Source organism: Ovis canadensis, chromosome 1 (assembly GCF_042477335.2).
Source record: "Ovis canadensis isolate MfBH-ARS-UI-01 breed Bighorn chromosome 1, ARS-UI_OviCan_v2, whole genome shotgun sequence".
Taxonomy (NCBI): Eukaryota; Metazoa; Chordata; class Mammalia; order Artiodactyla; family Bovidae; genus Ovis; species Ovis canadensis.
In genome coordinates, this window is record NC_091245.1 from 238107540 (window position 1) to 238179628 (window position 72089).

A 72089-nucleotide genomic window follows, 5' to 3' on the forward strand; every position below is an offset into this window, starting at 1 on the left:
CTATGTAATTTTTAGAAAATTGTTGTTTAAAATATTGTTCTTTGTAAAAAAAATTTTTAGCTATTTGATATTCTATATTTAGCCAAATATGTATTCTTTGTATAGCATCTATCATGAAAGCATAACCTAAGTACTGGTTTTTACTATTAATATTTACCACATTAATAATAACATGGAATCTGGATTATTATTCTATTATAGGATAATTCTTTTGAAACGCAATAAGAAAATAAATAATATGAACCTATATACAGCAAAAATATTTTTCATTCTATTTATTTTTCCTAAAAAAGGACTTTCTTTATGTTTTTTGAGCTAAGAGAACTTATATTTTCTCCCAATTTCAGTAAACTGAAATTTGTATAGACTCTAAAACAGCCTCAAGTCTTCCTTTCCAAGCTCAGTCCTTAAGTCAAGGCACTCTATTCTAGTCAAGACTTCTATTCCTCATTTATTCACCCTATAATTCTATTCATCATTTATTCTATGATAATTATGTTCTATTCACTCTATTCGCCTGATAATTCAGGTCATTTATTTTTTTCATTGTCCTCCATGCCTTTTCCATTTTTTAATCATTTAATAACCTTGAAGAACTGATTCAATGAAAATTGAATATATCCAAATACATACACTTATATAAGTGTATATGAATGTATACATGTGATATTTTATATTTAAATCTAATAATAAAATGCTTATTTGTATACATTTTAAACTTCCCTACAATATTCAAAGATTTTGTTTTCATGAGACTGTTTCCAATGTTTAAACTTCCCTCCTATTTTCTTGTTTTGTCTGATGAGATGCACCCTGCTTTACAGTCTGCACCCTAGGGAAAACTGGGGGAATGAGGAAGAAGAGGAGAAAATGATAGGTTCAATATCCATGAGCTAAACAACTTGGAAGAAAAGTTATGACCAACCTAGACAGCATATTAAAATGCAGAGATATTATTTTGCAAACAAAGGTCCGTCTAGTCAAGGTTATGGTTTTTCCAGTGGTCATGTATGGATGTGAGAGTTGGACTATAAAGCAAGCTGAGTGCCGAAGAATTGACGCTTTTGAACTGTAGTGTTGGAGAAGACTCTTGAGAGTCCCTTGGACTGCAAGGAGATCCAACCAGTCCATCCTAAAGGAGATCAGCCCTGAGTGTTCATTGGAAGGACTGATGTTGAAGCTGAAACTCCAATACTTTGGCCACCTTATGCAAAGAGCTGACTTATTTGAAAAGATCCTGATGCTGGGAAAAATTGAAGGCAGAAGGAGAAGGGGATGACAGAGGATGACACGGTTGGATGGCATCACTGACTCAATGGACATGAGTTTGGGTAAACTCTGGGAGCTGGTAATGGACAGGGAGGCCTGGCATGCTGCAGTCCATGGGGTCACAAAGAGTCAGACACTATTGAGCGACTGAACTGAACTGAAACAACTCTCAAATTCCTCTTTCCTAGCATCCTGGGAAGAGTGATAATCTGTTTCTAATGAAGAAATTACTGTCTTTGCAGTGATCCTTCTACTTTCTTTGCAATTCCTGGAGTCTTTCAAGTTCTATTTTTCTGTTGAAGCCAATTTTTAAAAAGTCATCAATGAGAAAACATCTCATTGTAGGTAATATCTTCATTTTGTTTTATTAAAATTATTAATTTATTCAAAATATAAAATATTGGTTATGTGTAAGAAATTAAATAGCTTATATATTTTAAACATTCTTTAATATACATTTAGTATATTTTTACTAAAATGATAATGTATATTTTTACTTAAAAATTAAAATTATGAACTGAAATTTAAATAGCTGTATAATGATAGTAGAGAGAATCAAGAGGAAAAGAATATTCAGAGCAGCGTTATAAAAATTTGCAACCGTTAACCTTAAAATTAACTTTTAAATATTGTAGATACTTCCTTTCCTTTGTCATACATTGCTAAAATAGTTACAAAAGATGAAAAATGATTAACCCACAAAAGATTTCGAAAAAATAAGGCTGAAACATTGAGGTGAGAGATTTAAACACATTTTTGGTAATGGTGTTAATTGATATAGCAGAGAAAAGAAAACTGTTTCTTGATGTGGAGAACTTCTGGAGGAAAAATATGAATTTATCACTTCAAGGTCCCCTATTTAGAAATGGTAAGTACTAAAAGAGAGCGTAAGAACAAGGGGATGGGTTGAAAACCTGGACAAGATGGAGGAGGGAAACACAGGCTGGGTACTCCGAGTTTTCTTACTTCTTCTGTACAGTGAGGTACCAAACTCTTCCACTAAGTCCTTCTCTCCTCACCAACCACCACCAGTTCTGAAATGGAACCAGGATACAAGCTCAGAAAACTGTGGTGACATCAGGTCTAAAACCACAAAAATTAGTTAAGAAACTATACGATGAACAAATGGGCCTTTGGCCTCTTTGCAAGCACACCAACAGGCAGCTTATGTGTGCCATTTATCCTTTCTCTCACCACCTCTTCCCCATGCCTGGCACTCCAGGCACACGATAAACTAATTCTTAGAGTGTCCAAAGGTCTTTCCTTCAATCCCACTCATCAACCAAAAGAAAGGCTTCTGAATATAGACATTTCTTAATTTCAAACCTAGATAGTCAAAACACTCCAATCCGTTTAAGATAGCCTTTAGTTTGAAATAAATGAATCAAAACAAACGAACAAAGAATTTCTACAAAAAGGACAAAAACAATGAAGAAATAAAACATTGTGAAAGGAAATCCTCAAATTGTAACTTTTGCAGTGAGTAAAGAGAAACTATTTTACCCCCAAAAAAGAACATAATACCAAAATAGAATGATATACAATAAAGTACATTTAAAATACTTCATAGTAGTTTAGCAGTAATAGTCTACAGAAAAATTTCAAATAGGGATTTTGGAAGCCAATATGCAAAGTGTAAACATTGAAAATGCAGTGCTATAGACATTACTGAATATTGAGACAAATACCCAAAGAAAGAACTTAAAAAGTTGAAACTATCTGTTTATAGAAATATTTAAAGTTTTATAGAAGACCTACTGTATAGCACTCAATACCTTGCAATAACCTGTATAGGAAAAGACTCTGAAAAAAGAATAGATGTATGAGTTCAGCTCAGTTCAGTTCAGTTCAGTCACTCAGTCGTGTCCAACTCTTTGCAATCCCATGACTCGCAGCACGCCAGGCCTCCCTGTTCATCACCAGCTCCCGGAGTTCACTCAGACTCACATCCATCGAGTTGGTGATGCCATCCAGCCATCTCATCCTCTGTCGTCCCCTTTTCCTCCTGTCCCTAATCCCTCCAGCATCAGAGTCTTTTCCAATGAGTCAACTCTTCGCATGAGGTGGCCAAAGTACTGGAGTTTCAGCTTTAGCATCATTCCTTCCAAAGAAATCCCATGGCTGATCTCCTTCAGAATGGACTGGTTGGATCTCCTTGCAGTCCAAGGGACTCTCAAGAGTCTTCTCCAACTCCACAGTTCAAAAGCATCAATTCTTCAGCGCTTAGCCTTCTTCACAGTCCAACTCTCACATCCATACATGACCACTGGAAAAACCATAGCCTTGACTAGACGGACCTTAGTCGGCATAGTAATGTGTCTGCTTTTGAATATACTATCTAGGTTGGTCATAACTTTTCTTCCAAGGAGTAAGCGTCTTTTAATTTCATGGCTGCAATCACCATCTGCAGTGATTTTGGAGCCCCCCCAAAATAAAGTCTGACACTGTTTCCACTGCTTCCCCATCTAGTTCCCATGAAGTGATGAGACCGGATGCCATGATCTTCGTTTTCTGAATGTTGAGCTTTAGGCCAACTTTTTCACTCTCCTCTTTCACTTTCATCAAGAAGCTTTTTAGTTCCTCTTTCACTTTCTACCATAAGGGTGGTGTCATCTGCATATCTGAGGTTATTGATATTTCTCCCGGCAATCTTGATTCCAGCTTGTGTTTCTTCCAGCTCAGCGTTTCTCATGATGTACTCTGCATATAAGTTGAGTGTGTATAACTAAATCACTTTGCTGTACACCTGAAACTAACACAACCATGTAAATTAACTATGCTGTCACTTCAGTCACGTCCGACTCTGTGTGACCTTATGGACTCCCACCAGGCTCCTCCGTCCATGTAGATTCTCCAGGCAAGAATACTGGATTGTGTTTCTTTGCCCCACTCCAGGGCATCTTCCCAACCCAGGGATCGAACCCATGTCTCTTATGTCTCCTGCATAGGCAGGTGGGCCTTTTTACCATTAGCGCCTCCTGGGAAGCCCCAAATTAACTATACTCCCATATAACAGAAAAAAGAAAAGAAAGCTTGATAGAGCTTGCTATACATCCTTAGCACTGTGTTTGTTTTACCTGCTTACATGAATGACTGGTAAAAAAAAAAAAAAAAAAAAAACAATGAGAAAGAAACAAACAAGCAAAAAACTAAATATAGTCAAAAGGAATAGTACAGACTACATTTTTGAAATTAAAGCCTTTGGTGATTTTGTCAAAAGCAAAACTAGCTCATTGTGTGGAACAAGTAATTTTATTTCTGATGATTCAATACTCGATAGCAATTCAGGGTTAATCATTATGGATGTCAACTGGTTATATAAGTAGAAACTGTAGAAGAGACTGTATAGATATGTGTCTAATCTAAAACAAAACTAGGACATTTTTCTTTTGGTAAGTGATTTACCTATTTTTATTTTCTCAGATTGGCAAAAAGCAAATTAGTAAAATAAGATTTTGAATTAGTTTAGTATAGAAAATCTAAATTAAAAGTCTCGTTTTGATATTTCTTAAAGTGAAAGTGAAAGTCGCTCAGTAGTGTCTGACTCTTTGCAACCCCATGGTCCATGGAATTCTCCAGGCCAGAGTGCTGGAGTGGGTAGTCTTTTGCTTCTCCAGGGGATCTTCCCAACCCAGGTCTCCCACATTGCAGGCAGATTCCTTACCAGCTGAGCCACAAGGGAAGCCCACTATTTCCTAAGGAAGGAGTCAATTTCATTATTATGAAGCATTTTAGTTTTACTGATTCTTTGTCAGTTGTGTATAAAGTGTTTTTAAGATTATGTCTAACTACAAAATGTATGTGATTCATATATGATTAACTACTATTTTAATCCCAATACAATGTTGATTTTACTCTTCTATTTTAAACACAAAGAATTTTGTACTTTGTTGGATTTGAATCAAATGAGGATTAAATGTTATAAATCATCTTTATGAATATTTCTTTGGTGGTTTAGGTATTAACCATTTATGATTTGAAAAATGTATTTATAATAGAAACTTTCATCAGAGCAAAAAAGAATACTGAAATTGTGTTTGTAAATTCCAAGTAAAAGAGTTCTAAATCACAAAATGTAAAGGATGTCTCTAGGAACTGGCAAGTTAATATTTTCCAGAAGCAACATGGGAATGAAGCTGAAAGCCAGTGGCCACTTTAAGTAGACATTATGGAAAATAATATATTATCTGTCTGTATTTAATGAAAGCATTATGATTTTCTTTTATCAGCTAATGAAAGAGAGCAAGTTATTTCAGCAAAACAAAGTTTTATTTTTTTAAGAATATTAAAAGTATCTAAGTTAATAGGTAATTCTTAGCTACTTTGAGTCCCATCTTACCTGCCAGAGTGATTGTGGTACAGTAAAAATATATATACTCTCTTACCTTTGCAAAAGAAATGGAGTCAATATCATATTACCAACCACTCTTTAGTATGAATTGTTGATTTGCCATGGATCTGCACTCCCCAACCTCCTCCCTTCTTTCATACAACAGATCCAAGTAGTCACCAGTCATTAACTGTCCATCTAGATGGTATTTGATCAATACTCAGTTACACTTTGACAGAAAAAAAAAATCTTTCCACTTTTTACTAACAAAAATGACCTCAACAAATAGAAGGCTTAGAACAAAAAACTTTTGTACTCTTTTAGGGATGAGTAGGTGTTGGCACTTACTAATATTAGCTATAATATATGTGCTGCAAACCAGATAGTAATGTGAAAATCAAAAGCTCTGAGAAAGTTAAGAGATGTCCATGAGTGATAGGATTATATATATATATATATATATATATATATATATATACACACATATTTTCAAGCAAACTTTAAAAAAAATATATTAATATTTGTACATTTCTACCACTCCATTTTTATTATTCCTACTTAGAACAATCATGTCTTGGAGATAATAAAAAGTAACACTAGCAAGATGGTATCCTACAAAAACTGCAGGTACAGTGTGCAGATTGTCTTTCCTGTCTCTTGGCTAATGTAGAATGTATCCAATTCTTCATTATCAAGTAATTTACTTCACCAAACATTCAGAAAACTAAGATCATGGCATCTGGTCCATGGCATCACTTCATGGCAAATAGATGGAGAAACACTGGAAACAGTGGCTGACTTTATTTTGGGGGGCTCCAAAATCACTGCAGATGGTGACTGCAGCCTTGGAATTAAAAGACACTTACTCCTTGGAAGGAAAGTTATGACCAACCTAGACGGCATATTAAAAAGCAAAGACATTACTTTGTCAACAAAGGTCTGTCTAGTCAAGGCTATGGTTTTTCCAGTAGTCATGTATGGATGTGAGAGTTGGACTATAAAGACAACTGAGAGCAGAAGAATTGATGCTTTTGAACTGTGTTGTTGAAGAAGACTCTTGAGAGTCCCTTGGGTTGCAAGGAGATGCAACCAGTCCTTCCTAAAGGAGATCAGTCCTGGGTGTTCACTGGAAGGACTGATGTTGAAGCTGAAATGCCAACACTTTGGTCACCTGATGCAAAGAGCTGACTCATTGGAAAAGACTCTGATGCTGGGAAAGATTGAAGGAAGGAGGAGAAAGGGACGACGGAGGATGAGATGGTTGGATGGCATCACCTACTCAATGAATATGAGTTTGGGTAAACTTTAGGAGTTGGTGATGGACAGGGAGGCCTGGCATGCTGCGGTTCGTGGGGTCGCAAAGGGTCAGACACTACTGAGCAACTGAACTGAACTGAACTGAGGAATGAAACAGACTCCAAAGCCTGTATCAAGAAATGGACTTTTAATTTTTAATGCTATAATCACTTTACATGGAAGAAAAATGCTCTAGGCTGGTGGTTACTTGGGGGAAAACAAAAGATAATCTTTATTTATTCTGAAATTAAATAAACTAAGCATTACCAAAAGAAATTCCTAAACAGGTATTTAATATCACAAAAAATTCAAGGCTAGTTAAAGCTGTATTTTATTCATAAAAATAGGTCATTTGGGACCAAAACCAGATTGATTATATTCTTTGCAGCCAAAGATGGAGAAGCTCTATACAGTCAACCAAAACAAGACCAGGAGCTTACTGTGGCTCAGATCATGAACTCCTTATTACCAAATTCAGACTCAAATTGAAGAAAGTAGGGAGAACCGCTAGACCATTCAGGTATGACCTAAATCAAATCCCTTATGATTATACAGTGGAAGTGAGAAATAGATTTAACGGCCTAGATCTGATAGATAGAGTGCCTGATGAACTATGGAATGAGGTTCGTGACATTGTACAGGAGACAGGGATCAAGACCATCCCCATGGAAAAGAAATCCAAAAAAAAAAAAAAAGCAAAATGGCTGTCTGGGAGGCCTTACAAATAGCTGTGGAAAGAAGAGAGGTGAAAAGCAGAGGAGAAAAGGAAAGATAGAAGCATCTGAATGCAGAGTTCCAAAGAATGGCAAAAACAGATAAGAAAGCCTTCAGTGATCAATGCAAAGAAATAGAGGAAAAGAACAGAATGGGAAAGACTAGATATCTCTTCATGAAAATTAGAGATACCAAGGGAACATTTCATGAAAAGATGGGCTCGATAAAGGACAGAAATGGTCTGGACCTAACAGAAGCAGAAGCAGAAGATATTAAAAAGAGGTGGCAAGAATACACAGAAGAACTGTACAAAAAAGGTCTTCATGACCCAGATAATCACGATGGTGTGATCACTCATCTAGAGCCAGACATCCTGGAATGTGAAGTCAAGTGGGCCTTGGAAAGCATCACTATGAACTAAGCTAGTGGAGGTGATGGAATTCCAGTTGAGCTGTTTCAAATCCTGAAAGATGATGCTGTGAAAGTGCTGCACTCAATATGCCAGCAACTTTGGAAAAGTCAGCAGTGGCCACAGGACTGGAAAAGGGCAGTTTTCATCCCAATTCCAAAGAAAGGCAATGCCAAAGAATGCTCAAACTGTAGCACCATTGCACTCATCTCACATGCTAGTAAAGTCATGCTCAAAATTCTCCGAGCCAGGCTTCAGCAATACGTGAACTGTGAACTTCCTGATGTTCAAGCTGATTTTAGAAAAGGCAGAGGAACCAGAGATCGAATTGCCAACATCTGCTGGATCATGGGAAAAGCAAGAGAGTTCCAGTAAAACATCTATTTCTGCTTTAGTGACTATGCCAAAGCCTTTGACTGTGTGGATCACAATAAACTGTGGAAAATTTTTCAAGAGATGGGAATACCAGAACACCTGACCTGCCTCTTGATAAATCTGTATGCAGGTCAGGAAGCAGCAGTTAGAACTGGACATGGAACAACAGACTGGTTCCAAATAGGAAAAGGAGTACCTCAAGGCTGTATATTGTCACCCTGCTTATTTAACTTATGTGCAGAGAACATCATGAGAAACGCCAGACTGGAAGAAACACAAGCTGGAATCAAGATTGCAGGGAGAAATATCAATAACCTCAGATATGCCGGTGACACCACCCTCATGGCAGAAAGTGAAGAGGAGCTAAAAAGCCTCTTGATGAAAGTGAAAGAGGAGAGTGAAAAAGTTGGCCTAGAGCTCAACATTCAGAAAACGAAGATCATGGCATCCAGTCCCATCACTTCATGGGAAATAAATGGGGAAACAATGGAAACAGTGTTAGACTTTATTTTTGGGGGCTCCAAAATCACTGCAGATGGCGACTGCAGCCATGAAATTAAAAGACACTTACTCCTTGGAAGAAAAGTTATGACCAACCTAGATAGAAAAGCAGACACATTACTTTGCCGACTAAGGTCCATCTAGTCAAGGCTATGGTTTTTCCTGTGGTCATGTATGGATGTGAGAGTTGGACTGTGAAGAAGGCTGAGTGCTGAAGAATTGATGCTTTTGAACTGTGGAGTTGGAGAAGACTCTTGAGAGCCCCTTGGACTGCAAGGAGATCCAACCAGTCCATTCTGAAGGAGATCAGCCCTGGGATTTCTTTGGAAGGAATGATGCTAAAGCTGAAATTCCAGTACTTTGGCCACCTCATGCGACGAGTTGACTCATTGGAAAAGACTCTGATGCTGGAGGGATTGGGGGCAGGAGGAGATGGGGATGACCGAGGATGAGATGGCTGGATGCCATCACTGACTCGATGGATGTGAGTCTGAGTGAACTCCAGGAGTTGGTGATGGACAGGGAGGCCCGGTGTGCTGCAATTCATGGGGTCGCAAAGAGTCGGACACGACTGAGCGACTGAACTGAACTGAACTGAATGTGTCTGGATACTTTAGGTATGAGAAATATGAGAGGCAGATAGTAGAAACTGGCAAAATGAATCCTAACTAAATAGGGCTGAAATTCTTCCAAATGAATTAGTCCCCTTCCTTAGGTTTTGTCTTCCCAGTCTCTCCCTAAGGAATAATTGACCGGGTCTAATATTTTATTGCTTATAATCTTAAGTCCATACAGTGTGCTTTTTCATGTCACCTCTAATTATATTTACATACTGAAGTACATGTTACCAATTATAAAGTTGTACTGACCTTTGTCACTAAAAAGAAAAGAAAACCTAAAAGCTAAAAAATGTGTTCAAAGGACTTTCACTTGCACTTGGCAGAAAATCTAGCCCAAACTCATTTTATAAAAGGAGCTGATTCACTCAGTAAACTGAAATATATAAGGGGTGGGGGGGACTGGTTTTCTCTCTGTCTCTCTCTTCTTTGCTTTCTCTCTTCTTTCCTGTTTTCTCTCTTTTGCTCTCTCCACTGTTGCATCTCTTCCTGGTCTCCATCTCCCCTCATACTTATGCAGGTTTCCCATCACAAACAGAAGATGGCTTCAGCATTCCCAGATCCCACATCTTCTGAGATTCAGTCTAGCAGGAGGGGGAATTCTCCAGTCTCTTTCCAGCTTTCCTGGTGAGTGCTTGCTATCATTTCTGATAGGGTAATGTAAACCATTACTGAACTCTCCATGGTTAAGACAAGGGGAATGATAAATGGATTTGCTTATAACTGAGTCACTCTATATTTCATTTCACTCCTGAACCCCATCTGTACTAGTTTCCTATGGCTGCTCTGTAAAAAATTACCACCAACTTTGTTGGATTCAGAACATGTTTATTCTCTTACAGTTCTGTGGGTCATAAATCCAATGTTGATTTTGTTGGGCCAAAGTCATGCTTCCTTAGGAAACTCTGGGAAGAATCCATTTGTGAGCCTTTTCCAGCTTCTGGAGCTGCACTCCTTGGCTTTTGGCCCCATCATCTATCTTCAAAGTCTGCAGCCTAACATTATGCTATCGTGGTCATATTGCCTTCTTCTTCTGTAATCAAATCTCTTACTGCCTCCCTCTTTTAATGACATTTGTCATTACATTTAAGGCCCATCAAGTTAATGCAGGATAATTGCTCAATCTCAAGATCCTTAACAATCATGTCTACAAAATCACTTTTGCCACATAAAATAGCATTTACAGATTCCAGGAACTGAGACCTGGGTATCTCTTGGGGGCCATTATTCAACCTACCACATAGAATATAAGCATAAAAATGGCGAGAAGGGGAGAGAGAAACCCAACAAATGTTAGGAAGAAAAGTAACAAGTATCTAACACTGATGTTTTAGAAGCTGTTTTTTGTTGTTGTTGTTCCTTTGTCTTTTGTAATTATATTATCAAAACAATATCAAAACAACCTCCTTGTGCTTCTTATTTTAATTTAACATCAATGGCCAAATTATCAAGTGCATAGGTATATTTCCATTTATATTTAGTGGATATTGGGAAGCTAGAGATCCAATTGTGAGCTGAACTTTGATTTATTATTGTTCAGTTGCCAAGTCGTGTCCAACTCTGTGACCCCATGACCTGCAGCACGCCAGGATATTGTCTATTCTAAGGATAGTTTGGGCATTAGAAGTTTCTGCTCCTGCTTAGTTGCTTCAGTCATGTCCGACTCTGTGCTACCCTATGGATTGTAGCCCACCAGGCTCCTCTGTATATGGACTTCTCCAGGCAAGAATACTGGAGTGGACTGGCATGGCCCTCCTCCATGGATCATCCCAACCCAGAGATCAAACTCAGGTCTCCTGCACTGCAGATAGATTCTTTACCACTGAGCACCAGAAAAGCCCCCATAATATTAATTCCTTTCTTTGGCTCAAAAATGGAACTGTGCTTTGTTCACCTCAAGTAAGTGAATCAATTAAGATTTTTAGTCAAGTACAATAAGATATTATAGCTATCAGTCAGTTCAGTTCAGTTCATTCGCTCAGTCGTGTCTGACTCTTTGCAACCCCATGAATCGCAGCACGCCAGGCCTCCCTGTCCATCACTAGCTCCCGGAGTTCACTCAAACTCACATTCATCGAGCTGGTGATGCCATCCAGCCATCTCATCCTCTGTCGTCCCCTTTTCCTCCTGTCCCCAATCCCTCCAGCATCAGAGTCTTTTCCAATGAGTCAACTCTTCACATGAGGTGGCCAAAATACTGGAGTTTCAGCTTTAGCATCATTCCTTCCAAAGAACACCCAGGGCTGATCTCCTTTAGAATGGACTGGTTGGATCTCCTTGCAGTCCAAGGAACTCTCAAGAGTTTTTTCCAACACCATAGCTCAGAAGCATCAATTCTTCGGCGCTCAGCTTTCTTCACAGTCCAACTCTCACATCCATATATGACTGCAGGAAAAACCATTGACTAGACGGACCGTTGTAAGCTATAAAACAGGTCAGTTGACGATGAATGTGTTTTCTATTCTGAAATACATGAAAAACTAGGTTAGCGTCAATTACAGCTGATATTAAATAACAGATATTTTGTAAAATATCTTATGTTTAAACCTCCATATGTCCAAAAAAAATAAAACACCTCTTCTTAAATTGGCTGTTTAGTGTACATTCTTATGTGTGTTACTGGATTAAAAGCTTGCTACTTCATTCCTCAATGCAATCAAATTATTGCCTCCTCTCTTAGTTTTCAGACTGTCATAGGAAGATGAAACCTGTTTGTTTGGCTTGGAATTAAAATTTCCTGTGCTTAAGCTTCCATGGTCTTTGACTGATCTGCTTGAACAGAAGAATTGAAAAAAAAATTATGAGAGGCAGAACTATGTTGTGAATGAGAATCAGAAGATTTTGGTTTAAATCTTTATTTTGGCTAGTTACTAGTTATCAGATGTGAGACCTTGACAGAATTACTGCACCTCTCTGATCTTCTGATTTTTTTAAATCCATAAAACGGGAGATGATAGTTATCTATGGTTACTTTCTGCCTCAAACGTGTAAAGCATAGTATGTAGCACCTAATTTGGGGGTATTTTTCTTATCATTGTATTCATTCTATCACTTGGATATTGCTTAATTTATACTTTTATTCAGGTGTTTTGAAGGAACTGATACATCAATTAACAACAGTTAGTGAATAATTAATCTATGTGCTGTTCTTAGGGAGCCTTCAATCCTGCTATGTACAGTTTTTAGTAGAACCCATTAAAACTGTTTAATATCACCTAACAGAATACATATAAATATGTCTAACATAATTTAGCCACTATTTTAAATAATTAGACATATTTTAAAAAGCATTCGATGATAATTTTCAGTAACTGAAAACAACTTTGATGTCTGCACATGACTCAAGAAGATTTTAAGTGTAAAGTAAAAACCCAGATAATAAGGTCTGTCTTAGTGAGTGGCCTGGCAGATGAATTCAGCAATCTAGGCCAGATGCTAAAACTGGTAACATTTTGAAGAATTCTTCATCCCTGTGATTCATGTATTTGCAGCTATCTCTCAGCCTCAAGTTTATCTTGAGGCATTATAAAATCATATGAAAATAGCTATATGAAGAGAAGCTTTAAAGAGAAACAGCTTGATTGTTTTTGTTTATTCTAGGTTTCACATATAAGTGAAAGAACACAGTATTTGTCTTTCTCTGTGTGACTTATTTCACCAAGAACAATACCTTCTAGGTCCATCCATGTTGTTGCATATGGCAGGATTTCATTCCTTTTTAAGGCTGAGTAATATATATATATATTTATATATGCCATTTTCTGTGTCCATTTATCTATTGATGACACGTAGGTTGCTTCTACATCTTGGAAGGGAGAGGGGTTGGGGAATGGGTAAATATGTATAAGAGGTTAAGAGGTATAAGCTACTAATTATAAAATAAAAAAGTCATAGGAATGTAATGTACACTACAGGGAATATAGTCAATACTATTATAATAACTTTGTATGGTACATAATCTATAAAAATATCAAATTACTATGTTGTATACCTGAAACTAATACAACATTGTAAGTCAGCTATACTTCAGTAAAAAATAAAGAAACAAAAAGATTAAACTGTGGCTCTGTGGTCATATTAGCAATAGCACAAGTCTGAATATGTTAGGCTGGCATGTACTATCAATTACATAAGGCTTCCCAGTTAGCTCAGTGGATAAACATACTGCCTGCAATACAGCAGACACATTGAGCTGAGGGTTCAGTCCCTGGGTCAGGAAGATCCTCTGGAGGAGGGCACAGCAACCCAATCCAGTGTTCTTGCCTGGAGAATCTCATGGACAGAGGAGCCTGGTGGGATATAGCCCATAGGGTAGCAAAGAATCGGATTCAACTGAAGCAACTGAGCACACACTGAGCTAAATGTATTGTATTAAAAAAATTAACTCTAAAAGACAAATTCCCATTTATATTTTTCCCTCCTCTTCTCCCTTTGAAGTTATACATTAAAAAATGAAAACGTGAAACTCCAAATACTGGTATCAAAACCATTCTAATAATCAAATATATATAGAAAAGATTTTCTTTCTTTGACATTAACATTTACAGAAACAATGAAACTTTAGAGGCTTAAAAGAAAAATAATCTATGTAGTTAGTCAGGTTTTACCCAAAAGATTGTGAGGAGGCAAATTTTGGTTAACAACCCTAAAATATATTAAAGTTTCTTTAATTTTGGAACCTCAGACTTCTAATGAAGTAATATGGCATTCAGAGATCCATCTATTATACTCTCAACTAGTGCTTCTCCTAGTACTTCATAAGGTGCAGTAAGCCTTTAATGAATAAAGATGTGACTTTATAAAATAACTAATACCTTTAATTTTAAAATGAGAACAACTGGCTGGCATTTCTCCATGAAGAGTACCATGCTCCAAAATTATAGAAAGAAAGAGAGGCTCAAATTAAGTTATTAATTCCTGGTGAAAATTTAATGAAGTTGACATAGGTAATGCTTCTTTTAGAAGAATAATTTTTTACTTATCTATTTGTTATTCCTAAGATTATTTGAACAGTTTTTGTAAAAGAGCCACTTGTATGGGGATATGCCGAGCCTTAGACAAAGAGTTTACTTTTTTTTTAATCAGCAGGAGTGAGAGAGATTTATGTCATCCAAAAGAGAAGGAAAACAAGCAAGCAAATTCATCCATTTTCCACAATAATACCTTTTTATTTATTAACGGCTATGGGGAAGGCTAGACCATCAGTCTATAATTGAATTTTGTCTACTTTGTGGCATAAGGAAGGGTGAATCAGGAAACTTGCTTGATTGATTTTAGCCTAGTAAGTTTTTGAAAGCGACTCAGAAGAAGTAAGGCCACACAGTTAAGTATTGATTTTCCTGTCTCAAATCAGAGACATAAATCATATGCCATGACTAAGTTCTTCCTGAAGATATGAATACTCTTCCCATAGGCCATCAGTGGTTAAATATTTTGATCACTGAGGTGCAAAAATAGACACCAGAGCCAACTGAGTTGGGGAAGAAATAGGTGTATATTTTCTGATGAAATACTGTTTCTGCTAAACCTCTACATCATGAAATACAGGGCCATCTTCACACCCAGCTGCTAACCTGGCTACTGACGTGTACAAGCACTGAGGGTAGGAAATGGACATCCCAATATAAGAAAACAAATTTAAATAAATATAAAACACTTTTGTGAGTGCTTTGAAAATGCACTACCTTGTTTGGATAAATTTTTATCATTTGCACCAACTATTCTTCTTTATCTTTGGTCTTATCATTTTATTTTTCAGGCACCAATATTTTTCAACACACCTTAGGTCAAGAATAATTCTACAAGCTGAGCATACAGGAGTGAGCAAGACAGATGAGGTTCTTGTCCCTTAGAGAAAAATATATAAACAAATCAATGAATTTCTGCAGCTTGTCAGGAAATAGTGCTTAGATAGAGAGTGGTCAAGAGACTCCTTCCAAAGAAATGTTCAAGAGAGTTCTCCAAGGTTGTGCCAGCATTTGAGCAAGGACTTAAAAGAGGGTGGGTTTGAGTGAAGAAGTGGTTGATCAGTTTTCTTAGATAAGAGAGAAATAATGTCCTGATTTGGAAAGCATCTTGGCAAGGATGAAGAACTGAAGAAAAATCTAAGTGTATCTGGAAAGTTGTACTAGAGAAGTAGTCAGAAATCATACCTGAAAGGCCTGCTAAGCCAACTTAAGGAGTCTGGATTTTATTCCAAAAGCATTCATTATGGAGCTATTATGTATTTTATGACAACATTCTGCTTAGAGTAAGCCAATAGTTAAAATTTTTAAAAAGTTTTGAAGGTATCATTCCTTAAGTAACTTCAAAATGGAGTTGTTCAATCTAAATTTGTTTTATATTTAATGACTTTCAAAAGAAAATGACTATGTAAATCTCAGAAATAATATGTTTCAGGATATTTCAAAAGAAATTCGGAATTCCTGGGGAATGTGTTCTGATGATTCTTCCAGAAGAGGAGACAAGTTGGCAGAGAAGGACAGAGGAGGAATCCTGGTAAGTGATTCTTACGAATAAGGGAACATGCACTTTCTCATCAGCCTGGATTCTTTTTTTTTTTTCCCCTATATCCTTTCACACATTTCACAATCAAGTTCACAGAGATTCGCTTAGCTTTATGTAGAGCTTTCAAAATAATGGGTATTTGGTTTTGAAAGATGTTATAGTTCCTCTTCACGGATATTTATAACGAACAGAAACTTGTTGTTTACTCAGAATATTCTGACAGTAGATTCTCTAACACTCCCCTCCAGCCCATATGCACAAATATGCAATCTCACATTTTTTTCCATCGGAGCAGAGGGGAGTCAGGAAGTTCTTAGTATTTGCAGACATACACCAATCAGCTAACACATCACTGCAAGCAGAATACCCCTGAGGCAGGAAGGAACAGATGCTGATCACTGGGGTGAGGGTGTGGAAAGGGCTTAGTGACTGAACTGACCCAGCAAACTTTTAGCACAAGGAACGAAGGCTTACTGGATTATTAGTAAGGGGTTAGTTTAGAGACTAGAGTATTAGTAAGGGATTATTATTAGGGGTTATTTTTTCTTATAGATACTAAATAAATGGAGTAAGGGATGTAATTTCAGTTTGTTTATTGAAATATGGTTTTAAGAATTTTATGTAATGCCTTATCAGATGGAGATATCAAGATAGTTTCAAGCTTCCACATTGGCTGGGATATTTTATTTAAACTAAGAAAGAGCTAGAGACTAAAGGATTGTCTATATTTGAGGTACACATCAGTTTCTGTTTCAGTCTATTAGGATATTATCTCAATATTGTTTTTCCTAGTAAAGCTTATTGTTTTCTCCTATATTTGATTTCTTAAGCATGGTAAGTATACTTGGTCTAAGAGAATTTTTTTATTTCACAATTGCATTAAAAGTTAATATTTTAAAATAAATTGAATATTTGAAGTAAAGTATGCAGTCTTTTCTAATAAAAAATGTCTGAAACAGTGTCCATTTGGCTTCAAGATTGAAAATAATGTTACATCAGCAGCATAGCTTCCAGTAAGATTTATTAGAATATTTGGTTAGCAGGAAATATCAGTTTACTAGATTTGTATTTATAGAATGAAATGCCAGTATTTACACTGAAAATAAATGACACCAAACACATCCCATACTCATGTGTTACTTTTCCACACTGTTTTTCTACCACTTTATGGCAAAATTTCTTTCCCTTCTGGAATAATCTACCTAAATTTGATCTGCCTGAGAACATTCCTGAAATAAGAGGGTTGTCCTTTCCCCTTTCCCCTTTCATAATTGTCTTCCCACTGAATTGCTTTTCTTATAATCACCCTTATTTATCATCCATCTTGAATCTTCCTAGGGTACATTGTCCCAAGGAAGAAAAATCTCCAACATACAAAGGAATATTTTAATATATTGGTGTTGGTATTGAGAGAGTAGATTGCTCCAGACTCAGTTTAAAAAATCCTTTTACAACGTAAGTTGTTGCCAATGATTTGATCTCAGCAAACATGGAGGAACCAAATAAATTGCCACTGACAGATTGTTAGAAATGTTTATGACGTACTACTCTGATTTTAGTGTATAATTTTGAGGGAGTTCAGAGAATTGAGGAACACTGCTCTAACAAAAATCCTTCTGTACTCATGTACTTAATTTATATGAATAATTTTTTTTCAGCATTTGCCTTCTCCCTCAAACAAAATTGAAAGGGAAAACTAGGGATAAAATTGATGCTGAACTTATTTCAGTTTAAGAAGCAACTCACATCTTAAAATCATTTGCAATAAAATTATATTTTATGTTGAATATTACTCTGTCAAAACCTATTTCCCATTATTGTTATGATTAATTATATGATTTTACTACTGTAAACGTAATTTAATCCTGAAAATATATTTTAACATTTAAGGCAGTATGGTCACAGGAAATGCTACTACTACTACTAAAACTGATAACAAAGCCTTAAATGGAAATTTGCATATACGTACATACATACATACATATTTTTTAAACATTTTTTCTAGTGTCTTTAAAAATATTTATCTATTTACTAATATTTGGCTGTGCCAGGTGTTAGTTGCCTCACATGGAATTTTCACTGAGGCATGAAGGATCTTTAATCGCAGCATGTGGAATCTGTTTCCCTGACCTTGGATTGAACCTGGGCTCCCTGCATTGGGAGTATGGAGTATCAGCCACTGGACCACCAGAGAAGCCCCTATATGTATATTTTCAGTGTAGCAAAATATGCTGAGATGGCCAATAAAATACTTTAAAGCATAGGTTTATATTACACACACAAAAAAAATTCTGCCAAGGATATGTAAAGTTTTCATGTAATGAAATGTAAACTTTTCAACAGTTAACAGCAAGTTCATTTATCATTTAAAGGGATGATATTATGACTACATCACAAGTTGTTAAGACATTAGCAGACCATTATATTGAGAATAGTAATGCAACAGTTGATTTTAAATATTTACAATATACCAGAAGTCATACCCTTGGCAACCATTTAAAACAATTATGACAAAGTTTAGAAGTCAACTTAAAGACATTTATGATGATACAAACTTTTTCAAAATTCTCGGAGATTGTAAGCAAAGTTTTTTTTTTTTGAAAAAACAGATGGTCAAAAACCATGAAACTTCCTTTAAAAGAATAACAATCTGGCTGAAACAATTTTTATGAGAAGGGAAGTTGACATAACCAGGAGCTGAAAGCCAAAATCCTTACAATGGCCAGTGGGGCCCTATACTATGTCTGAGATCTTCCCTTTCCTCCCATTCTTTCCCTCAATCTCTCCACATTAGTGAGACTGTGGTCCTTGTTATACTTCAGACATGCTAGACAGGTCCTGTCTGATTTTCACATTGCTGACTCCCCGTACCTGAGATACTGTTTCCCCAGATCTCCTTCAAGTCATTATCGTCTACTCATGGGCTTCTCTGTAACGTCTGACATAAAATCGCAATAGCCTCAATCCCAACTCTCCCCAGCTTAATTTTTTCCCATACCATAATACTGTTTATACACATAGTACATTTCATACACAATGGAATTGAATTATTTATTAAGTTTTTAGTCTCTACCCCTGTAGAATGCAAGCCCCATGGAAGCAGAGGTTCTGTCATTGCTCATAGCTCTATTTCCAGTACCTAAAACAGCCCCAGAACTTAGTAATAGATATTAAATAAAAGATGTTGCGTGGATGAATATGCAAGTTGTTTCTAAGATTCATGGCCTCCATGTCAAAGGCTTTTTTAGAAGGAAATGACAAAAGTTCTTATAAAATTTTCTTGTCACTGTCAGTAGAAATAATGGAAGTCTATCATAACAGATTAAGGAACCAAGGAAATAAGCTATCCTGATTCCCTATTAATCATTTATTATAGATGTAATTTATCTTCACAACTAACAAGATCACAAAGAAACTTACGTTCACTCCTTTATTCAGTCTGTCACTTAGTTAATTAAGGAACATTTGTTCAGCATCTGTTGGCTACTTTGCCAGTGGGGCAAAGGTAAATAGAAATTTGCCCCTGCCCACCATCCCTAGGACAGCAAGATTATAAAATAGAACACTTTTAATTTTCCAAACGTATTTTTCTTCAAAATGTTTTTCATTTAAAAATAATATAGCCTTACCCACATTTATCTGTAAATTCAAAGTACTCCCCAACAGGAATTTCATGAAATTTGATGAGGTGATGACATAGTGACATGAATGAACCAAAGGCCAAGAATAACCAATATATTTTGAAAGAGAGGGAAGAATCTGTATCAATAAGCTCTATATCCAATGTCAAGACTTATTATAAATCTATAGTAATTAAGTATGGTATTGACAGAAGGATAGACAAAAACAATAATGAAATATAATGGAGAACCCTAAGTATATAGAACTTTGCAATATGACAGAAATGGTATTGTAGATTAGTTGAGAAAGGATGGATTCTTCCATAGATAACCAGATTATTAAAATATCAATTAAAATGTTGCTCTTATTATGAAAAAAACTTGACTCTTCCACCCAAAGAAATTCCGGATGGTCTAAAGATTGAAACTTAAAAGAAAATTTTAATAATGTTTAGAAGAAAATTTAAGAGAATATATTTATGATCTTATAGTATAAAAAAGATTTATTTCAAAAAGGACTAAAGAAAAACAGTAATGTAAAAGAAAAGATGGATTTATTTTACCAAAGCTATCATTGCTGTTATTTAGATGCTAAGTCATGTCCAACTCTTTCATGACCTCATGGACTCTAGGGTCCTCTGTCTGTGGGATTTCTTAGGCAAGATTACTAGAATAAGTTGTAAATTCCTTCTCCAGGGCTTCCTAACCCAGGGATTGAACCTGCATCTCCTGCATTGGCAGGTGGATTCTTTACCACTAAATCACCAGGGAATCCCCAAAGCTATTGTGTGTGTGTGTGTGTGTGTTAGTTGCTCAGTTGTGTTCAACCTTTTACGACCCCCCCTTCTATGGGGTCGCACAGAGTTGGACACGACTGAAGCGACTTAGAAGCAACAGCAGCAGCAGCAACATGGACTGTAGCCCACAGGGCTCCTTTGTCCGTGGAAGTCTCCAGGCAAGAATACTGCAGTGGGTAGCCATTCCCTTCTTCAGGGGATCTTCCTGACCCAGGGATCAAACCCAGGTCTCTTGCATTGCAGGAAGATTCTTTACCATCTGAGCCACCAGGGGAGCCCAAAGCTATCATAAAATAAATACAAAAATAAGCACAGAAGAGAAAGATATACGTGCTTTTATATAAGGAATCAATGCTTATTATACATTGTGTATTTATAATATGTGGTTTATATCAATCAATAAAAAAATACACCCAAATCAATAAATGGACAAAGCATAAATTGAGAGACTGTTATCCAAGTTACCAATAAACAAATAAAAAATGCTCACACTCAGAAATGAAACAGAATGTTCAAATCAAATCAGCTAACAGCAAAACATTTAATATTCATCAGACTGGCAAAAATTTAAGTCTAGTATTGAAGGAAATGTGAAATAAATCTCACATAATGTTGATTGGTGGTGAAGTTGGTCAAAAACCCAAGGAGAGCAATTTGGATATATGTAATTAGTTCAAAGCATTCAGACACCTTGATTTGACAACTTTTTAGTATATCCCTTGGATAAACTCCTGCGTAGGTGCACAAGGAATCATACATAGGCATGCTCATTGTGGCTTCCTAATACAAATGATATATTAGAAATAATCAATCAACAAGAGACTGGATGAATGGTATCTTATTTTCACATGGAATATGAAAACGAAGTTAAATAAAGTAGATTCATATGTGTCAAAAATGATAAAATTAATGAAAAAAGCAAGTGAGAGTGAAATGCCTACAACCCACAATTCAATGCTATGTTCCTTACAGTTATATATGGATACTATAAAGGTGGGTAGATTGAAATTACCACCAATTTCTCCCAGTTCCAAAACCCAATAACACTCCATACACAATATATGTCTTGTATATTTGTGTTCCTCGGTAGCTTTTATCAAGCTTTTATAATAATTCAAAAGACAGAAATAGTAACCTTCTTCCTTTGAAATTCTTCCCATATCATGGTTTTAATTAATATCTGTAAATGCACCCCCTTTGCCCCAATCTATCTCCCTGTCCCAGATTGCTCCTTTGGATATCAGAGCTGTACATTGCTCTAGTTCCCTAGACATTTCCACTTAGATGCCAGCCATGTACCTAGAACTTAACAAGTGAAAGGCAGAACTCATTTTTCCTCACCGCCCTTGCTCCTTGTCTGCTTCAGGTTCCTATCTCAGAGAATGGCTCAGCCATCTAACAGATTGCTCGATGAACACAATCCCCACCTCTGTCCTGTTCCCCAGAATCCACATCCAATTACAAAATAACTCTCAATCCCACTTGTCATATATTTATTTCAGCCTTCCTTTTCTCACCATTCCAAAAGTGGAACCATGCCCAAGCCTCCTTGTCTTCAGGCCAGATTATTATCACAGCCTCCTAATCACTCACCTATCCCCCACATAGCAGCTAAAAAGCAAACTTAACTGCAAATTCTGAGTGCCGTGCTTCTAATATGCAAACTTGCCCTTGGTATGTCCCCAGCTTAAAATCTTGTCATGGTACCTACTTAGGTACCATGGATACTTAGGCACCTTAGGATAAAGGTCAAACGTCTCAATATAGTTACAGGGTTCTTTCTAATATAGTGGTTGCCTCTTTTGCCTCCCCATATATTTTCACTGTGCCTTCCTCTTCTACTCAGCATTCCAGCTTAAGAACTTCTTTCAATATCTTCTTTAGGTATGTTTTCTCTGGCATCTAGGACTTTATTCATGTGATGCTATTTACTCATTCCCCATGTTTAACTTCTGCCCACTCTATATATTGTTTCTTTCCACTCCCTAGTCTGAATTATATCATAACCCTCCTCTGTGCTGTTCTTAGATGGGTGTCTAGGGCTGTCACAGATGGGTGCACAGGTTGTGCACTGTTCAACTCTAAGGGACGCTCTTCACATTACGGTCTATGTGAAGAATGCCCCTGAAGTTGTGCACATGTGGTGGTCATGTCTATCATATCTCTATCACAGCAGGCAATTACATTACATTCATTAGTGTAACTGCCTGCTGACTTGTCTTTCTCACTGTTCCGCTAAGTAGACAAGGGACATCACATCTGAGACTGCTGCTGCTGCTGCTAAGTCAATTCAGTCGTGTCAAACTCTGTGCGACCCCATAGATGACAGCCCACCAGGCTCCCCCGTCCCTGGGATTCTCCAGGCAAGAACACTGGAGTGGGTTGCCATTTCCTTCTCCAGTGCATGAAAGTGAAGTTTCTCAGTTGTGTCTGACTCTTCGCAACCCCATGGACTGCAGCCTACCAGGCTCCTCCATCCATGGGATTTTCCAGGCAAGAGTACTGGAGTGGGGTGCCATGCCTTCTCAGACATCTGAGACTAGAAGTCAATAAATAAAAAAAGAAAAATACATTGACTCTTCACCTTTGTCATGAGGTCATATAAGGATATATCCTCTCTGTATACACCAGGACTTCATCTCAGGGGAGGAAACAGAAATGACAGGCCACCTAAGATAAACTGAAAATTTTTATCCAAGACAGAATGAACGCTTCCTAAAAGATATAAAACTAAGTACCTAAGCAATGAAATCTAAGCTCCATGATAGCAGAGATTTTTGTTTGTTTGCTTCCATTTGATCCATGCTGATTCCTCTGACTGTAGAAGAGAGTTTTACACCTAGTAGTCCTGAAGAAAGGCTTTCTGAATGAATGAAAGAGTCATTTGTTTCATGATTATAATTGTAGATTATACTTCACCTGGATTGAGGACCCAGGAAGAATACTAGAATGGAGCTTGACAAACATCCACGTTGCTGTATTTTGTTCAACTAAAGGCCCTTGTACATGTAACAGGTTAAGAAATTGCAGTTCTTTAGCATCAGTCATCTTTGTAAGGTTCTTAAATTCATTTGGGGGACAAGGCAGAAGAAACAGGGGAAAACCTCACGGGGAGTAAAGTCAGAAGAAAGGTAAATACACTCTTTGAATTCCCTGGATTTTTGACAAGTAACATTTATATAGCATCATACAAACCCACAGAACTTCCACACACATGCTCTCTGCTCCTCACCAGGAAAGCAGTCATTTCCTTCCTGTCAGGATAAGACAGAATCTCTCTACCTTGAATAGAGTTCATGTTACAAGTTTCCTTCACATCTTAAAGGCCACAAATGAAAATTTAATCATCAGGATCTGTCTGTGTTTATATTGAAGGAAGTTTTCTTAAAGAAGTGTGTTGGAGGGATGGTATGGGGAGGGTGGTGGAAGCGGGGTTCAGGATGGGGAACACGCGTACGCCCGTGGCAGATTCATGTTGATGTGTGGCAGAACCAGTACAATATTGTAAAGTAGTTAACCTCCAAATAAAATAAATAGATTTTTTAAAAAGAGAGATATATACAAAAAAAAAAGAAGAAACAGAAAAAAACTTTTATGGAACTAGGTTATTAGGTTAAAGTTTCATAATTTCTTTTCCTTAAAAACCTAGGATTCCTTGAAAATGTGCTGAGACTCATGGATGTATTAAAAAGGGTTGTCTCTAGATAGTTTAGTGACAGTTTATATTTCTTTTGTATTTCTTTAAAAAAAAATACCATTGATTCTAGTCTTTCCTCCTTTCCCATTCCTAACTACATATTTAAATTCACTCTATGGTGATGTATTTGTTTCCAAGTGTAATTGACATGTAAACCAAAAAGATAATGAATAATGGAATTGCTTGGTCAAGTTTCTATCTTAAACATTTTAAAATTATATGACTTTAAATGTTGGGAAACTCCTGGGTCAGTTTTTTCCTTTACAGCCACTCTCATTAGTGTGTGTCAGTTACTGTTAAGTGTCCTTTTTAACACAGATTTTGAAGAATGAATTTCTTTTAAGAGGAGTACACTGTATCTAGCAATCCAATAATGGGTTACATGTTTGGGGAAATATGATCTTACTTGTTATGCCTTAATTTAGTTCATGTTCAGTAATATTTCACTCAGCTTATTTGATCTTGGCATAATTTGAAGAGATAAATGAGATAAACATGGTTTATGCCAGCTTAAACAAATTCTTTGATATTTATCTCTGGTAAAATGTAACTCATGACTGGGTGATGATACAACATCACAGTGTCAGAATAGTTCTTATTAGCTTTTAAACTGTGCTACTCCAGACTAACTGGTGCCTTACACAGAGAATCAGAGAACCGTTTCTCAGAGCAACCATTGCTGCACATCCATTCTTAATGAGATTGGGCAATGTAGCCATTTACTGATGGTGCAAGTAGATTTAGTCTTCTCTATTGTTCATAATTGTGACAAGTAAACATACATTTATTTCTCCCAGCCTTCATTAAAAAATTGCATAATAATATTGAAGTGCACACTTGTCTTAATTCACTTACTTCTATGATATATTGTAATGAAGTAATTTTTAAAGCTTTTGCCCAACTATAACTCCGGCTGTTAACTGAGAGAAGTTTCTATACCAAATCTAGCATCTATCTTCAATTTCTATATTAACAGCTCTCCCTGAAAGGTTAATGTTGCCATCAATATCACTAAGGCTCAAATTAACTGCCTCTCAGCTGAACATTGTTTTAGTTATTGAAAGCAGAATATGACTGCTACTGTAAGTTGCCACCCCATAGCAGTCTTCATGATGACATTTGGAAGGGTAACTAATTTGCTTCCAATTCAAAAGATGCCCTGGTAGCAAAAGACCTTCATTCTAAAGCCTTCTTCCCCTGGATACAAATATTTTCAGAAAAAAAGGGCAGCTTAGGACCTAGCCCCTGACATTGAAGATGAGAAGCTATAGGGGCAATGAGATTCTCCGAGTGCTGGTAAACAACCAGGGGAAAGGAAGTGAAAGGATGGAAGAGGAAGCCGTAGGACTAAAGATATCAACTGCTTTATAGACCCCAAAACTATTACCCACATGGGAGGCATATTTCTGTTGTTATTATTGATTGTTGCCTGTTTTACCCATAGCTTGTGTGTGTTCTTGGTAAAGAAAGAAGAAGAAAAAAGAGAACTTAACCAGATAAGCAGTAATGAAACTAGATTTCTTCATTTACCTCCCATTTCAAAATAAGTTGTATAAAAAGGCAATATTTATTTAATTTCACAATCTAAAATCAAAAGTGTGTGGATGCATTCTTTTAATAACTATTTGCAGTCACTGGAAACCATTTATACTATTGCCAAGGTGTTACGGATTATCAATGAATTGTTATCTAATGGGGATAGGCCCAGTTTTATTTTTGAAGAACTAAACCAAAATCTCATTGTGAAGTTGCTGCTCAAAGACACAATGTTTATGCAAGTTTTTCAGTATAGATAAAAAGAGATGTTTAAGTGCTACTAAAAACACCATGACTTTTTATGGAATATCTTTTAGAAATTGAACCCTGTAAACAAGACATTCTGGTGTTGCTTTTGAGAGTGAAGCTATAATAAAATCAAATACATGCCCAAAGAGCTAAAAATTAATGTTTCAAAGAGGTACAACTGCAGTCTAAAAATTTCGACAACTTCAATAATTCCAAAGCTCCGACATTAGAAAAAATATTAGAATATCCAGAAGTTTCTGCAGAATTTCTTGCAATATATTGGCTGTTATGATGAAGCGATGTGAAAAGAAAGTCCTCCAATGTGAGAGTTATCTTGGAATGAATGGTCAAGCCTATACATCCTTTAACATCATTATCTCTTAGTTTATCTTCTGAGAATAACCACTCAGAATATGAATTATCTTTTCTACAAAGAGCCACAGTTGTTGATTGGGTTTTGATGTAATTTGTAGGTTTAGATTTGATTCAGGTTTGATCACTGAAACATCATTCATTCATTCATTCAATAAGTGTGTTTTGAATCACTGCTGCTGCTGTTTAATCACTGTGTTAGACTCTTGTGACTGCATAGACTATAGTCTGCCAGGCTCTTCTGTCCATGGTATTTTTAATTACCTGATGTTTAATTTGTTTCATGAACTATGAAAACATTGGACATAAAATGTAAAGCAAAAATGTTCCTGCTCTTTAGGTTCACAGACAAATCAGGAAGGCTAATATAGAAGCCAAAATTATTTTGCCAGATTGACGAAGGAGTAAATAAAACAACTGGACAAAGGGATGCTTGGGCAAATTGATGAGGAAGCTTGCAAATTCTGATAATTTTATGTCTTACTTTATGGTTCAAAAAAGGTTTGGGGGAGAAGTAGGTTTTGTATGAGTCAAGGTTGGTGTTCTTGCCTGGAGAATTCCAGGGATGGCGGAGCCTGGTGGGCTGCCGTCTATGGGGTTGCAGAGTCGAACATGACTGAAGGGACTTAGCAGCAGCAGCAGCAGGTGCAAAGAAAATTCAGGACCAGATGATATTTGGCCTTTGATGCAAAGCTAAGTACTTAAAACTTTAACCTATAAGCCAGTGCTTCTCAAAGTTATTTCCACACAACACCAGTGGCCTTCACTGAGCAACCAAGTTGTCTGGGTATGGTTAAGTTATTGTAGAAGGTTAGGAAATAAGCAATTTCATTTATGTACGTTTCAGAGATTTCAGATCTAAAAGAATTATGCTTTTTACAGAAAACATATGGTCATTATGATCATTACAAGTATGCATGTGTTACAGGGAATTAAAATAAACATTAGAACAAGGACCAGGCAGGATATGTGAATAAAAGAAGCAGGTTGTGCATAGCTTGCTTTTTAGTGTCCAAAGCAAAAACAGAACATAAGCCTGCATATGCTGGGAAAAGCAAAATGTTCAAACTTACATAATCAAAAAAAAGCAATGGTATTTCTCTTCTCTGACTTTTTAATACACATTGTCATCATTAACCAATATTTTCATATCTTAAAGTACTTGACACTATGCTAATAATTATATTATATTGAAGATCAACAGAAAAGATCCTTTCTACTATCAAAATTACTGTACTGACTTCTTATTAACATAATTTTGGACAGAACCCATATTTATAATAAAACTGATAATCTCCATTGATGAACACATACATCTGAGAAGGGAAATTAGAGAAATTAACAAAAAAGTAAATATTTAAAACTATGCTTACCCATTTACAAAAGGGTACATTCTACAACACAGGGAACATAGCCAATATTTTGCTATAGCTTATAAATTGAATATAACCTTTAAAATTGTGAATCACTATGGTATATATAATATTGTACATTGACTAACTCTGAGTGAAAAACACTTATCCACTGGTTTTTAGTAATAATGACAGCACCTAGTAGTTGAACACCAAGTGTTCTTCTGCTGCTGCTGCTGCTGCTAAGTCACTTCAGTTGTGTCTGACTCTGTGCAACCCCATAGGCGGCAGCCCACCAGGCTCCCCCATCCCTGGGATTCTCCAGGCAAGAACACTAGAGTGGGCTGCCCTTTCCTTCTCCAATGCATGAAAGTAAAAAGTGAAAGTGAAGTTGCTCATTTGTGTCCAGCTCTCCAAGACCCCATGGATTACAGCCTACCAGGCTCCTCTGTCCATGGGATTTTCCAGGCAAGAGTACTGGAGTGGGGTGCGGCTATTACTTTTTAAATGTATGTATTATCTCCCACTTGTAAAAATAACTTTTTAAGGAAATTTATTATTATTATTCCCATTTTATACAGGTGAGGAAAATTCAGGCTCTATTATCTGAAAGTTCTTATAATTACATAACATTACTCATGGTACTATGAGAAGAGGCAAAGCCACAATTTAACCCAAATTTTGTTGAATTCTAAACCCATGACCTTTCCCTTTTACTCGGCTATTCTTCTGTTTTAATCTATGTAAAACTGTGTCAACGGCCTAATGATTAACACATTGACTTAACATAGTCATTTTAAAACTAATTTTTTAAACTAATCAACTTTTAGCAATATTTTTATTTCATACTTTTAATTCTCCAACCAAGGCTTCAACAATACGTGAACTGTGAAATTCCAGATGTTCAAGCTGGATTTAGAAAAGGCAGAGGAACCAGAGATCAAATTGCCAAGATTACCTGGATCATTGTAAAAGCAAGAGACTTCCAGAAAAACATCTATTTCTGCTTTATTGACTATGCCAAAGCCTTTGAACTGTGTGGATCACAATAAACGGTGGAAAATTCTGAAAGAGATGGGAATACCAGACCACCTGACCTGCCTCTTGAGAAACCTGTGTGCAGGTCAGGAAGCAACAGTTAGAAGTAGACTTGGAACAACAGACTGGTTCCAAATGGGAAATGGAGTACATCAAGGCTGTATATTGTCACACTGCTTATTTAACTTCTATGCAGAGTACATCATGAGAAACCCTGGGCTAGATGAAGCACAAGCTGGAATCAAGATTGCAGGGAGAAATATCAATAACCTCAGATATGCAGATGACACCACCCTTATGGCAGAAAGTGAAGAACTAAAGAGCCTCTTGATGAAAGTGAAAGAGGAGAATGAAAAGGTTGGCTTAAAGCTCAACATTCAGAAAACTAAGATTATGGTATCTTGTCCCATCACTTCATGGGAAATAGATGGGGAAACAGTGGAAACAGTGTCAGACTTTATTTTGGGGGGCTCCAAAATCACTGCAGATGGTGACTACAGCCATGAAATTAAAAGACGCTTACTCCTTGGAAAGAAAGTTATGACCAACCTAGGCAGCATATTGAAAAGCAGAGACATTATTTGCTAACAAAGGTCCGTCTAGTCAAGGCTACGGTTTTTCCAGTAGTCATGAATGGATGTGAGAGTTGGACTATAAAGAAAGCTGAGTGCCGAAGAATTGATGCTTTTGAAGAAAGCATCAATTGGTGTTGGAGAAGACTCTTGAGAGTCCCTTGGACTGCAAGGAGATCCAACCAGTCCATCCTAAAGATCAGTCCTCAGTGTTCATTGGAAGGACTGATGTTGAAGCTGAAACTCCAGTATTTTGGTTACCTGATGTGAGGAGCTGACTCGTTGGAAAAGACCCTGATGCTGGGAAAAATTGAAGGCGGGAGGAGAAGGGGACAACAGAGGATGAGATGGTTGGATGGCATCACTGACTCAATGGACATGAGTTTGGGTAAACTTTAGGAGTTGGTGTTGGACAGGGAGGCCTGGCATGCTGCAGTCCATGGGTTCGCAAAGAGTTAGACATGACTGAGTGACTGAACTGATTTCATACCATAACCTTTTTAGTCATCTCTATTTTTTTTCACCCAAAACATCCTTTAATAAAGAAGTAAACTCTAGAAATATAGGAAACAGTATTTTCAAAATGTCAGACTTCATACTGATTATCTATGTCCCTAGTGATAAATTTTATGTCATCATCTCCCTATTTTTTCTCCTAGAAATATTTACTGTATTCAAATTCATTGTGTATGAATGCCAAGTTCTTCTAGCATAAGGACATTTCCTTAGAAACAGAATTTTTCTATAATATTTGACTTTTAAAACTCTTTCCAACAATTAAAAAAAATACTTATTGAATGTAACTAGGCTTCCTTCAGATGTTATTAGACCACAGATGAACTTTTTTATCAGGACATGAAAAAACCAAGCAAGATAACCTGGACAAATATATTCAGCCTCAAATAAGTAAATTGTCACTTAAGATGATGAACTGAGAAAGGGAGGAGATGACAGAAAATAAAAGGTAGCAAAAATAATGTACGTATTCAGAGTTTTCATCAAAAGGCAAAAGAAAACAAAGATAATGATTTACTCAATCATTCCATTGTTTCATGGTCATTACAAGAGCTGATAACAGAGAAAAACATCAATATTCACTGCCACCACAAAGAGATACAAACTGATAATCCCTGCCATTCATAGTATTCTTTCTAAAAGAAACTTTCTTCTTTTTAAAAATTTTAATTGTTATTATTTGGATGTTCTGAGTTTTTCTTGCTGCATGCAGTCTTTCTCTAGTTGCAGGGAGCGAGAACCACTCTCTGGCTGCAGTGTCTTGGCTTATTGCAACGGCTTCTCTTGTTGCAAAGCACAGGCTCTAGGCTGTGTGGGCTTCAGTAGCTGAAACACATGGGCTCAGTAGTTGCAGTTTGTGGTTTCTAGAGTAAGGGCTCAGTAGTTGTGATGCATGAGCTTAGTTGCGCCATGGCATGTGGGATCTTCCTGGACCAGGGATCAAACTGCATTGCAAGGTGGATTCTTAACCACTGGACTACCAAGGAAGCCACTAAAAGAAGCTCTGAAGCCGTGACAAATAAATAAATTGTACACAATTTCTAAGCATGATCTACAAATAATTAGCATTGCATTTCCTATTAAAATATAAAGCATTCAGTTTGCCTAATTATGAAATTCAGTGTCTTTCCTCTCTGAAAAGAAAACTAAACTCTTTCTTTACTTTCCATTTGTAATGACACTGTTGTTGGTTTAAACTTTCTTACATCAGTAATAGTTTTCATGCCTCTTTCTAGTGTGAGATATAGATTCCCAATTAGATTTCAAGTTAATTTAATTATTATAGTAAATAAATGTGCAGTGATCAGTTAGGATTAAGTTTAGATTAATGGATGGAGAAAATTGATATAGTACTGATATAGCAAGAAGATTAGAAAATACTTAGAGAATAATATTTTCAGCAAAGCTGACATTTTCTTATTACTATTTTAAAATATCAAAGGAAGTAACTAATAAGCAAATGTTTCTGAAAATTCACAAGACCATTTAAATGCTGTAATGCAACAAAGGAAATCATAAATAAAATGAAAAAAAAAAAACCCGTAGAATGAGAGAAAATATTTGCAAATAAGCAACAAATAAGGGATTAGTCTCCAAAATATACAAACAGCTCATTCATAGACTGCCATTGTTTTTCATGCTGAAGAAATAATAAAAGACTCTAAACTCAGCAGAATTCTATGCAGAATAAATCATATGCTTTTAAAAAATAATATAAATTTATTTATTTTAATTCGAGGCTAATTACTTTACAATATTGTAGTGGTTTTGCCATTCACTGACATGAATCTGCCATGTGTGCACATGTGTTCCCCATCCTGAACTCCCCTCCCACCTCCCTCCCCATCCCATCCCTCTGGATCATCTCAGTGCATCAGTCCCGAGCATCCTGTATCATGCATCAAACCTGGACTGGCAATTCACTTCACATATGATAATATACATGTTTCAATGCCATTCTCCCAAGCTGTCCCACCCTCACCCTCTCCCACAAAGTCCAAAAGACTGTTCTATACATCTGTATCTCTTTTGCTGTCTTGCATATAGGGTTATCATTACCATCTTTCTAAATTCCATATATATGCATTAGTATACTGTATCGGAGAAGGCAATGGCAACCCACTCTGGTACTCTTGCCTGGAAAATCCCATGGACGGAGGAGCCTGGTGGGCTGCAGTCCCTGGGGTCGCTTAGAGTCAGACATGACTGAGCGACTTCACTTTCACTTTTCACTTTCATGCATTGGAGAAGGCAATGGCAACCCACTCCAGTGTTCTTGCCTGGAGAATCCCAGGGACGGGGGAGCCTGGTGGGCTGCCATCTATGGGGTCACACAGAGTTGGACACAACTGAAGTGACTTAGCAGCGGCATACTGTATTCGTGTTTTTCTTTCTGGCTTACTTCACTCTGTATAATAGGCTCCAGTTTCATCCACCTCATTAGAACTGATTCAAATGTATTCTTTTTAATGGCTGAGTAATACTTCATTGTGTGTATGTACCACAGCTTTCTTATCCATTTGTCTGCTGATGGACATCTAGGTTGCTTTCATGTCCTGGCTATTGTAAACAGTGCAGCAATGAACATTGGGGTACACGTGTCTCTTTCAGTTCTGGTTTCCTTGGTGTGTATGCCCAGAAGTGGGATTGCTAGGTTGTATGCCAGTTCTATTTCCAGTTTTTTAAGGAATCTCCACACTGTTCTCCATAGTGGCTGTACTAGTTTGCATTCCCACTAACAGTGTAAGAGGGTTCCCTTTTCTCCATACCCTCTCCAGCATTTATTGCTTGTAGACTTTTGGATAGCAGCCATTCTCTGGCATGAAATGGTACCTCATTGTAGTTTTGATTTCAATTTCTCTGATAATGAGTGATGTTGAGGATCTTTTTCATGTGTTTGTCAGCCATCTGTATGTCTTCTTTGGAGAAATGTCTGTTTAGTTCTTTTGCCCATTTTTTGATTGGGTTGTTTATTTTTCTGGAATTGAGCTGTAGGAGTTTTTTTATATTTCTGAGATTAATTCTTATCAGTTGTTTCATTTGCTATTATTTTCTCCTATTCTGAAGGCTGTCTTTTCACCTTGTTTATAGTTTCCTTCATTGTGCAAAAGCTTTTAAGTTTAGTTAGGTCCCATTTGTTTATTTTTGCTTTCATTTCCAATACTCTGGGAGGTGGGTCATAGAAGATCCTACTGTGATTTATGTTCGAGAGTGTTTTGCCTATGTTTTTCCCTAGGGTTTTATAGTTTCTGGTCTTACATTTAGATCTTTAATCCATTTTGAGTTTATTTTTGTGTATGGTGTTATAAAGTGTTCTAGTTTCATTCTTTTACAAGTGGTTGACCAGTTTTCCCAGCACCACTTGTTAAAGAGATTGTATTTTCTCCATTGTATATTCTTTCCTCCTTTATCTAAGATAAGGTGTCCATAAGGGCATGGGTTTATCTCTGGGCTTTCTATTTTGTTCCATTGATTTATATTTCTGTCTTTGTGCCAGTACCATACTGTCTTGATGACTGTAGCTTTGTAGTAGAGCCTGAAGTCAGGCAGGTTGATTCCTCCAGTTCCATTCTTCTTTCTCAAGATTGCTTTGGCTATTCAAGGTTTTTGTATTTCCATACAAATTGTGAAATTATTTGTTCTAGTTCTCTGAAAAATACCTTTGGTAGCTAGCACAGAAATAAATGCAAAAGAAACAAAAGAGCAAAAATCAACAAAACTAGAAGCTTGTCTTTGAGAAGATAAATAAAATGGACAAACCATCAGCCAGACTCATCAAGAAACAGAGGGAGAAGAATCAAATCAACAAAATTAGAAATGAAAATGGAGAAATCACAACAGATAACACAGAAATACAAAGGATCATAAGAGACTACTATCAGCAACTATATGCCAATAAAATGGGCAACTTGAAAGAAATGGACAAATTCTTAGAAAAGTACAACTTTTCAAAACAGAACCAGGAAGAAATAGAAAATCTTAACACACCCATCACAAGCACAGAAATTGAAACTGTAATCAGAAAGCTTCCAGCAAACAAAAGCCGACCAGATGGCTTCACAGCTGAATTCTACCAAAAATTTTAGAGAAGAGCTAGCATCTATCCTATTCAAACTCTTCCAGAAAATTGCAGAGAAATGTAAACTTCCAAACTCATTCTATGAGGCTACCATCACCCTAATACCAAAACCAGACAAAGATGCCACAAAGAAAGAAAACTACAGGCCAGTATCACTGATGAACATAAATGCAAAACTCTTAACAAAATTTAGCAAACAATCCAACAACATATTAAAAAGATCATACATCATGACCAAGTGAGCTTTATTCCAGGGATGCAAGGATTCTTCAATATCTGCTAATCATTCAACATTATACACCACATTAACAAATTGAAAGATAAAAACCATATGATTATGTCAATAGATGCAGAGAAAGCCTTTGACAAAATTCAACATCCATTTATGATTTAAAAAAAACCCCTCCAGAAAGCAGGAATAGAAGGAACATACCTCAATATAATAAAAGCTATATATAACAAACCCACAGCAAACATTATCCTCAATGGTGAAAAACTGAAAGAATTTCTCCTAAAGTCAGGAACAAGACAAGGGTGCCCACTACTATTCAACATAGTTTTGGAAGTTTTGGCCACAGCAGTCAGAGTAGGAGAAGAAATAAAAGGAATCCAGATTGGAAAAAAAGAAGTAAAACTCTCACCATTTGCAGATGACATGATCCTCTACATAGAAAACCCTAAAGATTCCACCAGAAACTTCAGTTCAGTTCAGTCGCTCAGTCGTGTCCGACTCTTTGTGACCCCATGAATTATAGCATGCCAGGCCTCTCTGTCCATTGCCAACACCTAGAGTTTACTCAAACTCATGTCCATCAAGTTGGTGATGCTATCTAGCCATCTCATCCTCTGTCGTCCCCTTCTCCTCCTGCCCCCAATCCCTCCCAGCATCAGAGTCTTTTCCAGTGAGTCAACTCTTCTCATGAGGTGGCCAAAGTACTGGAGTTTCAGCTTTTGCATCAGTCTTTCCAATGAACACCCAGGACTGATCTCCTTTAGAATGGACTGGTTGGATCTCCTTGCAGTCCAAGGGACTCTCAAGAGTCTTCTCCAACTCCACAGTTCAAAAGCAGCAATTCTTCGACACTCAGCTTTCTTCACAGTCCAACTCTCACATCTATATATGACCACAGGAAAAACCATAGCCTTGACTATATGGACCTTTGTTGGCAAAGTAATGTCTCTGCTTTTCAATATGCTGTCTAGGTTGGTCATAGCCTTCCTTCCAAGGAGTAAGCGTCTTTTAATTTCATGGCTGCAGTCACCATCTGCAGTGATTTTGGAGCCCCCAAAATAAAGTCTGACACCATTTCCACTGTTTCCCCATCTATTTCCCATGAAGTGATGGGACCGGATGCCATGACCTTCATTTTCTGAAAGTTGAGCTTTAAGCCAACTTTTTCACTCTCCTCTTTCACTTTCATCAAGAGTCTCTTTAGTTCTTCTTCACTTTCTGCCATAAGGGTTGTGTCATCTGCATATCTTAGGTTACTGATATTTGTCTCAGCAATCTTGATTTGAGCTTGTGTTTCTTCCAGTCCAGGGTTTCTCATGATGTACTCTGCATAGAAGTTAAATAAGCAGGGTGACAATATACAGCCTTGATGTACTCCTCTTCCTATTTGGAACCAGTCTGTTGTTCCATGTCCAGTTTTAACTGTTGTTTCCTGACCTGCATATAGGTTTCTCAAGAGGCAGGTCAGGTGGTCTGGTATTCCCACCTCTTTCAGAATCTTCCACAGTTTATTGTGATCCACACAGTCAAAGGCTTTGGCATAGTCAATAAAGCAGAAATAGATGTTTTTCTGGAACTCTCTTGCTTTTCTGATGATCCGCCAGAAAATTGCTAGAGCTAATCAATAAATATAGTAAAGGTGCAGGATATAAAATTAACACACAGAAATCCCTTGCTTTCTTATACACAAACAATGATAAAACAGAAAGAGAAATTAAGGAAACAATTCCATTCACCATTGCAATGAAAAGAATAAAATACTTAGGAATATGTCTACCTAAAGAAACAAAAGACCTATATATAGAAAACTATAAAACACTGATGAAAGTAATCAAAGAGGACACAAATAGATGGAGAAATATACCATGTTCGTGGAATAGAAGAATCAATATAGTGAAAATGAGTATAGTACCCAAAGCAATCTATAGATTAAATGATATGCTTTTTAAAACACCTTTTAGACGGTCTAATAGTATGGACTACAGCCCATCAGGTTCTTCTGCCCATGGAATTTTTCAAGCAAGAATAAAGGAGTGGGTTGCCATTTCTTACTCCAGGGAATCTTCCTGACCTAGGGATTGAACCTGAGTCCCTGGCATCTCCTGTATTGGCAGGCAGATACTTTAGCACTCTACCACTTGGAAGCCCCACTCATGCAGCTGAATATAAAAAAATCGCCAAACAACCTGATCAAAAAATGGGTGGAAGATCCAAACAGACATTTTTCCAAAGACATAAGGATGGTCAAGAAGTGCATGAGAAGATGCTCAACATCACTAATTATTAAAGAAATGCAAATAAAAACTATAATGAGGTTTTATGACCTCATTCTAACCTTATTCCAGTTAGAATGGTCATCATCAGAAAATCTACAAACAATAAATGCTGAAGAGGGTGTGAAGAAAAGGAACACTCATACACTGTTAATGAACTGTAAATTGGGTCATCCATTATGGAGAACTGTATGGAGGTACCTTAAAAAACTAACTATAGAAATACCATATGATCTGAACCCTACTCCTGTGCGTATATCCAGAGAGGAGTATAATTTGAAAAGATACCTGCACCCCAATGTTTAGCTCTCTTTGCAATAGCCAGGACATGGAAGCAGTGTAAATGTCCATAGACAGAGTAATGAATAAACTGTTGTACATATATACATGGAATATCACTTACCTATGAAAAAGAACGAAATAATGTCATTTGCAGCAGCCTGGATCGACCTAGAGACTGTTATACTGGGTGAAGTAAGTCAGACAGAGAAGGATAAATCCCTTCTCTGATGATATTGCTTATATGGGGAACCTAAAAAAAATGGTATAAATGAACGTATTTACAAAACAGAAATGGAGTCACCAATATAGAAAAAAAACCTTACAGTTACCAAGAGGTAAGGGAAAGGAGGGATAAATTGGGATATTTAGCCTGACATATACATACTACCATATATATAGTGTATAACTAATATAAACCTTTTACAATAGCATGTGGAACTCTATTCAAGGCTCTATAATGACCTAAATGGGAATAGAATCTAAAAACAAGTGGATATATGTATATGCATAACTGACTCACTTTACTGTATAGCAGAGATCAATGGAAAATTATAAGTCAACTATACACCAATAAAAATTAATTAGGGAAAATTGTTATAATGCATATGGATAAATATATATGTATATCAATCACACCTTTTGCCTACAAATTCTCAGTAAGATCATTATAAGACATTGTGTTTTAATGCTATAAGTCTGTGAAAACTTAACCACACAGGGCAAATATTTACCCAATTTCCAAAAAGACATTAAAGAAAATATTAGGGTAAAAGTTAATGGTAAAACTCAGAACTTCTCACCCTTCCTTGAAGTCCATACCATTAGACCATCTAAAAGGTGCTTTTAAAAAGCATATCATTGATCTTGCATAAAATTCTGCTGAGTTTAGAATCTTTTATTACTTCAGCATGAAAAACAATGGCAGAAAAGCCAAATTAAATGTGACAGAAAGTTGTTAAGGTGCTCATTACCATTTTTCTGACAGTGATTTATTCTTGAATCTGTAATACAAAAATATAATGAGATTTTTCCAGAATCAAAGGAAAAAGTGTTCTGAGACAGAAAATACATGCATTTACTTTCTCTCTAATTAACAAGAGGAAAATAAACATAACATCTGGCACATGAGCATGCTAAAACAACACTGCTCTGTAAATATGACTATGCAACCCACTTTCAGGATCCAGATCAGAACACTTGCAAATACTTTGGTGTTGCTCCCAAGTTAGAAATGCATGGTATATATTTTAAATAGGGATTATCTAAATAATACATTTTGTGATTACTTCATAACAAAAACAAACACATTTTATGATTATCTAAATAACAACAACAACAACAACAAAACCCTCTGACTATGTCCAGAATCACTTCTTTGAAACTCATAGTTTAAGAATAGCCATTTGATTTAGTCTTCACATAAGTTCACGAAGTTGGATAATGGAGATAGTATATTATATAAGTGATATTAGAACCTATGGCATTAGTAAGGAACACTTGAAAATGTTTTTCTCTTCAAGGAACATTCTAGTAAACCCCTTTAGGGGAATCAAAATTTATCAAGGGGAAAATTATTGTTAAAGAACTATGTTGGTTTGAAGGGTTCGCTGCTGCTGCTGCTGCTGCTGCTAAGTCGCTTCAGTCGTGTCCGACTCTGTGCGACCCCATAGATGGCAGCCCACCAGGCTCCTCTGTCCCTGGGATTCTCCAGGCAAGAACACTGGAGTGGGTTGCCATTTCCTTCTCCAATGCATGAAAGTGAAAAGTGAAAGTGGAGTCGCTCAGTCGTGTCCGACTCTAGTGACCCCATGGACTGAAGCCTACCAGGCTCCTCCATCCATGGGATTTTCCAGGCAAAAGTATTGGAGTGGGGTGCCATTGCCTTCTCTGGATGGGTTCGCTAACAACATTTATATACTGATTGCCATATATATGCCAGGATAATGCTGGAAAAAAGATGCACAAGACCTTGTTCCTATTCCCCAAATGGCTTTCTATTCAGTGGGAAGCTAAGATATTAACACAAACAAGTGGGATACTGGGCAGAAGAAATTGTGATAAAGACGCTTCTGAAGAAAGACGTTCCAGGAAGTGGGGGCATCTACTGCCAGCATCTACTGTCAGAGGGGAAAATTAGAAGAGCCCCCTGTGGGCTTCAAATTTAAAAACCCAATATGGTCTTTGTGTTAGTTGATCTCTGGGAGCAGAACCAAGAAGATTGTTTAAAGCAAAACAAAAGATGTACACGAGTTTTGTTTGTTTGTTTGTTTGTTTTTTAAGTGAAAGTGCTTGTCTCTCAGTTGTGTCCAGCTCTTTGTGACCTCATGGACCAAAAACCACCAGGCTTCTCTGTCCATGTAATTCTCCAGGCAAGAATACTGGAATGGGTTGTCATTCCCTTCTCTAGGGGATCTTCCCCACCCAGGGATCGAATCCTGTCTCCTGCATTGTAGGCGGGTTCTTTACAGCCTGAACCATGAGGGAAGCCCAAGTATATGAGATGGAAATATGTAAAACAGGGTCACCACCAAGTGGGGTTTCAGGACAAATAAATGGGAAGTGATGAGTTGAATCACTTAGCAGAAAGAGATTCTGAAACTGAGGTTAGGACTTTAAAAGTTACTAATGGGCCATACCTATCAGAGCAATAGGAATAAATTATTTCTAAATGGGAAGCAAGCATATATTCCATTTTTGCTAAGTCTGAAAATATCAGTTGCCCTTGTTGAAGTGGCCCTGGTTTGAATATGTTTGAGAATCACCATCGCAGAAAATAATTCAAAATCATTTATAAATATGATTTGTTGGGCCAAATCAATAAAATGTAAAATTCATCAATTGGGCTGGTTTGGTTCTTTCCATTACGATGGTCTGGGATTATCATATTTCTTACCAGCATTTACTTCCAAGAATATGCATGGATCTGAATAGCTTCTTGCTAAGATGTAAAAAACAAAATGCTCCATCCAAATTTGTGGGTTTGCTTGGACACTTTATAAAATCATAGGTGCTGTTCAAAGTGGACACCCTGAAACCTGGCATGCCAGGCTTTGAGGGAGCAGCATGGGTGATGATGCACGTGAGACAGAATGGAGTCTCTCCTTGAATGGAGTCTCAGCTACTTAGCAAGCCAACACTGAGCACTACAGCCAAGACCCTCAATATCTGAAGCAACATGCCATGATTCGTATACAAAGAAAGATGTGGCACTGCAGTCTTCACTTTCTTCTTATCCATTTGTTTTTGTTGCTGAATTAACAAATATGTAAGAAACCTCTGGGGAAAAGTCATTAAGCTAAACCCTCATCTATTTCTTTACCAGTTGGAGAAACATTTTCAATACTGAATTATTCCATTTTAATTAGGTTATTTAATTTTTACCTCATTATTAATCATTGGTAGAAAAATATTATATATGCTAAAAATGATACACTAACATTTAAAATACTTTAAAATGTAATTTTAAGTTTAGAATGTAAAAGTCTAAACATAATTTTTATAATTGCAAATTTTTTCAGTTTCATGAATTTATACATACACATGTATAATACCTTGTTGGTACCTACTAAATGCATTTGCTGACTACTGAACCAGTGCTTTACATGTACTATCACTAGATCCAAAACAATGCTGTGTGCTAGATACTTTTATTCTTTAAATAAGGAAACTAAATGCAGAGAGGTAATTTGTGCAAGGTTATAATGCTGGTACAAGGAGAAGCTAAAATTTTAAGTCTGTAGCTGTGAAATGTGGGCTTCCCCCAACCCTGCCATGTTATCTTAAAGACACTGTTAATTGAATTATTATTATGTATAGATTGTAAGACTTTTCATGTTGATTTCATCTAATCCTCACAATAACTCTATATAGTATATTATATTATGGAACCTGGTCTACAAAGTGAAAACCAAGGCATAGAAAGCATAAGTAAGTTATCCATATTCATATAGTGGTGAGTAGTGGGGTTGCACAGAGTCGGACACGACTGAAGCGACTTAGCAGCAGCAGCAGCAGTAGTGGTGTCTGTTATGTAATTCAATGGAGCAAACTTCTATATTCATTTTTCTATGTGAAATGTTGAACAACATTTGTTTCTTAAATTAATTTAACTCAATACTGCTTTTGTTATTGAGATACAGTCTTTTAATGCTTTGGGATATAAAGTATTAACATTCTCCCAGTAGGTCCTAGGACTTTGGCGAATATTTTTCTTTGCATTTTAACGCTGTATCTATTTTGAAAAATCCTTCTTAAGTCTATGGTTTACTAGAATAGACTCTACTGGAAAAAAAAACCTGGTAGAGGTCAGTTATTAAACCAGAAGAGGATAAATATAGTACAAGATTTGCCTACCGTTTGCTAATCTGCATGTGGTTTATAATGTCATGTATGACAAACACTGATTCCTCTATTCATTTAAAATTAGAAAATACCTAATCTTCACTCATTATATTTGAAAGAAACTGAATAGATCTATCAATGTGAAAATGCTTTATTTTGTTCAAAAGCTATACAAGCTTAGCAATTACATAATTCTTCATTAGTCACTACTTATAAGTCTGACACATTGATTGTTATCTTTCCCCCCTCCCACCCTGACTCATTGAAAAGGAAAGAAAAAATATGCTTGCATATGTTCTTTATGCTTTTCACTAAAATGTTGAAACCAGATGTTTTAAACTCGATACTGATTTTGTGTTACCTTTCTTACATTCTTGCTTATTTTGAAAAAATCTAAAATACAATCATTGACTTTGCAAAATACAGAGGTTAGCTCAGTGCTCAGCAGAGAAGACACAGAGTAAGACTGCATTCATGCTGTAACATGCCCCCTCAACTATTTGCAGTTTACAGAGAGAAACCAGTCTTTGTCCATATCTGAGTGTGGTCTGAGCATTGTCTGAGCTTAGCCCTTTCAGGAACAGATGTGTCATTGCTGGTATTACACAACTTGATTATTTTATTTGCAGTGACCTTTTTCTTCTTGTGTTTTTCAGTTTATACCCCATTTACAGTTGTTATCAAATATTGGCTATATTTGCCAATATTTTTGCCATAATTTGCCATAATGTTGTACAATATGTCATTGTAGTTTCTTTTATATCTAATAGTTTGTATGTTTCATTTTCCTACACCTGTATTACCCTATCCCACTTCCCTCTACCCATTTCAAACCACTAGCTTTTTCTCTATATCTGTGTCTGTTTTTTGTTTTATTTGCTAGTTTGTACTATTTTTTAGTTTCTACCAGTAAGCAATACCATGAAGTATTTGTCTTTTTCTGACTTACTTCACTGAGCATAACACCATCCAAGTCCATCCATGCTTCTGCCTTCTTTTTTATGGCTAAGTAGCATTCCATTATATACACATAATGTAATACGACTATGCCAAAGCCTTTGACTGTGTGGATCACAATAAACTGTGGAAAATTCTTCAAGAGATGGGAATACCAGACCACCTGACCTGCCTCTTGAGAAACCTGTATGCAGGTCAGGAAGCAACAGTTAGAACTGGACATGGAACAACAGACTGGTTTCAAATAGAAAAAGGAGTACATCAAGACTGTATATTGTCACCCTGCTTATTTAACTTCTATGCAGAATACATCATGAGAAACACTGGGCTGAATGAAGCACAAGCTGGAATCAAGATTGCCAGGAGAAATATCAATAACTTCAGATATGCAAATGACACCACCTTTATGGCAGAAAGTGAAGAAGAACCAAAGAGCCTCTTGATGAAAGTGAAAGAGGAGAGTGAAAAAGTTGGCTTAAAGCTCAACATTCAGAAAACTACGATCATGGCATCCGGTCCCATCACTTCATGGAAAATAGATGGGGAAATAGTGGAAACAGTGGCAGACTTTATTATTTGGGGCTCCAAAATCACTGCAGATGGTGACTACAGCCATGAAATTAAAAGACGCTTACTCCTTGGAAGAAAGTTGTGACCAACCTAGATAGTATATTCAAAAGCAGAGACATTACTTTTCCAACAAAGATCCATCTAGTCAAGGCTATGCTTTTTCCAGTGGTCATGTATGGATGTGAGAGTTGGACTATAAAGAGGGCTGAGCACCGGAGAATTGATGCTTCTGAACTGTGGTGTTGGAGAAGACTCTTGAGAGTCGCTTGGACTGCAAGGAGATCCAACCAGTCCATCCTAAGGAAAATCGGTCCTGAGTGTTCATTGGAAGGACTGATGTTAAAGCTGAAACTCCAGTATTTTGGCCATCTGATGCAAAGAGTTGACTCATTGGAAAAGACTGATGTTGGGAAAGATTGAGGGCAGGAGGAGAAAGGGACGACAGAGGATGGGATGGTTAGATGGCATCATCAACTCCATGGACATGAGTTTGGGTAAACTCCGGGAGCTGGTGATGGACAGGGAGGCCTGGTGTGCTGTGGTTCACGGGATCACAAACAGTCGGATACAACTGAGCAACTGAACTGAGCTGAACTGAATATAATGTGTATCTTACATTTTCTTTATCCATATATATGTTGATAGACAGGTTGTTTCCATATACTGACAATTGTAAATAATGTTGCTATGAACATTGTGATGCGTGTATTTTTCAAATTGGTGTTTTGGGGGCTTCCTTGGTGACTTGAGAGCTTCCCTGTTGGCTCAAATTGTAGAGCGTCTGCCTGCAACGGAGAAGACCCGGGTTTGATCCCTGGGTCAGGAAGATCCCCTGGAGAAGGAAATGGCAACCCACTCCAGTACTCTTGCCTGGAAAATTCCATGGATGGAGGAGCCTGGTGGGCTACAGTCCATGGGGTCACAAAGAGTCGGGCATGACTGAGCAACTTCACTTCATTCCACTTCACTTGGTGGCTTGATTGTAAAGAATCCACCTGCCAAGGCAGGAGATGTGGGTCTGATTGCTGAGCTGGGAAGATTCCACATGCCTCAGAGCAATTAAGCCCATGTACCACAACTATTGAGCCTGTGCTCTAGAGTCAGGGAACTGCAACTACTGAGCCCACATGCCACAGCTACTGAAACCTGTGAGTTCTGGAGCCCATGCTCTATAACAAGAGAAGCCACTACAGTGTGAAGCCTGTGCTCTGCAACTAGAGCATAACCCCTGCTCGCTGCAACTAGAGAAGAGCCCGCACAGCAACAAAGGCCCAGTACAGCCAAATGTGGGTAAATAATTTTAAAAACAATGGGTTTTTTGAGGGGAGGAATATACCCCAAAATGTGTTTTTTACAGTCCAAAACCTATGTCTTTTCTCCAGACGTTTTCCCAATCCTCTTCCTTTATGCGTGTCCTATACAGAGAGGACAGATGTTTCTTCGCACCAATGGATGTTGCAGTGCATCTTCACCTTCTGCAGCCAGCCTGAGAGCGATCCAGCTGAGCTGATGCCACCATGTAGAAAGCTAAGCCTTCTGTGATATTTTCCACTTATTAAAGTTAGTGAGAGGGCTGAAAAAATGATGTCTTCTTACATTGGTGATCAGCGAATCTCAGAAATATAGAACCGTGAGACATCTTTTTGCTCATATCGACCAGCTCCTTTATTTCTCGGAAGGAGAAACTTCATCCCAGAGAAGTGGAGTGGCCTTTCTTACCCCACACAGCGAGTGAAGAGCAGGCATAGGGTTCGAGTTCTGACTAAGTGCCCTTTCGTGCCAATTCCAGCTGCCTCCCACTTTCTGCATGATGTCATCAGGGAAGAATGTTTAGAGGAGGCAGTCACCATTCTCTCCTTCTTTCCAGTGCATTGTGACAGTTCTGGAAAGAATGGGGACCACTGAGGGAGTGGACAGGGGTGCATTCTGACTCTCCATTGTGAGTCACATCAGGATAGGCCTTTTCCCATTTGGGGGTGCCCCCTCTCTCTCCCCGTTTAAGTCTTCCAGTTTATACAAAGTTGGCTTTGCTTTTCTCAGATCAAGAATTGACTAAACAGGAGTACAGGAAAGAGTTGGAATCTGTTTGCCCTTGCTCTAAAGTTCAGGCCATTTAGGGGTCACTCTGAATTTGATTGGATAGTAGAATGAAATGTGAGAACAGGAGAACATTTTTCCAGATGAATCTGTATTTAATTAGGCAGTCAAGCCAATCTAATTCTGACCTGACAGCTTAACTTTCTGATATTGAAAGGCAATTTGTGAGGTACAGAATTTATTAAAAATAAACATAAAGGCCAAACTAATATGTTAACATTTAAGGTGATGGACAGTAAGATTTTGGTATCTAATCCCAATAGCATTATAATTACATATTAATTATATCAACCTTATCACCTTAACGTCTCTCAGCACTTAGAAAGGATGTTATAACAGAAAAGTTCATGGATGAATTTTAGGTAAAAGCAGTTATATCTCCAAATATCATCTTTTTAAGTTTAACTAGAAAATTGCATAGAAAAATGTAAATAAAAGGTAAGGATGAGTTCAAAGCAAAAAAATCATTAATATAATTTTATAACATTTATTTACAATGCATGAGGCTGTTTTAATACTCCTTTAATTCTATTAAGTATTTCACCTTTCTGTCAGAATGTTTATACTGATATCTATAAGAAGTCAATATCAATTTATGCAGCAGGAGATATCATTAGTTTCTTTTGTGGATAGTTATCAAATAAATGAAAGTAAAACAATGAAACATCATTTTGTAACTATGAAAGTCATACAAAATATCTGCTTAATATCTTGAAATTGTTATACTTTGAAATATGTGATTAATTGTAAAGCCATTAAGCCCTTAAAAGCTTTACATTAAGCCCTAAAAATGTTTCAGTTCAGTTCAGTTCAGTCACTCAGTCGGGTCCGACTCTTTGCAACCCCATGAATCGCAGCACACTAGGCCTCCCTGTCCATCACCAACTCCTGGGGTTCACTCAGACTCACGTCCATCGAGTCAGTGATGCCATCCAGCCATCTCATCCTCTGTCATCCCCTTCTCCTCCTGCCTCCAATCCCTCCCAGCATCACAGTCTTTTCCAATGAGTCAACTCTTCGCGTGAGGTGGCCAAAGTACTGGAGTTTCAGCTTCAGCATCATTCCTTCCAAAGAACACCCAGCACTGATCTCCTTCAGAATGGACAGGTTGGATCTCCTTGCAGTCCAAGGAACTCTCAAGAGTCTTCTCCAACACCACAGTTCAAAAGCATCAATTCTTCGATGCTCAGCCTTCTTCACAGTCCAACTCTCACATCCATACATGACTACTGGAAAAATCATAGCCTTGACTAGACAGACCTTAGTTGGCAAAGTAATGTCTCTGCTTTTGAATATGCTGTCTAGGTTGGTCATAACTTTTCTTCCAAGGAGTAAGCGTCTTTTAATTTCATGGCTGCAATCACCATCTGCAGTGATTTTAGAGCCCCCAAAAATAAAGTCTGACACTTTCCACTGTTTCCCCATGTATTTCCCATGAAGTGATGGGACCAGATGCCATGATCTTCGTTTTCTTAGCTCCCTTTAAACCAGGAATATTATCTCCTTCAGTTTTGCCTAAAATATATACATAAGTTTCTTATTACAAAGTTGTTTTCCTAATATAAAAAGCTATGGGTATTTTAACTGTCTAGAAATTTGGGGACTAAAGTATGGCAAAGCAACACTTGACATGTTATATAGGCATTAAGAACGTAATTTTAAAGCTGAGGCATTAATATGAAAGAGCATTTGCATTTTAACATTATGTTAAAAAATAGAATACATGGTGTTAGAAGTACGTCTACTTCAACATGTGGGGAACATGAAAGGGAAAGATGGAAAATGAAAACTACTGATTTTTGCTACATGACATTTTGTTTCTCTCATTCTGTTGCCTAGTTCAGTTAAAAATGTGATGTCTTTAGTATCGCAAACAAGATGTAAGATATGAAATAAAAGATAATTAAAAAAAAAAATCAGGAGTTTCTCTAAGAAATGAAGCAGATTAAAGAAAACTCTTCCCAAATCATGGAAAACAGAATGAATCCCTATAAAAAGACAAATAACATGAGCAAAGTAATAAATTTAAAAAATGGAAAATGAGTCATGGAGCAAATGATGCAACATTTTGATTTTTTTTCAGAATGCCACTGACATTTTTATAGGTGAACAAAGATATTATTTAAATGGTTTTTAAACTGACTTGCACATTCAGTATCTGTGTTCATTTCTCATCTCTGTATCCTGAAGCCATTTTAGACAAATACTTTGAGCTAAACCAACTGATTAATCCTTAGATTTTTATCCCTCCAGCATGTAACTGTTTGCTACCTTCAGACTAGGGCTTGCCAGGTGGCTCAATGGTAAAGAATCTACCAGCCAATGCAGGAGATGCTGGGGATGCAGTTTCGATCCTGGGTCAAGAAGATCCCCTGGAGGAGGAAATGGCAACCTCCTCCAGTATTCTTGCCTGGGAAATCCCTTGGACAGAGGATCCTGGTGGGCTACAGTCCATAGGGCCACACAGAGTCCACCACAACTGAGCACACCTTTAAACTCCGATGAAATAATTGAAGTATCTAGAGTGAAGCTTTAAAGAATCTATTTAACAAATTAGTCATTCATGTTCACATGGCAATAACTATTTAGTTATCCTTTTCAAGAAAGAAGTGTTTGGAAAGTATTTGTTGCAATTAAGATTTAAGTAGAAAAAGTATATACGGATGTCCATCACATATTACAAATAAAGGTGAGTGTAATACATTGTATCCATACATCAGGTAGCTTTTGAAACTGATGTTAAATACAAAACAACATTCTAAGATAGCTTTTTAGTAAAATCCCAGATGATTTTGTGGGATTTGAGAACAAAAGGAATCTGTCCATTACTTCTGAGATAGGCATTCAAGAAAAAGGAGCAAGAATCCAAAGATGCAGTGACTGCAGGTTATGTAGGCATCTAGTCATGTGGACCTCAGACATGTTTTCAGAGATTTCCTGGGACCCAGGAGCCTGAGTTGCTGATCCTTCCAGGAGTGGTAGAGGACAAAGAAGGAAAATAGCAGTCAGCTTTGGGGGGACCCCAAAGGAAATGGCAACCCACTCCAATATCCTTACCTGGGAAATCCCATGGACAGAGGAGACTGGAGTGCTACAGTCCATGGGGACACAAAGAGTCGGACACAACTGGGTAACTGAACAACAGTAACAAACAAAAGAAGTTACTGGTAATGCCTGAGGACTGATGGCTAAACTTCAAATAAGCCAATGGATGCCTCCATAAATGCTCATGTGAATTGATATCTTTTAGAACCAAAGCGAAAGTGAAAGTCACTCAGTCGTGTCCTACTCTTTGCAAGCCCATGGGCTGTATATTCCATGGAATTCTCCAGGCCAGAATACTGGAGTGAGTAGCCTGTCCCTTCTCCAGTGGATCTTCCTGATCCAGGAATAGAACTGAGGTCTCCTGGATTCTTTACCAGCTGAGCTACCAGGGAAGCCCTTTTAGAGCCAAATAGACATTCATTGCTTAATCCCTGCAAGATTCAAACCTGAATGAGAACACAGAAAACATAGATAGAATCCTCTAATTGACTGAGATTAAGTTGTCACCTTGACTGTGCACAGTAAATGTTTGCTAAAGTGATTAAAGCCTGCAAATGCCCTGTCTTGGTTTGAGAAGTTCATTCAACCTTATTGTTAATTAGGGGAAAATTTATGCCAAAAGTCTGCAGAAAATCTGTAACATGGTTCTTAAAAGACAGATTGTAGCATCCTTTTTAGAGATTTATAAGGATAAATAATCAGACTTTAAAAGCACAGATGCTTAGAGGAAAAAACCTCCAACAACAGTAAGAAAAAAACAGCGCAACCCATAATAAAAAAAGAAAAAATAAGAAAAGTATGAGGTTCAGATAAAAATCTAACTTCTGGTTATTCAGTATTATAAAGTTCTTTTCATATTTCACAGAAAATCCCAAATTCAATATCATTTGTTATATATAAGGAATAATTTTTTCTTCTTCCCACCATCTCCACTCCATGCTCCATAGCTTCAATTAAAATATTTTATTAGCCAAGGAATATGAAGGAAATCATGGAACTTCTGAATTAGAATGGCTGTTGGGGTCATTCGATTCTTGTTTCCATCTTTCGAAAGATAAGAATCACCTGGAAGTTTTGTCAAAGGCATGCCTCCCAGCCCTCCCCTGAGAATTTGGATCGAGTGGGTTTGGAATGAACTGGAGAATTTGCGCTTTGAGCAAGTACAAATACCTCAGGTGATCCTTATCATAACAAAATTTTGGAAACTGTTGATTCTTCTAGCCCAACTCTGTTTCTTCAGAAAGGAAGAGGACAAATCCAAAGGTCATATGGCCAGTAATCAGCCCGGATGTGCCACTCCTGTGATTTCTTGCTTTTTCCTAACTTCGGGAGCTTTCAACTATGATCTCAGCAAGAGTTCCAGATGGTTTCAACAAAAAGGCCAGACAAATTTGGTAAAAAAAAAAAAAAAAAAAAATTTTAAAGAAAAAATTGGAACAAATAATAAAAAACCACATGGATTTATAAAAATCCATATAAAACATGTCTTTACAACATCTTCACTGTTTACATGCCTATATCTCATCATAAGATAATAAAGTTAGTTTAATAGTATTTTCAATGCCGGGACATTTAGTTCAAAATCAGATATCTGAGCCCTGAAACTCCCAGATTCCCTTGATCTTCACAGAAGAGGGAGTGGGGTTATGGAAAAGGACAAGTTGAGATGGTGCAGAACGGAGATCCTTTTTTTAAAACTTTTCTTTTTAATTTTAATTAGAAGATAATTACTTAACAATATTGTGATAGTTTCTGCCATACAGCAACATGAATCGGCCATAGGTATACATATGTCCCCTCCCTCTTGAATCTCCCTGCCACTTTCCACCCCATCACACCCCTCTCAGTTGTCATAGAGCACTGACTTTCGGTTCCCTGCAATATACAGCAAATTTCCACTGGCCATCTATTTTACATATAGTAATATATGTTTCCATGCTACTGTCTTCATTTGTCCCACCCTCTCCTTTCCCTAGGCGATGGCACCCCACTCCAGTACTCTTGCCTGGAAAATCCCATGGGCGGAGGAGCCTGGTGGGCTGCAGTCCATGGGGTCGCTAAGAGTCGGACACAACTGAGTGACTTTACTTTCACCTTTCACTTTCATGCACTGGAGAAGGAAATGGCAACCCACTCCAGTGTTCTTGCCTGGAGAATCCCAGGGACGGCAGAGCCTAGTGGGCTGTCATCTATGGGGTCGCACAGAGTCGGACACAACTGAGGTGACTTAGCAGCAGCAGCAGCAGCAGCTCCTTCCCCAACTGTATCCACAAGTCTGTTCTTTTTGTCTGGGTCTCCTTTGCTGCCCTGCAAGTAGTATCATCTTTCTAGATTCCATATATATGTGTTAATATATGATATTTGTTTTTCTCTTTCTGACTTACTTTATTTTGTATAATAGCCTCTAGGTTTATCCACCTCATTAGAACTGACTCAAATGTGTTCCTTTTTATAGCTGAGTAATATCCCTAAAACTAGTGGAGGTGATGGAATGCCAGTTGAGCTATTTCAAATCCTGAAAGATGATGCTGTGAAAGTGCTGCACTCAATTTGCCAGCAAATTTGGAAAACTCAGCAGTGGCCACAGGACTGGAAAAGCTCAGTTTTCATTCCAATTCCAAAGAAAGGCAATGCCAAAGAATGCTCAAACTACTGCACAATTGCACTCATCTCACATGCTAGTAAAGTAATGCTCAAAATTCTGCAAGCCAGGCTTCAGCAATATGTGAACCGTGAACTTCCAGATGTTCAAGCTGGTTTTAGAAAAGGCAGAGGAACCAGAGATCAAATTGCCAACATCCGCTGGATCATGGAAAAAGCAAGAGAGTTCCAGAAAAACATCTATTTCTGCTTTATTGCCTATGCCACAGCCTTTGACTGTGTGGATCACAATAAACTGTGGAAAATTCTTCAAGAGATGGGAATACCAGACCACCTGACCTGCCTCTTGAGAAACCTATATGCAGGTCAGGAAGCAACAGTTAGAACTGGACATGGAACAATAGAGTGGTTCCAAATGGGAAGAGGAGAACATCAAGGCTGTATATTGTCACCCTGCTAATTTAACTTCTATGCAGAGTACATCATGAGAAACGCTGGGCTGGAAGAAGCACAAGCTGGAATCAGGATTGCCGAGAGAAATATCAATGACCTCAGATATGCAGATGATACCACCCTTATGGCAGAAAGTGAAGAGGAACTAAAAAGCCTCTTGATGAAAGTGAAAGAGGAGAGTGAAAAAGGTGGCTTAAAGCTCAACATTCAGAAAACAAAGATCATGGCATCCGGCCCCATCACTTCATGGGAAATAGATGGGGTAACAGTGGAAACAGTGTCAGACTTTATTTTTGGGGGCTCCAAAATCACTGCAGATGATGATTGCAGCCATGAAATTAAAAGACACTTACTCCTTGGAAGGGAAGTTATGACCAACCTAGATAGCATATTCAAAAACAGAGACATAACTTCGCCAGCAAAGTCCGTCTAGTTAAGGCTATGATTTTTCCAGTGGTCATGTATGGATGTGAGAGTTGGACTGTGAAGAAAGCAGAGTGCCAAAGAATTGATGCTTTTGAACTGTGGTGTTGGAGAAGACTCTTGAGAGTCCCTTGGACTGCAAGGAGATCCAACCAGTCCATTCTGAAGGAGATCAGTGCTGGGTGTTCTTTGAAGGAATGATGCTGAAGCTGAAACCCCAGTACTTTGGCCACCTCATGCGAAGAGTTGACTCATTGGTAAAGACTCTGATGCTGGAAGGGATTGGGGTCAGGAGGAAAAGGGGACGAGAGAGGATGAGATGACTGGATAGCATCACCGACTCGATGGACATGAGTTTGAGTGAACTCCAGGAGTTGGTGATGGACAGGGAGGCCTGTCGTGCTGCAGTTCATGGGGTCGCAAAGAGTTGGACATGACTGGGCAACTGAACTGAACTGTACTGAATATCCCATCGTGTATATGTACCACAGCTAATTTATCCAGAATGGAGATCCTTGATGTCCAATATGTGACAAAAATATCCACTGTTATTTTTTATGTAAAAGTCTTTAGCATAAAATTTCATGTAAATAAATTATTTTGCTTGGTTAAAACTCATCTGGAACAACTGCATTGCAGCTAGGTAATCACACAAAGATATTTTAATCTGCAACAGTTAAATCTGAAACAATTTACTTTCCCATTAAGACAGATAAGCAGTAGGTAGGAGGGCTATAATAACTTTTCCCCAAATTAGAATATTTTAACATAAGATTTCTATTCCATGAAAATCAATACAAAAAGAAGGGATGAAAGCCAACCTAATAATCTACATTACATACTTATCACATTTTCCTACCCAATACATGTCTAATATTCATCTCTTACTGCCTGGAATGAAGTTTTGTGGGTTTGTAGGGTAGAGAAGAATGACGAGGCAGGGCTATTAGATTTAAGTTGTTTTCTTTAATCTGTGAAGCAAATAACTAAGGTAACAGGCACTATATGATAACTAGTTTTCTGACAAGGGTCCCCAACACTGCTTTCCAAAAGCACAGTACAACTTAATGATCACATCCTGGGGGGAGTTGGTAGTTGGCAAATGAGCTATACTCAACACAGAGCCAAAACTTTGTTCTTCAACCAAATAACTTTTATTACTGAAAATCAGTTTTCTAAGAGATTGCACTTTTCAGGTCTTAGACATACCAATGACTTTAAAATGATAGCCTGATATACCTATTTGGATCATACTTCTTTTTTCTTGCTCTAGTCTAATTTATCTCTTCCTCCCCCTAAGGTCGTCAAGGCTTGCTGTCAATTAGCTCCAAGAATCATAACAAAAGTTCTGTAAGAGAAGATTGACAATACTAATTATTGGAAACAGTTTTTGGATTTCTAGTTGCCTTGTCAGATCTTACAGTGCTGCCTTAAATGACTATATTATTTTTTCAGGCATATGTGGTGGTTTTAAAAGTCAAACTGATTACTGTGGATTTGATTCTCTATGAAATACAAGGGTAGGTGGTTTTTGAATAGAACCCAGGGCAAAAACCCAGTTTAGGTTTTCTGGTTACAAAAAATAGAAAATGACTCTGGTTGATTGGAGTCACAAAAGAATTTATTGAAACTATATCACAGGTGCTCATAGAATAGACTGACATTTCCTGTTAGATTTCTCTTCTGAACATGAGTGATCAGACCTCAGGTCAACAGAAAACTGAAAAATATGTTAAATACTTGTGAACTGTTAATTGAATCTATTCAAGTCATCTGAAAAGAAAAACATCTCATCTCTTTTTGCTTTTGAGGTTTGTATAACCTCAGGTGCTTAATGAGTGCCTACTATGAGTTATTTAACTTTATAAAATTAAAATTTGATACACTGAACATTACTACTTCACAAAGAATTCTTTACTTATGTCACCTCTAGAGAAACATGAAGTAACATGGATTGGATGAGAGCATTCAGGTTTTTTTCATAACTTTTGAATTGCTCCACCTTAGATAAATTGAAACATTACTCTGGAATAAATGAACTACAGAGTTCAAATCAAGTGTAATAGAATGTCATTGGCATGGGTTCAAGGCAATGGCTCTCTTCCACTATAGCATACTGGTCATTCCAAATTTGAGAGGGCTGAATTCACACAAAGGTGAACTTCAAGAGTGGAAGAAATTTCAAGAGGTAGCTTGGCAGAGGGAGAGAGAAAAAGTCATTTGTTATAAGAAAGTTTTGGGAGGATGACAAGCAGTCTGATTATAGTATGGTTTTTGTTGAAGGGAATAGTTGGGAATGGGCTTACCTGGTAGCTCAGTTGGGAAAGAATCTGCCTGCAATGCAGGAGACCTGGGTTTGATTCCTGGGAAGATCCCCTGGAGAAGAAAATGGCAACCCACTCCAGTATTCTTGTCTGGAAAATCTCTTGGACAGAGGAACCTAGAAGGCTATAGTCTGTGGGGTCACAAGAGTCAGACACGACTTAGCGACTACACGACCACCACCATAGTTAAGAATGGGCTTCCCTGGTAGCTCAGCTGGTAAGGAATCTGCCTGCAGTGTGGGGTACCTAGGTTCAATCCCTGAGTTGGGAAGACTCCCTGGAGGAGTAACCCATGGCAACCCACTCTAGTATATCCCCATGGACAGAGGAGCCTGGCGGATTATAGTCTATTGAGTCATGGAGTCAGACATGACTGAGTGACTAAGCACAGCACAGCACATATTTAGAAATAAGTTTACATAAACAAGTAAAGACTAAATTCTGATGGGTGACATTTAAGTCAAAAAGGAAGAATGTCACAGATTCTCATAGAACAGGTAATAATGCCGTAAACAGTTTCAAAAAGCTGTCTGTAACCAAGAAGAGCTGGACGAAAGGAATCAGCAAGGAAATATCAAATATAAGACAAAACAGTGTCATTACAAGGGTGGGAGCACTCCAGAAGTGTTCCTGCTAGTTACTTGATATTGGTCACTGAACTACAATGCCACAATGTACAGTATCTAAATGGCCTCTTTATTTAATATTACTTACTCAGGATACAAATTATAAGTAGGAACATTTGGGTAGCAGAACATAGGTTACTCCCTTGTTCCACAGCTACTGGCCAGTGAGATGGAGGTGGGGATGACCTTCTTATATATTCTCTAGAAGAGACAGCATCCAGCCTCCTGCTGTAATTCACGCTAATGTGAGATTCCTTCAAAATATGATGTGTTCAACTGCTAGAAAATCAAAACTAAGTTGTTGTATCTGATAAAGGGAGTGGACTTTATTAACCAGAATTGGCTTTATCTGATTTATATTAAAGGGGCTTCCCAGGCAGCACACTAGTCATAAAGAACATGCCTCCCAATGCAGGAGACATAACAGACATAGGTTCGATCCCTGGGTTGGGAAGATCCCCTGGAGGAGGGCATGTCAACTCACTCCTGTATTCTTGCCTGGAGAATCCCATGGATAGAGAACACTGGCAGGCTACAGTCTATAGGATTGCACAGAGCTGGACAAAACTGAAGCGACTTGGTACGCACACAAGCACAAGGTATATTAAAGAAGGGAGAAACTATATGATGAAGCACAGAACCTAGCTCAGAAACCATCGGTAGGCTGGGTTAAAGAGAGTGTGAAAGCGTGCAATGGTACCACTGAGTGGTAATCTTAGCCTCACCTGGGCCTGAAACTACAGGTATGGCTTGACCTCCTTCTGTTTAAACTAAAGGACAAATAGAATCAAAGCTGTATTTCAGTAGGAACTCTGTGTGTTGTTGCTGTTTAGTCACTAAGTCATGTCTGACTCTTTTGCAGCCCCATGGACTGTAGCTCACCAGGCTCCTCTCTCCATGGGATTTCCCAGGCAAGAATACTGGAGTGGGTTGCCATTTCCTTCTCCAGGGGATCCTCCTCACCCAGGGATGGAGCCTGCGTTTCCTGCATTGTGGGTGAATTCATTACTATTCAGCCACCTGGGAAGCCCAGGAACCCTGTCATACTTTCTATTACTATACTAGTATTCCTGGAAAATTACTACACCTGATCCTGTAGAACCCTAGATTTCTCAGTTGGACACCAATAATTGATCTATATTGAGGTAAAAGTCTAGAAGAAAGACACGTGCTGACCTTTGTGTTTTTTGTCATCTATCAGTGTGGTATTCAAGGTCAGTGTTTTCCTGCACATTAGTAAGGAGGCACAGTTCTTGGGGAAAATACCTTAAACAGGCCAGTTCTCATTTTTGACTATGAAAAGAAGATAGAAGGAAAAAAAGTCAGACACAAGCACATACATGCACAAAGTGGAGCAGAAGCATCAGTGACAAGGAAAGATTTACAAAAATGTTGCCACTAGGTCCTTCAGCTTGGCTAAGAGAGCTGCTTCCACCAGCTTTAAAATACTGCACAAAGCTGGTAAAATGCTCAGGATCCAACAGACTCTTGAGGCACATTGGTTGAGTTGAATTGACTTGGACTTTCAAGGGGTTATCTGTATTTTCATAAATGCTATTCTTTGATGATATTTTGGACTTTAAAGTTCATTATCAGTTTGAATCAATACATTTTTCTGTTACTTAAGAGTTGATATATTATTTATTCATGTATTTTCAGCAATGTAATTTTTTATGTAGTGGTAATTTCAATCCAAGCAAGAAACATGAGGCCCAGCATCTGCATCCTGACCTTGTTTATTTCAACTTCATGTTTTAAATTATGACGTCAGTTTAGAATACAAACAAAAAAAAAATGAAGACGTGAGCTATCACAGCTGGCCCTGAAGGCAGTTCCAATTTTGGCAATCATCATTAATTATTTTAAAATGTCTTAACTGGAAGATCTTTTTCACACATGATCATGACACTGGCTACAAATCATTTTAGTCACCAGTCAGTATAGGAGGGATTTAGGGGAAGTATCACATCAATTCAAAGAAATTTTATTTATTATATATTTAAAAATATTTCCTGGCAAAGGGTAAAAACCTTGGTTTACATTGATGTTACCACATCTGGAAGTTTCTTCATCTCTGCTAATACACAATTAAGCCCAAATACTAAGTATGACAGCATAATTTACCAGGGATCGAACCCTGGTCTCCTGCATTGGAAGCAGACGCTTTAACCTCTGAGCCACCAAGACTGATGCAAATAGAATACAAAGAAAGGTTTTTATCAAGTAGAGGATTTAATTTTATCAAGCAGTGAATTTAATTTTGTGGTAAACATAACCAGTTAAATTATGCTCTCATACTTAGTATTTGGGCTTAATTGTGTATTAGCAGAGATGAAGAAACTTCCAGATGTGGTAACATCAATGTAAACCAAGGTTTTTACCCTTTGCCAGGAAATTTTTTTTTTCTATTTGTTTAATTATTTCACAACAGCTATATAAAAAAGATTTTATTATTGTTTCCACTTCAAGGATAAGGAAATGCAAGCATGGTGGTTTAAGTAACTTGGGATCTTACAGCCAATAAACCTGGTTAGGCTGTGCTCCTAACAGCTACAGATACACATCCATGTGGAAAATCAACAGCCTTTGTCACTGCTATTTTAGACCCTAGACTGCACTAATGGGAGAGGGGGTGTCTATTTATTAATATTTAGGATGTGTGATTAATACTTTCAAGGACATCTTCTTATGTACCTCACCACATCTTGACCTTTGCAATGGTCATGCCAAAGGAAATTCTTCCAGTAGCTTTGGTAAATAGCTGATTATTTATCCTGTAATATAAATTGTTCTAATTTTCAGTAAATGAAGCCCAGTAGTTCAACACATGATTTAAAATAATTTTATTAGCTAGCGTCATGTGGCAAATCTTAGAGTATCATCTAATTAAGCTATTTTTAGAACATATAAACACATCTTCGTTGTCATTGGAACTGCTGATTAGTGGTAAATCACTCTTTTACATGAAACTTGGGTTATTGTGCAGGACTGAAAGAATCTGAAAGGAGTTAATGGAAAACCCAGCCTGCTAAAGTGCTTTAATGGTTTTATGTCTTACAAGATCTAGAATTTTATTCATTCTAATTTGAAGAGAAAACCTTTCTTTAAAAAAATCTGGGGCTTAACAAATGACTTGATTTCTAACAAAAAGCATTAGATGTTTAATAATCTTACAACTGGCTGGCTATATTTTCCTCAGTTTATTCAAAATATTTCAAACATCTGGAGGAATCTAAAAATGAATAGTGCTAAACAAGAGTGAGTTAATCAGCTCAACTCTTGAAAAATAAAAGAGGAAATATATACACAATAAATGTATTACTTGCCTAAAATTGCCATCTACCAGGGAGTGTTTTCAAACCTTGTTAATTGCTCATCCAATCTTTGACAGTATGCTTAGCATATATCTTTAATACATGTAATTTTCAAATTTATTTATAAATTATAAACATGTCCAATTCTAAGGAAAATTATTATGCACAAATATGAAATTTCACGTGGATGAGATAAATCTGTTATGAGTCATTATTTATTTTACTTTAAATTGTACAAAAGCAAAATCCTTTTGGTTGTCATTAAAAATAGCTTTTAATGCCCAAATTTTAAACATTCACTATCAAGTTGTCTTCTAAACCTCATTAGCTGATGTAAAAGACAAAACATATACTTAGAATGTGAATTTTTTATTAACAATGGTGGATACAATTTCTATTCAATGGTCTTCTACATAATTTCAGCTTTGTGGCTGACACCTTGCCACATATCACTATGTCATCATCATTACCTTGTGATATGACTGAGGAAGAGTTTCTACAAGGAACAGGAAATATTTGCTCTACCATTTTCTTGTCTTTTGCTTCGGTCTATGTTATACGCATTATTTTCCATTTGCAGCTTCCTTGAATAAAGCTTTTTTTCTTTACCAGTCTATTTGGTGAGAGTTAGTTTAGCTTGCAAATCTGCTTACCAGGCACACAAACATGAATTCAATATTATAAGCATAGAAAGAGGTGGAATTCCATTTATCAATCCTTGGCCCCAAAATGAAGTTTATTTCAGCACTTTGGTGTATGGTGTGCACACGTGTGTGAACTTGTACATGTACAAGTTGACGACATACACAAGGTGCCATTTCAAAGCAGAGGATTTCGTTATGCTCTTGCAATTGTCTCATTCCATGTAATTTGGTTAAATTGAGTAAATATGTGATAACCTCATGCTGGGGCTTCCCAGGTGGCTCGGTAGTCAAGAATCCTTCTGTCAAATAGGAGACGCAGGTTCAATCCCTGGGACGGGAAGATCCCTGGAGGAGGATATACAAACCCACTCCCGTATCCTTGCCTGGCAAATCCTATGGACAGAGGAAACTAGGGCCTACAGTCCATGGAGTCGCAAACAGTTGGACACCATTTAGCAACTGAACCACTAAACCACTATCAATCCCATTCTAGATGCATCTGCTAGTCATGCATTTCTAGTTACTAGAATCCTTCTCCTCTACAAAGCTTTTCAGCCTTAACTTCACTCACCTTCACAATTCTTTTCCTTTGTGAATTCTTTCCAAGACTTTCTAAACCTCTGATATAGTCCAAATCTTCATAACCTTTGAACTTTTTGAAATGCTCTACTCTTAATGCTTGGAACAGTGCTTGGCAGAGAATAGAAACTCAAGAAATATTTATTGAATAAATGCACAAAGAAATGAATTAAAGGGCAAAGCATGCCCTATTCTCTCTTCGCAATTAACTATGAGTATTTTCATATGAAATGCTCCGAGAGGTCCTGCAATGAGGACATTTATTTAACTCTGCCTTTCCTAAGCTTATCCTTTTCTCTCTTAATCTACTTACATAAAACAATTTCTGGGAAACATGCTCTGGGAAATGCAAAGATGGGGAACTGGCTACACTGATGTACTAGAAAGTTTAATGTTCTAAAAGTGTTGTCCACTTTGTGATTTTAAAGTTCAATCAAAATAATGATGACCCAGGTCTTTTGTTACATTTTGTGTAACATCAAGAATATATTTATTAACTGTAAATGTCTATACCTCCTTTTTTATACACATGATCCATTAGTGGTATAAGATAAGAAGAAAATATGCATTTCTCTGCACTGTATTAAGAATTCCCAGTATGTTCAATGATCAGTCATTAGAAGTGATTAGAGGAGGCCAAATAAGAATTGATTTGGAGTTACATAACCAAAGCAAGAGGATCACTACAAGCTCTCATTCAATTATGTCTATAATGTAGAGGCAGCAGAAATTGAAGATGTTTCAAGATGACCATGATTCATTTCTTTCAGTTCTTAAAGTAAGATTTCCTGGCTGAGTCTACATTGCTCTGTCCTACACTTAAAGAAAGAAGTTGGAAAGAAAAATAAAGGAGAATAAATAAGATAAAAGATTTGCCATAATTTTCAATGTCATTATTCCTATAGAGCAGGGGTCAGCAAACTTTTTCTAACAAAGGCCAGATAGTAAATATTTTAGGCTTTGTGGACCACATGATCTTCATCAACCCTGCCATTAAGCATGAAAGCAGTCAATATAGTAAAGGAGAGAATAATGTGAAACTTTATCTACCTATTTATCTATAAAACATTATCTACCAAAATTGGCAGTGGGCTGGTTTTGGTACACAAGTCATGGTTTGCTGACTTCTGCCATACAGAATAAAAGTTCCTCCCTCCATAATTCTAATCATGTGTGATAGAGTTTGTGACCTCTAGTATGTTGGGATTTAAGAGTTTTCTCAAAGTTGAATATTTTCTTACATTTTATCAGCCTTGGTTCTCTAAGTTCTCATTGTTCTTATTTTCTCCATTTCTTTAACACATTTCCATAAGACTTTTCTTAAAAAGTACTACTAGATTAATACTTGGTAATTCATTTAGTTACTCACTCATATTGGGGAGTTCATTGATGGATGACATAGAGATGAATCTTATTTGGGGGCTTGTTGGAAGAGTAGGGCAGAGAAGGGCAGCTGAGATGCATCCAGGGCCCTCTTGAAATTTCAGACTACCTGGAAAGAAACAGAGTGAGGAGAGGGAACAAAGCAAAGGAGAGATATGGCTTGCCAAAATCAGACCTCCTTGTTTAGTTTCTGTAAGGTTAATTTTCATCTTCAGGTAGATTTGGGCTCAGTTCTATGTCTGAACCCAGAAATATGGAATGATGTTTGTGAAGCATGTTTGGGGGATGGGAGGGGAAAAGGAAAAAGAGTAGGAATTGATGCTCCACTTTGGCACGTGGGAGCTTTTTTCTCCTTGTCTTATGTATGTGCTTGTGTGCTAAGTTGCTTCAGTTGTGCCTGACTCTTTAAGACCCTTTGAGACCCTATGGACCATAGCTCTCCAGGCTCCTCTGTCCATGGAATTCTCCAGGCAAGAATACTGGAGTGGGTAGCCGTGACCTCCTCCAGAGGATCTTCCCAACCCAGGAATCGAATCTGAATCTCTTATGTCTCCTGCATTGGCAGGCAGGTTCTTTACCACTAGCATCACCTGGGAAGCCCAAATACGGATGTCATTAAATAAATGTAGGTGCTTCGAATTATTTCACCTCCATTTATAAAGAGTTGAAAATGTCTCCAGATTCTTTCCTAACCTTTCCTGGATCTTATGATTTACCCCTATCTTATCCTTTTCTTTTTGACTCTTCCTCCTTCCTTCTAACAACCAAAGTGGCAGAAGGATGTGAAAAAGACAAAGAGGTAAGTGGTGGGCTACGGTTAAGTTTGAGGAAGTGAGAGGCATGAGTGAGGATAGTACACTTTTGGTGATCTTAACCTCTCACTTAACATGAAACCGTGATTTCTACAGAAAAAAGCAACAGATTTTCTTTAAATATCTTCACAAGCACTATTTTAAGCATCAGGAAATAATATTATTTGAGTTTAATTTGAAGAAAGTAAAGGAGCACACCAATGAAGAGTTAAAATAACTAACTTTAATGTAATTCCAATATGTATAGAAGATGTGAAATCCACCTACTTCTACAGCATTTACAATAATATAGTCATTAGTTTTTTAAAATGCTATCTATTCCTGGGTAAACATGTCACCAGTATAAATCCTTTCTTTCCAATAAATGGAAATTGCATTAGATTCTAAAAGCTTTAAGAAAGACTTCCTCAGTGATCAATGCAAAGAAATAGAGGAAAACAACAGAATGGGAAAGACTAGAGATCTCTTCAAGAAAATTAGAGATACCAAGGGAATATTTCATGCAAAGATGGGCTCGATAAAGGACAGAAGTGGTATGGACCTAACAGAAGCAGAAGATATTAAGAAGAGGTGGCAAGAATACACAGAAGAACTGTACAAAAAAGATCTTCATCACCAAGATAATCATGATGGTGTGATCACTCACCTAGAGCCAGACATCATGGAATGTGAAGTCAAGTGGGCCTTAGAAAGCACCACTACGAACAAAGCTAGTGGAGGTGATGAAACTCCAGTTGAGTTATCTCAAATCCTGAAAGATGATGCTGTGAAAGTGCTGCACTCAATATGCCAGCAAATTTGGACAACTCAGCCGTGGCCACAGGACTGGAAAAGGTCAGTTTTCATTCCAGTCCCAAAGAAAGGCAATGCCAAAGAATGCTCAAAATACCACACAATTGCACTCATCTCACATGCTAGTAAAGTAATGCTCAAAATTCTGCAAGCCAGGCTTCAGCAATATGTGAACTGTGAACTTCCAGATGTTCAAGCTGGTTTTAGAAAAGGCAGAGGAACCAGAGCCTTTTTTTATTTTTAAAATAAACTGTGGAAAATTCTTCAAGAGATGGGAATATCAGACCACCTGACCTGCCTCTTGAGAAACCTATATGCAGGTCAGGAAGCAACAGTTAGAACTGGACATGGAACAACAGACTGGTTCCAAATAGGAAAAGGAGTACATCAAGGCTGTATATTGTTACCGTGCTTATTTAACTTCTATGCAGAATACATCATGAGAAATGCTGGGCTGGAGGAAGCACAAGCTAGAATCAGGATTGCCGGGAGAAATATCAGTAACCTCAGATGTGCAGATGACACCACCCTTATGGCAGAAAGTAAAGAGGAACTAAAAAGCCTCTTGATGAAAGTGAAAGAGGAGAGTGAAAAAGTTGGCTTAAAGCTCAACATTTAGAAAATGAAGATCATGTCATCTGGGCCATCACTTCATGGGAAATAGATGGGGAAACAGTGGAAACAGTGTCAGACTATTTTGGGGGGCTTCCAAATCACTGCAGATGGTGACTACAGCCATGAAATTAAGACGCTTACTCCTTGGAAGAAAAGTTACAACCAACCTAGACAGCATATTCAAAAGCAAACATTGCTTTGCCAAGAAAGGTCCATCTAGTCAAGGCTATGGTTTTTCCAGTAGTCATGTATGGATGTGAGAGTTGGACTGTGAAGAAGGCTGAGCCCCCCAAAATTGATGCTTTTGAACTGTGGTGTTGGAGAAGACTCTTGAGAGTCCCTTGGACTGCAAGGAGATCCAACTAGACCATTCTAAAGGAGATTAGTCCTGGGTGTTCTTTGAAGGAATGATGTTAAAGCTGAAACTCCAGTACTTTGGCCACCTCATGCGAAGAGTTGGCTCATTGGTAAAGACTCTGATGCTGGGAGGGACTGGGGGCAGGAGGAGAAGGGGACGACAGAGGATGAGATGGCTGGACGGCATCACTGACTCGATGGGCGTGAGTTTGGGTAAACTCTGGGAGTTGGTGATGGACAGGGAGGCCTGGAGTGCTGCAGTTCATGGGGTCATAAAGAGTCAGACACGACTGAGTGACTGAACTGAACCATTACATTTCATTTTTATGCACATAAATTTATTAATTTTCTTTTTAAACATAATATCTTGTTTTGATCAAAATAAACAAAATAGACTCCCATGAAACTTGTAAGTTAATAAGTATGTTTCAGATTTAATATTTATGCCAAAGCAACTCGAATTCATCTTGCCTGACCAATAAAAACACAAAAGAAGCTCAGTTAACAAAATATCCTATAAGAAAATGTGTCACTTATTTTTGAAAATAATCTAATTTTATAGAACATAATCATGTATTTATAAATATGTAGAAAATGAAGTTGTTTGCTCAGCTCTTCACACAGAAAATGCATTACAGTGAATATGACTATCATTTACAATATAAGCAAAGCATGAAAGGTTAACCTATAATGCTAGTAAAATTATTCTTCATAATTCTCTTATTTTTATTTTTTTCAGTGATCAGTCACAGCCTCCAACATACAAATATCTAGACTGAAAACAAGATAGTATGTCTCTGAAAGTTAGTCCAGATTTTTATGAACTATAAATTCCCTCTCGTTTGCTTGTATGTTTCTGTTTTGTTTTTAATATTTTTCTCCAGATTGAAATTTGACTTTCCCCTCCCCATTTTTATACCATGTCACACTTAGTAATAAGCTGAAGGAATCCACGCACTAAATACAATAACAGATCTGAGTTAATTACCCTGCAAAGCTCTTGACCTGGGCTGCGGTGACTTGAAGAAATGTTTTCAGTTGCTGCATACTTTTGCTCCAGTGGCTCAGACAGTAGGTAGCACCACTGAATCTGTAAGATGAGAGATTTCATTTTCTCTTCAAATGGCAAAAACTCTTAAGTGGATAGAAAGGTCATCTCACCCTTCCTCTATTTTAATGACACATAAAGCAGTCATCGGACGCATCCCAGAAGATGCACCTCTTCAAGAAAACAATCCAAGCGCTGTTTACATGTGTATATTTAGAGCCAAAAAGAAATAGAAAGGCAATAAATACTAAACCACCCTGTGACGTCTATCACATCTTTCAATCTGGTCTCACTAGCCAGACCCCAAGAGCCTCAACAAACAGGCTTAACAAACAGCCTTAACAAACATGCTCCTCTAATGACCTGATTCCCCACTGTCAGCAAAGGTGACATTGAAATCAGGTCAGCATCCTTGCATCCTAACACCAGTGGTTTAAAAAAAGTATCTCCTTCTTTTCTTCAGTGATCTGTTTGAATCTGTGATATAGTTCCATTTACTATAGGGCTGTAAACCTCTTTCCTCTCCTAACATGTATATTGCTCTCAGAGCTCATCTAGTTTCTCTTATCTCTCTGATTACTCAAACCTCTTAATATTCTAAAGCTTCATAAATCCAGCCTTATTCATGAGACTGCCCTACCCTGAAGTAGTTTTCCATTTCTCAATCTTCTAGAACATTTTCTATAACACACGTTAGTACTTAAAAATAATATGTATTTTCATCCAAACATTTCACCAGTGTAAATCTTCACTTTCCAAAAAATGAAACTGTATTTGATTCAAGTTTCTATCTTGAAACTTATATGGGTTTTGAGGAAGATTATTTTTAGTTGCTAAAACATAATGTTTTAAACAGGCAATTTAAAGGGAAAAAAAGAGGACATTTTTGTTAGCAATGGCTTCTTGCTTTAATTCCTTTGTGAACATTTGATAGCAGATAGATTCAGACTGACTGATGGAAAGGAGTATCACTATATTTAGAGGAAGTTGTACAAAGAAGAAAATGCTGAAAAATTCTCAGAATTACTTCCTGTTTCACAGTTGTTATGTCTGCAAATTTTGAGGATTTTGTTTGCCTTCCTTGCTCTTGGTATTTGATTTTCATTAAGTTTAAACTTTGCTGTTTCACATTCAGACTTTTTGAACATTATTCTATTGATAACTTTCTAAAGAGAGTTATATTTAACTTTAGCTTAAGCCAAATTTCTAATTATTATTTCCCAATTTTCACTTCTAAATCCCACTGTTATGGGATTGACATGTTATGATTGACATAAACATTTTACTGGTGTTCTCATTTTGATTATGGAGAGAAATATTTGAAAGGGCAGTACAGTTTTGCAGAACCTCCCATAAACTACAGAATAATCAATGGCTTGATTTCTCAGGTTTCTAATTTGTAGATTCTGGGAACAAAGTCTTACTAGGATTGCTTAACTTTAATAAGTATGTGCTTAAGGTTGCTAAAAGTTAAGCCTTAAGTTTACAGATAACAATCTACTTTTCAAAGAGTTGACCTCACAAGGGTTGCCACTCCTGTTATTCAGAAGCAAACTCTTCACTAGAAATAAGCATGTGTTTTTCATCAGAGGAAAAACAAAATAGTAAACCTTCTGTGCCTATCATCCATCTCTCCATCCCATTCATTCAGCATTTGTGGAATATTTGTGTCTTTCATCCAAAGGATATAAGTACATTTAGCTGGATTCTGTAATCTATGTAGATGAGTACTATACCATAACTTGCATTGGAGAGCTTTCTATTTAGAGTTCAGTTCATTCATTTTTAATTATTTATTGTGCAGCTACTCAAGTCAAGGCTGTGTCAGAGGTGTTGAGGACGCCATGCTGAACAAGAGGAACCTGATCTTGCTGTCTTTGAACTTAAAGTTCATTACAGAGGTTGACACTAAAACCTGAAGGGCAAAAAGCAACTAAAAATGCAGAGATGTTGGCGTAGCATATTGCTGGCAAGGAACAGTAAAGATGGGACTTGAAACTACTTTCTGAGGTAGGGCTAATGTAGGAATGAGCATAGTATGTCTGAACACAGAAAGAAGACCTGACCATAGATAACACTCAAAAAGGTATATTCTGCTCAGATTGTAGTAGGTACAACAGAGGATTGAGGGTGGTGGGTGGTGAGGATACTGGGGACAGGAAAGATTTATAAAAGAAATTCCATAAAGTGAAATCTCATTAAATGAAAGGTGAGTAGAATTTCAGAGGCTCAAAGAAGGGGGAGACCATTCATGTAGAAGATGCTGCTGGACCCAGGCAGAAAAATAATATGTGCCTTGGGAAATGCAAGTTGTTCTACATGGTTAGAGGGTACAAAGGTGACATATGTACCCTAGCAAGGCAAAGACGGAGAGGCAGGAATAAACTAGGATTTCTAATGGTTGCAGATAACAAGAATGTAAACAAAGGTGACTTAAATGTTATTGTCTATCAAGAAGTTTTGTGGTAGGCATTTACTGACTTTGGTCCAGCAGCATAATTATGTCAGGAATAAAGGTGAGTCTCTAGGTCTTCACCTGAAAGGATGAACATGGCTGCCACAGCTCCCATAAAGTCATTCCCAGCCCATGTATCCCCAATCACCTATGCAGGGAACAAGGAGCTAAATCACATAGAAAAGAACCTTTTCTTTTAGAATCTTCTTTCTTATCAGGGAGAAAATTTTTTTCCCAGAAACTCTCCAGAGAACTTCCCCTTTTACCTGGTAACATGTTCACATTAGATGAGGAATCAATTTTCCTGAGTGCTAATAAGTCAAGATCTTTTTTAGCAAGGAAGAGGGAGGGAAAATATCTGTTGTGGTGGTAGCCACAGTGTGAGAATAAGAGCGGATGATAAGAAGCTGAAGCAATAAACTCCCCTCTGGACAACGGGCCACTGGCTGAAACTTGGCTTATGATAACTTAATGATCATCACATCTTTTGCTCCATTAAATTTCTCATTTAAAACATTTTGCTATAGATGACTTGGGTTTCCCTCTATGTTTTGCCTTGTTTCTGTCTGTGGGGCTTGTGGACAAATAAGTATTCCCTCAATTCTTTTGCTGGTTTTTAAGCTCATACATTCAAATCCAAACAATAAAATCCACTAGAATATGACACTTTTTTAGCAGTTTTATTAAACAGCTTTCTAATAGACTTTTCTCTTACATCACAAATGTAGACAAAAATATCACTTCTACTATCTTATTAATGATTATGTAAACACTGAATCATATATCAGTTCAGTTCAGTTCAGTCGCTCAGTCGTGTCCGACTCTTTGCAACCCCATGAATCACAGCACGCCAGGCCTCCCTGTCCAGTTCCTGTCTGAGTTCACTCAGACTCACATCCATCGAGTCCATGATGCCGTCCAGCCATCTCATCCTCGGTCGTCCCCTTCTCCTCCTGCCCCCAATCCTTCCCAGCATCAGCGTCTTTGCCAATGAGTCAACTCTTCGCATGAGGTGGCCAAAGTACTGGAGTTTCAGCTTTAGCATCATTCCCTCCAAAGTAATCCCAGGGCTGATCTCCTTCAGAATGGACTGGTTGGATCTCCTTGCAGTCCAAGGGACTCTCAAGAGTTTTCTCCAACACCACAGTTCAAAAGCATCGATTCTTCAGTGTTCAGCCTTCTTCACAGTCCAACTCTGAATCCATACATGACCACTGGAAAATCCATAGCCTTGACTAGACGGACCTTAGTCGGCAAAGTAATGTCTCTGCTTTTGAATATGCTATCTAGGTTGGTCATAACTTTTCTTCCAAGGAGCAAGCGTCTTTTAATTTCATGGCTGCAGTCACCATCTGCAGTGATTTTGGAGTCCCCCAAAATAAAGTCTGACACTGTTTCCACTGTTTCCACTGTTTCCCCATCTATTTCCCATGAAGTGATGGGACCGGATGCCATGATCTTCATTTTCTGAATGTTGAGCTTTAAGCCAACTTTTTCACTCTCCTCTTTCACTTTCATCAAGAGGCTTTTTTAGTTCCTCTTCACTTTCTTCACATTTGCATATCTGAGGTTATTGATATTTCTCCCGGCAATCTTGATTCCAGCTTGTGTTTCTTCCAGTCCAGCGTTTCTAGTGATGTACTCTGCATAGAAGTTAAATAAGCAGGGTGACAATATACAGCCTTGATGTACTCCTTTTCCTATTTAGAACCAGTCTGTTGTTCCATGTCCAGTTCTAACTGTTGCTTCCTGACATGCATACAGATTTCTCAAGAGGCAGGTCAGGTGGTCTGGTATTCCCATCTCTTTCAGAATTTTCCACAGTTTATTGTGATCCACACAGTCAAAGGCTTTGGCATAGTCAATCAAGCAGAAATAGATGTTTTTCTGGAACTCTCTTGCTTTTTCCATTATCCAGTGGATGTTGGCAATTTGATCTCTGGTTCCTCTGCCTTTTCTAAATCCAGCTTGAACATCTGGAAGTTCATGGTTCATGTATTGCTGAAGCCTGGTTTGCAGAATTTTGAGCATTACTTTACTAGCATGTGAGACGAGTGCAATTGTGTGGTATTTTGAGCATTCTTTGGCATTACCTTTCTTTGGGACTGGAATGAAAACTGACCTTTTCCAGTCCTGTGGCCACGGCTGAGTTGTCCAAATTTGCTGGCATATTGAGTGCAGCACTTTCACAGCATCATCTTTCAGGATTTGAAATAGCTCCACTGGAATTTCATCACCTCCACTAGCTTTGTTCGTAGTGATGCTTTCTAAAGCCCACTTGACTTCACATCCAGGATGTCTGGCTCTAGATGAGTGATCACACCATCGTGATTATCCGGGTCGTGAAGATCTTTTTTGTACAGTTCTTCTGTGTATTCTTGCCATCTCTTCTTAATATCTTCTGCTTCTGTTAGGTCCATACCACTTTTGTCCTTTATCGAGCCCATCTTTTCATGAAATATTCCCTTGGTATCTCTAATTTTCTTGAAGAGATCTCTAGTCTTTCCCATTCTGTTGTTTTCCTCTATTTCTTCGCATTGATCGCTGAGGAAAGCTTTCTTATCTCTTCTTGCTATTCTTTGGAACTCTGCATTCAGATGCTTATATCTTTCCTTTTCCCCTTTGTTTTTCACCTCTCTTCTTTTCACAGCTATTTGTAAGGCCTCCCCAGACAGCCATTTTGGTTTTTTGCATTTCTTTTCCATATATATATATTTATATATATTATATATATATATAAATTTTTCTTTCATGAAAGTAAAAAGGACTCTCTTATGAGAACATAGAAAATATATATATTAACATCTTATTTTGCTTTCATAAGCAACATATGTAATGAGCTACATTTCTTATTCAGCCAGGATACAAGACTAACAAGCACACTGATAATGACAATCATTTCCTGCATTTCATTAATGTTGCACTCTTATGCTACATTAAATGAAGGTGTCTAAATCAATTCCTATCTGCTCAGAAAGATCCCTCAATTTATTCTATAGGCAATTCAATTTGGCATTTGCTTCTTCAATCTTAAAGTAGAAAAAAAAAGTGATAAATTTCTATTACAAAGATCCATCAGCCATTGGATGCATTGCCCATTCACTATTTGTAGCAGTTAAAACAGTACTTTTTTTGAAACACACTATACTTGGTAGCTCAGACCCATTATGAACATACAAGTGAAGGACTGCACGATTTTCATTAAGAAGTTCTAGTTTGTGACAGAAACTACAGAAAATGGCTTTACAATGGTGGGAGTCTGTAATTTGCCACTTTAGTCTCTCTACCACCTAGATTCTGCCAAAGATTGCTGGATTCCCCTCTAGTGATCCTTCACTCACAATATCCACATGACTTGTTGTTTTAGTTGCTAAGTCAAGTCCAATTCTTATGTGACCCCATGGACTGTAGCCTGCCAACTTCCTCTGTCCATGGGGATTTCCCAGGCAAGAATACTGGAGTCATTTGCCATTTCCTACTCCAGGGGATCTTTCCAAACCAGGGATAGAACCCTCATCTCCTGCATTAGAGAAAGATTCTTTACCACTGAGCCCAGGGAAGCCCATCAATATGACTTGTTGTTCAGTCATTCAATTGTGTCCAACTCTTTTGTTCAAATTCAGGTGCACTGAGTCACTGATACCATCCAACCATCTCATCCTCTTTCATCCCCTCTCCCCCTACCTTCAATCTTTCCCAGCAGATGACTAGGGATTTCTTCAAGTTTTCAGCATGAGAAGTTATTCCTCAGATGCCTGTATGATGTTCAGTTTCCATCCATGTTCACTTAGATTATATGTTTAAGAAAATACAAAATAAGAAGTGAACATATATCTAGTAATATTTTTTAACGTATTAGCTACTGCTGCTGCTGCTAAGTCGCTTCAGTCATGTCCGATTCTGTGCAACCCTATAGACAGCAGCCTACCAGGCTCTTCCGTCCCTGGGATTCTCCAGGCAAGAACACTGGAGTGGGTTGTCATTTCCTTCTCCAATGCAGGAAAGTGAAAAGTGAAAGTGAAGTTGCTCAGTTGTGTCTGACTCTTTGTGACCGCATGGACTGCAGCCTACCAGGCTCCTCCATCCATGGGGTTTTCCAGGCAAGAGTACTGGAGTGGGTTGCCAGTGCCTTCTCCGAATGTATTAGTTAACTATGGTTGAAATGTGAAGACCTGACCACAAATGAAGGTGATAATCTCTTCTTCCTCCAAAACACCACAAAATGGCTGTTAATACATACAAATTAACAAATGAGGATGAAGAGAAAATTAGAAAATATAATTTCAGAAAAAACATTAGAATAATTTTTAGAGAGTCAAATAAGATGAAGGAAAGAAGGATCATTGACATAGCAGAGCAGAGAACATCAAAAGCTAACCAACCACATAAGGTTGTTATGATAGGAAATGAGCTTCTTTACCTCACAAATCCCCCAAGAGTCTCTACGTATGGGGAAGCAGATAAGATGAAAAGTGGAGGGCAAACACTGAACATGCAAGATGTTGTTTAAAGTATCTTAACTCTTTCAAAAATGTACACCAAAAGAAATAAAATGGTATCTGGAGAAGTTTACTCAAGAACCAGTGAATACCAAGTGACACAGAGTTTTAAGATGAAAGCAGGTTGACAAAATAGATCTACATGTATCCCTTACATTACCCATAGCCCCTTTCCTCAGCCCTGAGGAATTCCAAGATACTGGTTTCCATGTTTATCTTCAGCTCGCAGAAAATTGCAGTCAGTGGGGAAAAGCAGTTATAAAACTTTTCTAGATAAAGAGCCCTCTAGATGTTTGGGCATTTCCTAAAGACATGGAGGAATTCACTCAAAATGAAGTCAACTAGTTCAGTCCTGTTCCCCTGCCCTAGTCTTCTCCCCTACAACACAGAGCTTTCTGATCTTGGATCTTATATATAAATATTTTCTGAAGGAGCAGCATATATGAGAAGAAATCCTTTCCCATGACAGTGAAAGTGAAATTGAAAGTCACTCAGTCATGTCCCACTCTTTGCAAACCCATGGACTATAGAGTCCATGGAATTCTCTACACCAGAATACTGGAGTATGTAGCCTTTCCCTTCTCCAGGAGATCTTTCCAACCCACAGATCAAATTCAGGTTTCCCATGACAAGGAGATACTAAAACAAACAAAGATTTCTAAAAATGGAACTCTGTTGGACAAACAGATCACATAATATCACATTCATAAAATAAGAGCAGGAAACTACTTTTAAATTCAATCAGAGAAAAAGAAATTGGCAATTAAAATACAGTAGAAAAAAATTATTAGACCTCTTCACATAAAATCAATAAAAGCCCAAATAACAAAGAGAAAATCATAATTTTTTTAAAAAGCAGAAAATTAATGGATTAGTTTGGGTGGTTCAACATCCAACTAGTAGAAGTTGTAGAGAAAGAAGGAAAAAAGAGGAGAGGAAATGGTCAAAAAAAAAAAAAAAATTGCTCCCAAACTGAAAGGCATGTATCTTTACAAGTTAAAAGAGTCCATTAAATCCCAGTAAAGTTAATGGCATGAAATTGTCATACAAAAGCTTATTATCATGAAATTTAAGTATGCCTTAAGCAGAAGACTTTAAAACATTCACAAAATAAATATTCTTACAAGTAACATTAAAAAACAAACAAGCAAAAAAAAAGACAGTAGAATAAAGGTATTAAAAATTCTGATGAAAATTATTTTCAACCTCTAATATTATACCTAGCCAAGGTATCAAGTCAAATGTAAAGATTGAATAAAGCCACTTTCAGATATACAATAATTTTAAAAACTTATCTCTCACATACCCTATGTTAGGAAGTCACCAAAATTTATAATTCATGAAAAATTAGATAGTAAAGTAGGAAGGAGAAAAAGAGGACTCAGGGACAAATGTCTTCATTACAGGAGAGAAAAAAGGGACCACTTTGGCATGATTAATATGTTTAAGCCTAAAAAGCTATTAGTTTAATTTGAAGCAAGGAATAGATGTCTGTAGGAGGCAGATCATCAGTTAAAATAAA